Here is a 72,089-nt window from a genome sequence, read left to right as displayed (position 1 = left end):
AAGGGAACCAGACATATAATTTTGTGGAACAATGTAAAGATGTGAAAATATACTGTAGTCTTCTATCAAGTAAAAGACAAATTCACATGGTCAATGGCTACAGGGTAACGCATGAAACATAGGGGATACAAGATATCACAACAGTGCATGAGCCATAATATTTAGTATCCCCACAGTAAACAATGTTGGAAAGCAAAAGGGAGGGTGATATTTGGCATAGCAATACTGTGCTCACCCATCCAAGATAAGACTATGTCAAATTGAATACTGGCATCTTCTAACCCAAGAAACACAGGGGATACCAAATATAATAGCCAGTAGAGGCCATAATATATGATATCACCTAAGGGAACTAAACGCACAATTTTGTGGAATGATGTAAAAAATGTGAAAAGATACTGTAGTATGTTATCAAATAAAAGACAACTTCAAGTGGCCAATGGCTAAATGGTAACCCATGAAAAGTAGGGTACAGGAGATATTACAGCAATGTTTGAGCCATAATATTTGGTATCCCCATAGTAAACAATATTGGAAAAAAAGGAAAGGTTAAAAAGCTGCATAGCAATACAGTGCTTACCCATCCAACATAAGACCATATCAATTTGAATACTGGTAAGTTCTAACACCAGAAACATAGGGAATACCAGATATAAAAGGCCATTATATATTTCATCCCCTAAGGGAACCAGATGTAAATCTTGTGTGATTCATGTAAGAAATCGGAAAACATACTCTAATTTGCTTCTAAATAAAAGGCAACTTCAACTGGTGAACAGCTAAAGGGTAACCAATGAGACATAGGGGATACAAGATATTACAGCAATGCGTGAGCCATAATATTTGGTAACCCCATTGTAACGATGTTGGAAAGCAAAAGGAATGCCACTATTTGGCAAAGAAGTACTGTGCTCATCCATCCAACAAAAGTCTATGTCAAATTGAATCCTTGTAAGTTCTAACCCAAAAAACACACTGGATACAAAATATTATAGGCGGTATCGGCCGTTATATACGGTATCCCCTAAGGGAACCAGACGTACAGTCTTGTGGAATGATGTACAACATCTGAAAAGAAGCTCTAACCTGCTATAAAATAATAGAAAACTTCGAGTGGCCAATGGCTAAAGGGTAATCCATGAAACGTAGGGATACGATATATTACAGGAATGTGTGAGCTATAATATTTTGGATCCCCATAGTAAACAATGTTGTAAAGTAAAAGGAAGGCCGCTTTTTGGCATCGAGGTACTGTGCTCAACCATCCAACATAAGAGCATGTCAAGTTGAATCCTTGTAAGTTCTAACCCAAGAGACACAGGGGAAATCATATATTATAGGCAGTATAAGCCATAACATTTAGTATACCCTATAGCAGAGGTCTTGAAACTTTTTTACTCTGAGCCCCCCTAAGCAAAATGTTTTGAGTTCGATTGGGGGAGTGGGAGGGACATGGCTGCGTGCAGGGAGTGGGGCTTATGAGATGATTTCAGGAATACTTTTTCTCTAGCTTATGAACCGCACAAATATGAAACTTATAAAACAGCAAATGCATCAAACAAAAACAGATATCCCAAATACACTACTCCCCATAATTGGGGTGTTGTGAGCCACTCATACTCTTTGACCCCAATGCAACAATACCTGCTGCACTAATGATAACTGCAGTCCTGAGTAGCAGGCTATGTCCTCTGCATCTTTTACCCCGTCCCCAACATGATGGATCATCACCTCTGTCCTAATGCTTGAAAGAACAATAGGCTCTGATGCCCCTTTTTTTAAAGGTAGACAGTCATACTTGTGATGCAGTGGGCCCCCCAAATTCCTGGCCCCCAGTCCTGCTGCATCTGCTCCTTTATGATAACCAGCAGTGGCCACTTACACACTTGGCAGCAGTACTAGCTTCACTAATGAATGACCCTTTTAAAAAAACAAAAACACTTATATTGTCACCTTCTTTGGGTATCTCTCTGAAGAAGCGGTCTCTGGCCATTTGTAAACATAAAAATGAGTCTGCTTACAGTGCTCCTTATTCTGGGCCTTCTCTTTGACAATATCTTTGAACCTCGCTCCTTTCCTAGACCATTTCTGTAAGGCCCCAAGGATCGAGAGGATTAGGGCTCTGCATCTGAAAGCAACCCTGCTGGCCTTCTACCTGCCGCCCTATGGACTCGGCTTTCACAAAAGAACTTCCCCTGAATGGTTAATACTCACTTTGAGATGCATGTGCCTGAAACAAAGTGTGTGGCGGTAGTGCTGAAAGTAAAAAAAGCAACCAGCCTTCTTACCAGCCATTAATTGATTGAGTCACTTAAAGCCAGGGCCACTGGAATTATGAGTTTCTGCAGCAGCAGCTTTTTCCACGTAATTATCAGTTTAGTGCATTTGCTACATGTTCCGGAGCAGTGGAAAGCCCTTTGCAAAGATTGACTGGTAATCTTGTAGTTGCTTTCTGCTGTATTTCGGTGTTAAACTGGTACTAATAAGGTGAAATTTTTCCCCTGACAGCGTTACCATGAGTTAAAAAGACAAAATAATGAAGTAATGCTAACCAGACAATGTGGCGCATTGTGCAACATAATTTACCTTTTTTTGCCGCATAATTTAGTCAAACCTGCCACATAATGTTGTCCTCTTCTGCTGAATAACTCCAGTGGATCTGCTTAATGCTTTATGGTGGCAAAGATCTATTCTTTTTAAGATGTAATGTAACAGAGTTGTCAGCTGGGATCTGGATTAGTGGAGACACTTACAAAAATGTCTGCATTAGATACAGTTTGATTACTTATTACTAATAAGTATATTTTGTAAGAACTTTTTTCATCTCAATCACTGCATCATTTTGCAGCACCCTAGCTTAGAGTATGTAAATACTGTTTTAAAATAATGACTTACATATTCACAGTGCTTTCTGCTACAGTCTGGGACCTCATAGCACTATAAATAGGGCCATTGGAATTATGCTGCAGGAGAAGGCCAAAATATGCAGCATGGTTGACAATAGCATTACTGCACTATTTTGCTATTTTTTCACTTGTTTACATTGTATTCCCATATTAAACATTGCTGGAAAAAAAGAAGGGATATAAACCGCATAGAAATACAGTGCTTACCCATCTAACATAAGACATTTCAAATTGAATCCTGGTCAGTCCTAACACAAGAGAAACAGGGGATACCAAATATTATAGTCGCTATAAACCAATTATGTTTGGAATTCCTTATGGTATCCCCTATAGGAACCTGACATACAATCTTGTGGAATGATGTAAAAATTGTGAAAAGAAACTGTAGTCTGAGATTACATAAAAGGCAACTTCAAATGACCAATGAATAAAAGGTACGAGATATTACAGCAAAGTGTGAGCCATAATATTTGTTATCCACATAGTAAACGATGTGGGAAAACAAAAGAAAGGGTTATAAACCACATAGAAATACAGTGCTTACCCATCCAACATAAGAGCATGTCAAGTTGAATCCTGGTAAGTTCTAACCCAAGAGACACAGGAGATGTCATATATTATAAGCTATGTAAGCCATAATATTTAGTATTCCCTATAGGGACCGGACGTAAAATCTTGTGGAATGATGTACAATCTCTGAAAAGATGCTCTAGCCTGCTATAAAATAAAAGACAACTTCGAGTGGCCAATGGCTAAAGGGTAATCCATGAAACGTAGGGATAGAAGATATTACAGGAATGCGTGAGCTATAATACTTGGGATCCCCATAGTAAATGATGTTGTAAAGCAAAAGGAAGTCCGCTATTTGGCATAGAGGTACTGTGCTCACCCATCCAAAATAAGACAATGTCAATTTGAATACTGGTAAGTTCTTACCCCAGAAACAGAGAGGATACCAGATATTATAGCCAGTATAGGCCATTGTATATTGTATACACTAAGGGAACCAGACATACAATCTTGTGGAACAATGTAAAAATGTGAAAATTTACTGTAGTCTTCTATCAAGTAAAAGAGGAATTCAAGTGGTCAATGGCTAAAGGGTAACCCATGAAACGTATAGGATACAAGATATCACAGCAATGCGTGAGTCATAATATTTAGTATCCCCACAGTAAACAATGTTGGAAAGCAAAAGGGAGGGTGATATTTGGCATAGAATTGCTGTGCTTACCCATCCAAGATAAGACTATGTCAAATTGAATACTGCCATGTTCTAACCCAAGAAACACAGGGGATACCAAATATAATAGCCAGTAGAGGCCATAATATATGATATCACCTAAGAAAATCAAACGCACAATCTTGTTGAATGATGTAAAAAATGTGAAAAGATACTGTAGTCTGTTATCAAATAAAAGACAACTTCAAGTGGCCAATGGCTAAATGGTAACCCATGAAAAGTAGGGTATAGGAGATATTACAGCAATGTTTGATCAATAATATTTGGTATCCCCATAGTAAACAATATTAGAAAAAAAGGAAAGGTTATAAAGCTGCATAGCAATACAGTGCTTACCCATCCAACATAAGACCATATGAATTTGAATACTGGTAAGTTCTAACACCAGAAACATAGGAGATACCAGATAATAGAGCCGGTAAACGCCATTATATACGGTATCCCCCAAGGGAACCAGATGTAAATCTTGTGTGATTCATGTAAGAAATCGGAAATCATACTGTAATTTGCTGCACAATAAAAGGCAACTTCAACTGGTGAACAGCTAAAGGGTAACCATTGACACATAGGGGATACAAGATATTACAGCAATGCGTGAGCCACAATATTTGGTAACCCCTTTGTAAACGATGTTGGAAAGCAAAAGGAATGCCACTATTTGGCACAGAAGTACTGTGCTCACCCATCCAACATAAGTCTATGTCTAATTGAATCATTGTAAGTGCTAACCCAAAAAACACACTGGATACAAAATAATATAGGCGGTATGGGCCATTGTATACGGTATCCCATATGGGAGCCAGACGTACAGTCTTGTGGAATGATGTAACAAATGTGAGAAGATACTGTATACTGTTATCAAATACAAGACAACTCAAAGTGGCAAACAGCTAAAGGGTAACCAATGAAACCTAGGGGATACGAGATATTACTGCAATGCGTGAGCCATAATATTTGGTATCCCCATAGTAAACATTGCTGGAAAAAAAAGAAGGGTTATAAACCGCATAGAAATACAGTGCTTACCCTTCCAACATAAGAGCTTTTCAAATTGAATCCTGGTTAGTCCTAACCCAAGAGAAACAGGGGATACTAAATAATATAGGCGGTATAAGCCTCATATATATGGTATTCCTTATCGTATCTCCTACAGGAACCTGGCATACAATCTTGTGGAATGATGTAAAAAATTTGAAAAGAAACTGTAGTCTGCTATTACATAAAAGGCAACTTCAAATGACCAATGGATAAAAGGTATGAGATATTACAGCAAAGTGTGAGCCATAATATTTGGTATCCCCATAGTAAACGATGTGGGAAAGCAAAAGGAAGGGTTATGAACCATATAGAAATACAGTGCTTACCCATCCAACATAAGAGCATTTCAAGTTGAATCCTGGTAAGTTCCAACCCAAGAGACACAGGGGATATCATATATTATGTAATAAGGGGATGTAAGCCATAATATTTAGTATTCCCCGTAGGGACCGGACGTAAAATCTTGTGGAATGATGTACAACATCTGAAAAGATGCTCTAGCCTGCTATAAAATAAAAGACAACTTCAATTGGCCAATGACTAAAGGGTAATCCATGAAATGCAAGGATACAAGATATTACAGGAGTGCGTGAGCTATAATATTTGGGATCCCCATAGTAAACGATGTAAAGCAGAAGGAAGGCCGCTATTTGGCATTGAAGTACTGTGCTCACGTGTCCAACATAAGACCATGTCAATTTGAATACTGGTAAGTTCTAACCTCAGAAACACAGGGGATATCAGATATCATAGCCAGTATAGGCCATTATAAATTGTATACCCTATGTGAACCGGACATACAATATTGTGGAACAATGTAAAAATTTGAGAATTTACTGTATTCTTCTATCAAGTATAACTTCAAGTGGTCAATGGCTAAAGGGTAACCCATGAAACGTAGGGGATACATGATATTACAGCAATATGTGAGCCATAATATTTAGTATCCCCATAGTAAACGATGTTGAAAAGCAAAAGGGAGGGTGATATTTGGCATAGAAATACTGTGCTCACCCATCCAAGATAAGACTATGTTGAATTGAATACTGGCATCTTCTAAACTAAGAAACACAAGGGATACCAAATATAATAGCCAGTAGAGGCCATAATATATGATATCACCTAAGGGAACCAAACGCACAATCTTGTGGAATGATGTAAAAAAATTTAAAAGATACTGTAGTCTGTTATCAAACAAAAGACAACTTCAAGTGGCCAATGGCTAAAGGGTAACCCATAAAACATAGGGGCAGATTTATGTTAAGTGGCGCATCCCCAGGGATGCGCCAGTTAACGTGCGCCACAGTACGCCACAGCTCCGCCACCCATGGTGCGCCGCATTTATAATGCGGCGCACCATGGTGCAAAAACGGCACAGATGCGTGACGCATCTGTGCCGGAAATGTGGCGCATTGCTAGAGTTGCGTCGCAAGCGCAACGCAGTTCAAGCAAGGCTCGGGGGTACACCATCTGCACAATGCTGCGTCAAGACCTACGCCTGCTTCAAGCAGGCGCAGGGTTTTGACGCAGCATTGCCCTGAAAGTGACTGAGTGAAATCTCATAGATTTCACTCAGCCACTTTCAGGAGGCGTTCCTGCGCAGGAATGCTCCCCCCCTGCGCAGGAACGCCTCCTTATGGCGCAGTGCTTTACAACGTGACGCATCTCCTAGATGCGTCATGTTGTAAATAGGGCGCATTGTTTGCACCGCAGTTGCGTCAAATAAAGTGACGCAATTGCGGCGCAAAGAGGCGCAACGGCCTCATAAATCTGCCCCATAGTGTTTAGGAGATATTACAGCAATGTTTGAGCCATAATATTTGGTATTCCCATAATAAACAATGTTGGAAAAAAGGAAAAGTTATAAAGCTGCATTAAAATAGGGCTTATCCATCCAACAGGAGACCATATCAATTTGAATACTGGCAAGTTTTAACACCAGAAACATTGGGGATACCAGATATTATAGCCGGTAAAGGCCATTATATATGGTATCCTCTAAGGAAACCAGATGTAAATCTTGTGCGATTCATGTACGAAATCTGAAAAGATACTGTAATTTGCTATACAATAAAAGGCAACTTCAACTGGTGAACGGGTAAAGGGTAACCAATGAAACATAGTGGAAACAAGATATTACAGCAATGCCTGAGCCATACTATTTGGTATCCCCATTGTAAATGATGTTGGAAAGCAAAAGGAATGCCACTATGTGGCACAGAAGTACTGTGCTCATCCATCCAACATAAGTCTATGTCAAATTGAATCCTTGTAAGCTCTAACCCAAGAAACACAGGGAATATGAAATATTAGCGGCAGTATGGGCCATTAGGTATGGTATACCCTAAGGGAACCAGACGTATAGTCTTGTGGAATGTGGTAACAAATGTGAGAAGATACTGTAGTCTGTTATCAAATAAAAGACAACTTCAAGTGGCCAATGGCTAAATGGTAACCCATGAAATGTAGAGGATACGAGATATTACAGCAATGCATGAGCCATAATATTTGGTTTCCCCATAGTAAACGATGTTGGAAACCAAAAGCAGGCCACTATTTGGCATAGAAGTACTGTGCTCACCCATCCAACATATAACCATATCAATTTGAATACTGGTAAGTTCTAACCCAAGAAACAGAGGGGATACCAAATATTATAGGTGGTTATGGCCATTATTTATGGTATCCTCTAAGGGAACCAGACGTACAATCTTGTGGAATGATGTAAAAAATGTAAAAAGTTACTGAAGTCTGCTATCAAGTAATAGGCGTCTACAAGGGGTCAATGGGTAAAAGGTAACCCATGAAACATAGGGGATACAAGATATTACAGCAATGCGTGAGACATATTATTTAGTATCCCCTAATGGAACAAGATGTAACATTTTGTGTAATACAGTAAAAGGTCTGAATAGATATTGTAGCTTACCCATCCAACATAAGGCCATTTCAATTTGAAAACTGGTAAGTTCTAACCCCAGAAACACAAGGGATACCTGATATTATAGCAGGTATAGGCATTTATATATTGTATCCCCTAAGGAAATCAGAGGTAAAATCTTGAAGATGGAGTAAAAAATGTAAAAAGTTACTGTAGTCTGCTATCAAGTAAACCACAACTTCAAGTGGCCAATGGCTAAAGGGTAACTCATGAAAACTTAGGGCATAGGAGATATTCCATCAATGCATGAGCCATACTATTCGGTATCCCCATAGTAAACAATGTTGTAAAGCAAAAGGAAGGCCGCAATTCAGCATAGAAGTACTGTGCTCACCCATCCAACATAGGAATATGCCAAATTGAATCCTGGTAAGTTCAAACCCAAGAAACACAGGGGATACTAAATATGATAGGCGGTATGGACCACTATGTATGGTATTCCCTTAGGGAGTCGGATGTAAAATCTAGTGGGATTGATGTAAACAACTCGAAAAGATACTGTAATCTGCTATAAAATAAAAGGTAGTACAAACAAAGCACTGCCAATGAGGCAGGGGGTCTATAGCGCTGCGTGGTCTGAGAGGTGCCGACAGCCCCACTTACTCTATGCCTGCAGGGGAGCACACAATGGGAAGTAACACAAAGACATCATTTCGCCCACCAGTTGCTTAGTCACTGGCCAATCATCATCCAATCACTGACTTTGTGGAATTGAGTTAGCCGGCATTGACCGTGCCGTGCAGGTGGCGCCAGTTTTTGAAATTCAATGGGGCAAGTCGCCACCCCTGGATTCATCATCACTCTCAGTCAGAGCAAGGGGCAGGGCACTGCAGGGTAGTCTCAGGGTGATTACCACTCTCCAGAAAGGATGTAGTTATAGGAGTCTGTTTCACAGATTTAGCCAAGGCATGTCACATGGCTTGGTTCCGGAGGCTCAGCTTTATTTTGCACTGCAGCCAGAGCCTGTAGCTGCCCTATGCTGGCAGTGAAGAAGCTCAACCATGAAGGTGGCACTGTATAATGCAAGCTCACTGGTAGCCCACTGCACCTGCTTTTGCAATGGTTTGATCCTATGTGCAGTTTCTTATGCCTAGTAGTGCCACTGTGATAGGAGGCGCTATGAAGGCAGGACTAAGCATTTTAGTGTGGTGATGAGGACTTCCATGCTAAACTGCATTCATGTACCCGTTGATGCATGATACTTGGCAGAGCTGTACCTCCAGCTTCAAAACAAAAAAGTGTTTTAATTCCCACACCCTTCATTGTCCACATTGCCCCCAACACCCATTCCTTCCATCCCTCCTTGTATCCCCTGACTTCCCTCCTACCCCGCGAGCAATGTAAACTAGCATTTAAAATGCAATAGGTCTCGCATTGACATAATTTTGAGCTATTGGCATTGTAAATTACATTGTTTTTTCCCTTCATGAAACATTAAGTAAATGCTGTAATGCAAAATGGCAATAGCTAACTTTTTTGTAACTACAAAATCGATTGAATTGCATTAGTACTAGTGTGAGTTATCGATATTGTAAATGGTAGTGGCCTTTATTAATGTGATTTTTTTTACCACATAAATATAATGCCTTTAAAATTTTAATACCCACCCATTTTGAAATAAGGACTCTGTGTGGATATTACATATACCCATGCATTGCAAAATAAATACCATTGAGTGATATTGCATATACTCACCCATTCTGTAACAAGGACTCTGGATATTAGATTTCTGTTACTGTAGATATTAGTATGAGATCACCATTACTGCAGATATTGCTGTGAGATCACTTTCACTGCAGATATAGGAACGAGATCACTATTACTGCACTTTTGGGAAATGTCCTGTTTTTGCAGGGAAGTTGGATTCAGCCTGATTTTTCATTTGGACATTACACTCGCGGCTCATGAATTTCTCCTGGGTGACAGAGTCGATTTGTCGTGCATCCGGAGAGATTTAGATTTGTTGGAATTGTGGGAGGTTTCGTCAAGGACCCTCAACATCAGGAGATAAGGTCCATAACATAAAGGATCGGGCAAAAAAGTTAGCAGGTTTTCTAGGTGGCGGGGGCCTGAAAAGTTCCGCAGGACTTGTCAGAAGTTTGGTCGACATTACCAGTATGGGAGCCATGTGCAAAGGAAGGGTCTAGGAAGATAGTTCAAGGTTCAACTAAGGACGTTTTGTCGCTTAGGGGTTAATACTGGAAGCCATAGACTGTCAGGGAAATATAATTTTGAAATGCTCTTCAGTTAAATGAGATAGCTGCAGGGTGGGCATGTGGAGGGATTGTGGGGACAATGGCTAGTTCAATTTAATGTGTAACTAGGATTTAGTTTTGAGAGGTGGTTTGCCAGGTAACGTTTGTGATGTGCACCTCTTTGAATAAGGCTCCCTTTTACACTCAACAAAGTTGTCATTTTATATGCTGCACCCCTCTCAATAAACTAACATTCACACATATTCTGCTATCTATGGAAGTCTGCTCCTGTTCTCCGCAAAGGCTCTAAACAATTAGGGAAAACATGGACCTTTATCCTGATTTGAGAGGGAAGACTTTTCTCAGTCCATTCAGACTATTTTGTGTATGGGGCATCAAACTCTGCCTTCCTTTCTGCGCTCATCTCATGACAGCGAACATGGAATGGTACTCAAACTCTGGTCACCAACACATACAAGTGCTTCACAAAAGGTCCACAAAGGCTGTTAATCATGTTATAGGACGACTCCACAACAGTGTTAGCGCCACCCTATTGATAATCATTACTCCAACGGCATATGACCCATTTGTGAATACTGTACACCCACGATGGACCAGTCCCCACCGCCACCCCCTCACCCGTTTACTTTTGTTGAACCACATGGCCAGTTCGTCATATACAGACAAGACCCCACAATAGTGCGCATGCCTTTGTCTATGATTTACATGCACTGTGCATAATCCCGTTCGTCACATCCCTTGTCCTCATCATCCACCAGGAAGCCTCCACTGCGAGTGTCGCGTCCGTCACAATTTCTTAAGTGCTGTGCCTGTCTTTGCTTGTATACACAGTGGACAACAGGAACACTGCAAAGCTGAACCAATCACAGTGCAGGGAAGCCCAGCTATACCTCGCATTGAGCGAATTGCAACCAAGCCAGAGGTGGCAAATATTGCAGGTGTTTTAGACAGCACCTCACTAACTAAACTACAAAGCCACTTTCATCACAAGTCCCGAGACAGCCTTTCATGGAATCCCTCTTAGATGAGTCCACGGCCAAGCAGGATGAGGGACAACAGTGACATGACCCAATGCAGGTGTATGGACGAGGCCTGTGGTTAGAGGGCGGGTAGTGCTGCCCCATGGAGTCCATCTGGTGACAGGCGCCACATAGAATCTATGGATATAGCAATTATAAGCCGCGGCTGTCACCTCCTTCTCCACTCGAATAATAGCACCCCAAATTAATACCACGTCGCTGTGCATACCGCGGATACCAACGGAAGGTGTGATTGCGCTGTTGACACTTGTGTAAGCCCAATGCAGCGATCACTGAATGCATGAACACATATTCGGAGCCACTCTCTCAAAAGTGTGTGGTACCCCCTTCCCCTTGTCGTGGTCGGACCACTTTCTTGTTCCTTTTGATTTTTCCTTCTCTTCTCCTACCGGCCCTCGGTCTGATCAAACCAAGTGGGTATTGAGAAGGAACTTTGGGGAGATTACCAACGACTCCCTCACTCCATTTCTGGCCACACTCAAACCCTGTTCTATCGGGGATGTTCACACTGCAGCTCTTGACCTCTCCAATACCCTGACGGAGGCTGTCAACTCGCTTGCCCCAGCCCGGCAACACTATTCTGCCAGGAAACGGCCTTCGGCCCCCTGGTACTCTGAGTCCCTTAGGACTCTCAGACAAGGATGTAGGAGGCAGGAAAGGCTTTGGAGGACACACTTGGACCCCATAGAGAAGGATAAACATAAAACCCTTCTCAAAGGCTATAAAGCTGCGGTCCTGACAGAAAAACAGGCCCACTACTCCAAACTTACGTCCTCGCTCAAATCTCCAAGTGATTTGTTTAAGATAGTTGATAACCTTTCCCTTATTCAGACACCTAACCCCATAACAGCCTCCCAGGTTTTGTGTGACCAGATGGCCACATTCTTCCATGAGAAGATCTCGGACATTTACACAGACCTGGAAATCCTTAATTCCAGTTACCTATTTGCCACCCCTCCGATTTTTATTTCGGAAATCCAAGCTCCTGCCCCTTCCTATTTCCTCTCTCAGTTTCCCCCCCATTACTCCTATACATCTCAGTATGCTGCTGGACAAGCTAAAGTCCGGGTCACCGTTAGACCCATGTCCCTTAAAGCTCCTTAAAGGTTGCAGACAGACTTTTCTGCCCCCTTTAATGGAGGTTATGAATCTGGCCATTTCAGAGGGGGTTTATCCCCTCTCCTGGAAACTGGCCACTGTCAAGCCTCTATTGAAAAAACCTACCCTGGACCCTGGGATATTGAAGAACATTCGTCCCATTTCCCTTCTCCCTGCCCCTGCTAAATTCTTGGAGGCTCATCTTAACCTTCATCTGAGTGCTTTCCTTGACAGCACCAACTCCCTCGATCCTTCACAGCACGGTTTCCGTAGGACTCACAGCACTGAGTTGGCACTCACAGTGGTTGTCGACAGCATCCGGTCGAAGGTCGACACCGGTCAGATTACCTTACTGGTGTTACTTGACCTTACGGCACCTTTCGACACCCTGTCCCCTACCATTCTGGTTAGCCGACTCAGCGAGCTGGGAGTCAAGGGTTCTGCACTCAGCCTCCTAACATCCTTCCTCGACCAACGGAAGCAAAGGGTTAAGCTAGGCGAGTATATATCACCCATCAAGCCTGTGAAGTGTGGGGTCAGTCAGGGCTCCTCGTTGAGCCCGACGCTTTTTAACGTCTATGTTGCTCCACTCGCCAGGCTTATAAGATCCTTTGGGCTAGAACTTCATTCCTACACCGACGACACTCAGATTATGGCCTCCATATCTCAATCTGTGAGCACAACTGCTCTTAATTTCAGAAACTGCATGGAGGCGGTCGCCGGATGGACGGTTAAGAACTTCCTCAAGTTGAATGTGGGGAAAACGGAGGTCCTCATTTTTGGGGGCAAAAGTGAGATCTGGTCTATGGACTGGTGGCCTTCTATCCTTGGCACCTGCCCCTCGCCGTCCCTATTTGCCCGCAACCTTGGGGTCATTCTGGACACTACTCTCTCGCTAGACAAGCAGGTCAGCAGGACTGTGTCCACCTGTTGCAATGCTCTGAGGATTTTAAGAAAAATCATTCATTATCTTTCCCCAGAGGCACGCAAACAGGTAGTATTGGCGCTCATTGCCTCCAGACTGGACTATTGCAATGCACTATATTTTGACATTAGCAATGGTCTGGTCCAGCGCCTCCAGACTGTGCAGAATGCGGCTGCCCGGTTTGTTGTGGGTGCCCCCAAACGCTCCTCGGGCACGGCGATCAGAAAAAAGCTGCACTGGCTCCCCATGCAGGTGAGGATTAATTTTAAGGCCTTATGCCTTACACACCGTGCCCTCAATGAGTCCGGACCGGAGGCTATTCGTGCTCTGGTGGCCTAGTATACCCCTGGTAGAGCACACCGCTCTTCCAGTAAAAGCTTGCTAGTTGTCCCTCATATATCTAAGGCCAGATGGGGCGGAAGGTCCTTTCGCTTCCTTGCACTCAGACTCTGGAATACGCTCCCCAACGACCTTAAGGTGATCTCTTCCCACACTCTGTTCTGTAAAGCACTCAAGACCTGGTTATTTCAAAAAGCCTATCTCTAATTCTTCCTTAGGTGATTTGTGAGTTTTCCACTTACCATCTTCAAGCGCCTTGATGCCTAGGGGTTAAGTTGCGCTATTAACACATTTCCTTTAATAATAATAATAATAATAGTGAGAGCCATGAACCCAAGATCGAACGTAATCATTGCGAGGTTTCTGAGACTGTGACAAAGCTGGTTAGGGAGGTCGCAGACTCTGATAGTGAAGAATTGACACCCCACTCCCTCCTTTTCAATCAGTCCAATTGTGAAGGAACCGAGTGAGGGGATGGCATTGCAGAACCTCCGGCATTAGGCTCGGGTGCTCAAGGTGGTGGGCAATGCCACACCAACGTACTGTGAATCCCAGTCAGGATCCTTAGACAGCCCCACTTCCTCATTGAGCATGTGCACGCCCATAGCTCCTGCCTGTAATCTTAGTTGACAACATAATTCACAGACTGCGGGAAGATCAGTGAATGCATGTTCATGCTGCCCTCTATTGTGAACGTTTTCCAATTTTTTTATTCAACATAAACGATATCTGTCCATCTTCCTGTGGTCCAAGAAAGATGCATGCTGTAGACAGTCTTACGGTCTTACATGACTGACAATTTAGTATAACAAGCTGTCGCCATTACGCAAACAGCAGCGTGTTTATTTTTGCATCGCACTTTCGCTTTAAGTGAAAGTGCGATGCAAAATGAACACACTGCTGCATTGGTGGAAAAGCACCCAGAGTAGGCCGACATCGCCCTGTCCTCCCCATGACCCCCTGCGCCTCTGAGCTCCATGCCTGACCGGCATTAAGTAATAAAAGGAAACATGATTCGTGACTTCACGCCCCCAAAGAAAAGAAATTGCTTCACTTCAGCCGTGAAGCAGAAGACCCAGTCCAAATCGGCCGTCCAAAAGGAAGTCAGGGCGGTAACCAAGAAGCATCCTTTTCAATGATGAAGCCAGCGTTTAGCATAAACACTGACGCTACCCAATGAAAATGATGGACGGGGCTTCAAGTCGGCTTCTGAAATCTCCTGATCACAATAGTCCTGGCAGAGTGAGCAGGGCACTTGCATGCTGCAACGCTAGGCGAGGCCTAAAAAAGGGTTACGACTGTATCATATCTCCTTTATAGGTCAAGTCTAGAGGCAGGGTGCATGCCCTGCTCTACGAGGCAGGATGTATCTACAATATGGGTTTTAACCAAGTCCATCGATTGCAATTCGTTCATTTTTTGTGCCTTTTAGAAATGCTGCCTTTTTATTGTTGCACTGCTTGTAATTGTCCCTCTTTTGGGTGCTTGGTTCACGCCCAGGCGATTTCACTAATTGTTCCTTCGGATTGGCTATCACATGTTCATGGTTACTCCTGGTCCTCCATCGCAATGCGCGCTTCCTCTGCTCTTTTCAACTTGATCAGCACAGCATCCAGTGCTTTATCCATTCATCTGTGTGGCACATTGAGCATCAACTTTAAGCATGCACTTATTTGCACTCTAAAATGCATGCATCAAACAGACGGACATCTTGACCACTGCGTGTTTCTCTGTCTATTTGGTATGTTTATGCTCAAGGGAGTGTTATTGCAGTGTGGGGGGGGGGGGGTCTGCCAATCTGGTCTTATCTTTACACCTGAAAGACAGGTCACCGGAAGAACAAAAGACAAATAGAAATGTTACTTGAGAGATTTAGACTCAGCACGCTATGTGCCTCGCTTGCTTGTGAGTATATACTGCTTCTAGTCTTTTCAGACCTGTAACTATTAACGCACATGATCCCCTGTTTCTCCAAGCTATTGTGCGGAGCTTTGGGAAAATTTGTAATACCCCACCATATAAGATGCATTGTGTAGTTCACCTTAAAGTGCTTTGCAGGCCTCTGTCCTCTTCAAAAATTCTCGAAGAGAAACAGTGGGTACCAGAGAAAGCGAACCAGGGCTGTTGCATGGATATTTGCCACCGTTTGGAAAAGTGAGATTTTGCCCCTCTTCACTCACTGTAGTCTTTGCTAATTTTATGATAATGCTGACTATTAGATCTGGGGCTCTCTAGGTGGCAATGGTATTCACCTTTGTCCAAATAGGGACTTTGCTTCTAAGTCAGGAAAAGGGGATTACACTCCTAGATAACCCCTGCTCACCCCCTTGGTAGCTTGGCATGAGCAGACAGGCTTAAACATTTGTGAATATACACAGTAATACAGTGAAAGCACTACAGATGGACACAACACAGGTTTTATAAAAATAAGTATTCTTTATTTAGACTTAACACAAAACCACAAATGACAAAATCCACAATACTGTACTTAAGATTGACTTAGAGATGGTAAAAGTTGCTTAGTTCAAGTTGGTGATAAATGCGACACAGTTCTCACAAAAGTACCTGAATGCGTAACGCAAAATAAACAAAAGGCTTGCGAAGGAAGATGCGTCAGTTCAATGCTCCGGGGAAAATTATGCTTCGAGCCTCAATACTTGCTAAGAGTAGGGGATGCATCGTGATCCTTACCGGTGCTGGGATGATGCGTAAGTTCTCGACCTGCGGCCCGGTTGTGATGTGCAAGATGGCGCCTCAATGCGATGCAACAATCCTGGTGTGATGCGAGAAGATGGCTCCCTTGATGCGATGATGCGATGATGATGCGTTCATGTCCTGGCAGCCTTGCGACGACTCTGTACTTTGGAGCCGCGACAGGCCCTGCGACACGCTTTTCCAGTGTTGCGACAGCAGACAGCTTCGACGAAGACACGCTTCTTGGGAAATGCGGTGGCTTCTCCGGCGTTGTGACGACTACAGCTGCGGCGGGCGACACGCTTCTTCTCAATGCATCAAGCTTCCAGCTCCCAGCGACACGCAGGCTTCTGCGGATAGAATTCTCAGCAAGGAAATTCAGTGGGGAGCTGGAAGTAAAGTATTTTGTCCCTGAGACTTCAGCAGGAGGCAAGCACAAGTTCAAGCCATTGGGGAATATTCTGTAAGATGATGAAAGTCCTTAAAAAGTTCCTCTTCTTTTCCTTGGCAATAAAGAAGTCACTGCAGGCCAACCCAGCAAACAGCACACAGGCAGAGGGGCAGTCTAAACTCCTGCAGCTTCCTTGGTTCTTCTCCTTGGCAAAAGGTTTGTCTTGTTCCCAGAAGTGATCTAAAGTCCTTGGTTCTGGGTCCCAATATTTATACTACGTTTCCCTTTGTTCTCTGAAGGCAGAGGCCTTTGCCCAGTCCAAACCAGTTATGGAGCACTCTGTTTACATGACTCCTTCTTTCCTTTCACAGTGCAGGGCAGAAACATCAGACGCCCCACAGGAGGTAGAGCCAGCTTTGTGGAGGGAAAGCACAGCCCTGGAGCACTTTGTTGACATGATTCCTTCTCTTCTTTCACAGTGCAAGGCAGATACATCAGCCGTACCTCAGGGGGTGGAGCCAGCATTTTGGAGGGAAGGCCCAGCCCTATTCAGGTCCCAGGTGCAACTTCTCCCTCCCATATATATGCGGATTTCCCTGTTCACCACTGGCCTGGAATCCCCCAGCCCTGTCATTCAAACTCCAGACAAGGAATACACAACCTAGCAGAGGCAGGCCTGGATAGTTAGACAAGAAAATACCTACTTTCTAAAAGTGGTATTTTCAAACACATAATATTAAAACCAACTTTACTAAAAGATGTATTTTATCATTCTGAGTTCAGGCATACTAAATTCGAATTTCACCATGTTCCCTGAGTCAGTTAGGATTATAAAATGTAATAATCTAACTGCCCATTCTGGCCTTTGGAGAACAGGTAGCCTTGCAATAGTGAAAAACAAAAATGTCTGTAATTCACTATTAGGACATGCTACACACACCAAGGCATGTCCTACCTTATACTTACAATGCACCCTGCGTTTTTACCTTAGGGTTGTCTGATATGAAGAAATAGGAAGGTTTAGGGACTGGCAAGTGGGTGCACTTGCCAAGTCGACATGGCAGTCACAGACTGCACACAGGCCTTGCAATGGCAGGCCTGATACATATTTTGCAAGCTGCTTCTGTTGGTGGCACAGCCAGTGCTGCAATCCTACCAGCAGAATTTGATTTACAAGCCCTGGGAACACATAGTGCACTGTACCAGGGTCTGACAAGTAAATCAAATAACCCAATCATGGAGTCACCAATTAGTACATCAATTTAACATAGGGAGCTCTTGCACTGTCACACTGAATAACAGTGGCACTGTGCCCAAAGCATATAACCAGCAAAAACATATAAAAAACAGAGGAGGCAATCTGACAAAATGGAAGGGATACTCATGCCAATGATACCAGGTCTAACACTGACGATCTTCTGCGCCTCTAGAGTAAAGGCAGCAGCCTGCTCTTGCCTTGTTTTTTAAACTGACTCTTGAAGATGAGACCTTGCTCACACTGAGCCCAGATTCCATAGCGTGCCCTCTACTAGGGCTGCGATCTGTCCTCTGTAATGGTGATGTGCCTCTTGTCTCAATCTGTTGTCAGGCTGGCATCCCACCTTCCTACCTCTTCCCAAATGAAATGAAATTAAATGAAAAGTGAGTTTTCTATAGTGCAACTGCCAATCCTACTGGAGTCTCCTGGTGCTGTGAGTGATAAGAATCAGCAGTGTAGAACAAGACCTTAATAAGGTCTAGACAGCAAGCATCCGATATTCCAAAGATCCACGTCTTTAATGCTTTTCTTAACTGCCCCTCCTGTTCAATTACTCTAAGTTCTTTTGGCATACAATTCCAGGCCTTTGCTACCAGAACAGTGGCTGATCTTCTGCCTCTGTTAGCTAGTTTGAATCCTGGCACCATGACCAAGCTTGCAGTGCTGGACCTCAGTGTTCTTACAGTGGTATAAGGTCTAAATCTTACTGAAAGATATGTTGGGCCCAGGTGAAAATGTACTCTAAATGTTGTCAGTAAAAGTTTGAACAGAATTCTTTTATGGACTGGGAGCCAATTGAGGGTCCTCAATGCAGCCGAAGCTGATGCCCTACGCAGCAGACCTAGGACCAGTCTGGCTGCAGCATGCTGGACTACCTGTAGTCTCCACAGGATAGTTTTGTTAATTCCTGCAAGGAGACTATTACAGTAGTCCAGTGGCGATAATATGAGAGCCACTGTCTTCTTAGCTGCCAGTGGGATCAGATCAAGGTTTTTATAAGCAAGTAACAGGTCCCAGTTATTTTCAGAACATGGGGTTTAAATGAGACGACAGAATGAAACCACACGCCTAGGTTTATTGCAACTTTCACTGTTGATGGAGGGGCTGTGGTATTATCTGGCCACCAGTCCTTTGGCTGAAAAAGGTTGTTTTTGCCGATGGGCAGGATTTCTGTTTTATCAGTGTTACAGCAGAGATGGTTATCCTTCATCCATTTTATTACTGCTGTAAAACAGGAATTGAAATGTTCTTCCACATCAGTAGAATTCTTGTCTAAAGACAAGATGAATTGGGTATCGTTGCCGTACGATGTGATTTCGATCTCATAGTTCGAAATCAACGAGATAAGAAGCGCCATATATATGGCAAATAACAGCAGACTTAAAGAAGCCCCCTGTGGCACACCGGTGGAGATGGCTCGTGCTGGTGACAGGAAGGATCCCAGCGAAATCACCTGCTTCCTATTTTGACATGAAAGATGTAATCCATGCCAATGCAGAATCAGTTATGCCGCAAGATCTCAATCTGGCTAGCAGGATGTTATGTGAGATGGAATCAAACGCTGCAGACAAGTCTAAAAGGATTAAGACTGCCTTCTTGCAATCATCCATTATAAATCTAATGGTGTCTGATATCTCAAGTAACGCAGACTCGGTCGAATGTTTTGGTCGAAAATCGGATTGTCGGGGATGAAAAATCTGTGCTAACTCTGAATAACTAGAGAGTTCCTTGTATACTACTTTCTCTGTAATTTTACCTAAAATAGGTAAGAGAGGTATGGGCCTGTAATTAGTAAGATTTGAAGGATCGATGTTAAATTTTTTCTTCATGGGTTTTACTGCAGCAAATTTCCACTCATCTGGCACAGTCCCCGTGGCAAGTGATGAATTCACAATGTCGTTGATCACCGGGTTGACAATGTCAATGATATGGTGTAATAGCATCGGAGGGCAGGCGTTCAGTGGAGAGCCTGATTTACAGGTCCATATTACCTCCTTGGTCTGAGGGAGAGTGGCCAGCTGAAAGGCTCGAAGGCCAGGTCTATCATCTCTTTTTTCCGACACCTGTCCCTCAATAAGCTCCAAGTAGTCCTGAGTTACAAAGCTCTTTTGAATGGCCCAGATCTTATCATCGAGGTATATTGCGATTTCATCGCATAGCTTCTGGAAGGGAGGGATTTCTACATGTACACCCTTGGGATCTGTAAAAGGTTTTATGATTGTAAAATTCTCTTTTTGATTATGCTTTGCCAGGCTTATTTGATTATAAAAATATTCTTTTTTTGCTAACTTGATAGCTGAATGGTATCTTTTCCTAAAATGTTTAAAAGTCTGTAGGTTAGAAACATCATATCCCTTTCTCCATCTGCGTTCCAACTGTTTCGACTGCAGATGAAGTCCTTCGAATTCTTTTTAGAACCAAGGGTCCTTATGAATTTTCATTTTGCTCAATCTGACTGATCTGACTCAGTTGGAAGCAGTTCTTCACCTATAGACAATATCCAACTGTGAAACCGGCGAGAGTATTCTCCTGGTACTCCTATGAGACTTGGGACCTTATCTTGTGCGACTGTTTGCAAAGAGGCATTAGTAATTAGATGATGCCACTCCTTCCTTTGGGGCCCCTACTTCTGTCTTCCTTATCCTACAATCCTTATCAGGATTCAGAATATCTAATGGAATGAAGCAGTGATCAGACCAGACCTGTGGAGTTGGATTTCCTGTCTGAAGTGGGATAAAGTTGGTACAAACAACTTCCAGGGTATGCCCTGTCCTGTGTGTTGGTCCCTGGACTATTTGCTTCATTCCCAAAATGTTAACAATTTCCAGGAGGGATGTAACCCCTTGGCTGTCACAGCATTCTAAATGGAGATTAACATCACCAAGTAGTGTAAAGTTTGCATATCTAAGCATAGCTTTGCATCTCCAAGTGAGCCCAGGAATGCCTTACTGTTGCCTAGGGGGCGATATATCAAAACCCCAGAGAAGGAGAAGGATTTATTGATAGTACAGCAAAACCACATGTGTTCTGCTCCTCTAAGTACAGGTAGCATAAAGACTTTCCATTGTAGAGTAGTTCTATGTAAGATGTGCTTTCTGTTACCATTGTGACTCACAATCTGTTTCACTGCGCTGTTGCCTGATAGCCATGTGAGCAAAAAAAATCCACATATTTCTTCTCTGTTTGATTTTGCGAATAGAACAGGACTGGTGGTATCTAACACAGATAACCTGCTTGGTGTAACTAATCATTGGATTCACCATCAAATAAGAACCTGGTTATTTTTACAGTGCTTGCAAGTGTTTACTGTTTAGAGTGCTGTAACAAGCAAGTGGTCATCATTGCCCAACTTACTTGCCTGATTTTAGAACTATGAAACAGACAGTTGAATCTCCCACTATCAAACCTGTGACTAGGAAGTTTATAACAATAATGATGATGATCAATAGTTTTTTACAGTATATAATGCCGGAGGTTTGCAGTTATAGGCGCTGTAATAACACATTACCAAACATAATGCTACTCATTTTTATCTATGTTGGATGGATGCAAGGCTGAACTGGCCCTGCTGGAATTCAACCCGGCTGGTCGCATAGTAATACCAGCAGGGAACACATAACCTACTGAGCAGACCAGCTGACTAGGGATCATTGTGCGGAACATCTAGAATCCTGCTTAAATTAGACTACTTCTTAGGAAGTACAACAATAATATTATTGCCATTCTTCTGAGCCTTTGGAAAGAAAGTGGGATACAATGTTTTTGGAAGTTTATCTAAGTCACCAGTGGCAAACCACCATCCCAAAGGCACCAGCTAAAAACACATGAAACAATCACATTGGTGTTGAGGCAGGCCAAGCACGGGTCAGCATCATTATAAAAGAAACAAGACTGCCCCAAGTGAGATCCAACCACAATCTCACATCTCATAAGGTAAGCAAGGCAACAACAGCTCAAAAATGCAGCTTGTAAAAGGTCAGGAATACCAGTAACCCACCTCTGCACTGTCAGAAGCAATGATGGCGGTGTCTTCCCTCTTTTATCTGGCATAAATGTTTATGGTTGTTTTTTTACCTCACTCAATAGCTTTTGGCTTTTGATAAGTTTATAGTTTTACAAGCAACCCGCTTGTTGCCTACTGAGCAGTGAATCCAATATCCTGTCAACCACATACACATCTATGGGTGCATGGTTTGGAGCACCAGAATAAGAATCCCCTGACAAATATGCCAGGCTAAGTTTAGAATAATATGGTGCATGCCCCCACACAGATGTGCATAGCCCCAGCACCATTTGCAACCAAAACAGCGCCCCACATTGTTCAAGCCCCCCCCCCCCCGCCCTAAAATTATTCAACACAAATATCACTGGGGATTCACTCTGCATGTTTTCATTAATATATTTGGACAAGTCTTTGCATATAATAATGTTTTGTAAATTTGTGCGCAATGAAAGGCTGCCTTTCTTCGTAATTATGTTTCATCATTTTAAAACTTGGGAACACAATCCATACAAATACCCTCCACCCCATGCAACATAATTCCAATCAGCATAATTTCACTCAATGCTGCACACTTCCAAGCCACACAATTCACCCCTACCATTTTCCTTCCACACCACACAATTCGGCAACAAACCACATATTTCAACTGAACAACACAAGTACAGAACACACCAAATACATCTAAGCCACACCATATAATTCCATTTCATGCTACAAACTTCAACAGCAAATCACATTATTAAAATCTCAATGACACACAAGTACACTCCACATAATTCCAATACACTCAACTCAATATCACATAATTACGATCCACATATTTTACCTGCACTCCATTCCAGATAATTCCACTTAACAAATCCACTCCACACCACAAAATTCCCCAACTAATAATTCCAATCCAACCCACATAATTCCACTCCACAGCACATATATCCACTCCACAGCAATTCAAAACACATGGGTAAAAGACATTGTCATTTACAGCGCCAATACCTCTAAATTTGAGACCAATTTGCATTGTAAATGCTTGTTTTACTTTCATTTATGCAGCACTCCAGTCATGCTGCTACACAACATTACTCAAAAAATAGACAGTTTAACTCTCTATAGGTAAAACATAACTTTGCCAATGCTTGTTTTAATTGGCATAGAAATAAAATGCAGGCTAATGGTATGCCAGTAAGGTGAAAGCCTTATAACTGTATCCATATAATGAAACAATCACTGTTGTTGTACTTACAGTGTCCTTTATATGTTTTGAAAACAGTTTTGTAAGTTGTTCATTGTATATAATCTGAAATGTTTTATTTCTCCATTTTCCTATCCTGCTTTTTCCCATTGCCTTTTTTCTATCCCTCACACTTTAATATTTCTCTGATGGGTTTTGTCATTTTAGGATTTTTAATCTGTGCCATTGTTTCCCTCAGCTTTGCCAAGTACCACCCATCAGGCGTTAGACTTACGCATTTCAGAGTGGTGGTCCGCATCCCAGAACTGAAATGGAAAATCATGTAATTGTAGCGCCTCAATATCAATCTAAAGTCATATTAGTGCTCTGTTAGGAACTGAAATCCAGGTTGCAGCCGACGGTTTGCTCTGATGGCACATGCTTAGGGCGGCTGGCTTAGCTTGTGACTGGGCTGGCTTAGGAAGGCTAAGAGCAGAGGCTGCAATATACCAAGGTTTATTCACTTCCCCTTGACATCGGCAATCCAGTCAGGTTAACCGTGTGACTCACTGTGAGACTCATCACGTGAAGGCACCTCACAGTCAGTGTTAAAATTATGACCCAGAGCTTCTATCAAGAGACTCGCTCTCTTTATATATTGGTGAGCCAGCACGGGGTGAGCAGAAAACGCGACAGTCATGGAAGAATGTGACAGTTTTTTGGCACACGGCCAGTCCCGTCCCATTCTAGACAGCCGCAGGATTGGTAGTGTCTGACAGGCAGCACTGAGCTCATCTCAGAATGCATGCTGTGGTGCAGCCGGCAAGGACTCGTAAACTCAGCTCCTGGAGAAGCGTGGCTGCAGCCGACTCCGAAGACAGCAGCACCCAGGAGGGAGAGAGAGTGCCTACACTGGCAGCAGGTAAAGGAACCTGCGCCCCCACCTTCTTGGGCCGCTACTAGCTTCCCCAGTCGGTTTGATCTTGAATTCCCACAGAGCAGTTAGGGATTATATTCACGCACTCCGAAGGTAATGGTCGCCACAGGGATGCGGGGGTTTGCACTTAGCACCTAACCCTGAAAATGGCATGCTGCCCTACTGGCGCTTTGCAGCAGATAAACAACAGTTATCTGCAGCGCCACAAGAAGGAAGGGGCCCTGCATGAGACACCTGCCTACACCTAGAATCTTTCCCCCACACCCTCCAAAAACACCAGAGAAACCCATACACTCGCCTACTCTCCACCCAGCATCCCTGCTTCCATACATCCCTTAAACATAGGACTGCCCGGGCACACCCCCTGCACACAAGACTCCTGCAGCTGAGTAGGCCTGCACATAAACAAGCTGGAAGCTGAGCCCTTGGGAGCAATCACATGAATGGATGCGGTCTCCCTAGAGCCTCAGTCTGTTGGTGCCTATCTAGTGGAGTGAGTCTGGCCCCTAGCATCGACAACCTGATACCTGGTTATGGTAATCAGGGGCAGCGGTAATGGTGCTGGTCCAACTTTCAGCATGGCCAGCAGCTGTGTTACTTATGAGCCTGGTGTTTTCAGTAGCTCTAGTACAGCTGCAGCCTGCTGGTGTGACCTGGTGCTGCGGGGTAGGGCAGGAAGGGGTGTCCAGCCGGGCTGACACCGCCCAGCTGCACTCCTCAGTTATCATTTTTATTCGGATTGATTAAACTGTACTGTCTTTGATACAAACAGCATCCTGGTTGGCTGTAAGGTTTGCGCCTCACTCTCCTGAGCCTTGCCAATGCCTGTGATGCTGTCTGGGGCAGCTCGCGAGTACTCGGTTAGTCCCCTTACAGAGCTGGTGTTTTGTAGTAATTTTAAGAACTTCCTAGAGTTTCTCTTTGGTGAAATAGGTGTCATTTCTGATATTTATATGCTTCCCTCATCTTTATTACTTGACTTTGCTTGCTAGAAAGAGTCACTCCTAGTTGTTGAAATGAAACTCCTAATTACACTGAATTCATGAGAATGTCACACATAGCAATCTAAAACCTTGGCAGCTATGTTCCCTACTCTGTCATTCTCTCTCCTCATGTTTTAATTTACAATGTGATTCCATCTCTTCAAAAATAAAAATGTATTTCTTTCACTCCGACTCTGTGCATATGTTTGTTTAATTTTCATTTATTTCACGTTTCCTTCTTTGTACTAGCGATTTGTTTAACAAATAAAAAATACATTCTTCCACTCCGTCTCCAACTTGATTAAAACATAAATACATATTCCATTCTTTCACTCTGACTCCGTGCGCGTATTTATTTTATTTTCATTTATTTCACGGCTTCCTTCTATGTACTACTTGCCACTTGCTTAAACAAAAAAAATCATTTTTTTCACTGTGACTCCGATCGTGCATTTATTTAATTTTCATTAATTTCGCCTTTCTTTCTTTGTACTTGCAGCGATTTGCTTGGAAAATAAGCATTCCATTCTTTCACTTCCACTGAGAAAGCATTTAATGTTCATTTATTTAACGTGCTTTGAACTACTTGCTGATTGTTTCCTGTCTCTTATGCAGCTGTGGCTCCAATATTAAGAAAACGTCAGATAATTTATAGCGTGTGCTCAGTCTGGTATCCCATGAAATCGTGTATCCCCGCCCTCAGCCCAAGCAGAGATCGACAGCTTCAGTCTGATCCTGCCCCGGCTGAGTTAATTCTCTGAAGGCAGCCGAAGTGAAGGGGATACACAATTCCATGGGGATACCAGGGGCGTAACACCGGCCCCCGCAGCCCCCGCGCTCCAGGGGCCCCGCCCCGGCCCCCTAAAAATACATCATCTTCATCATGGATTTTAATGGTGCGCTGTGCCTGTGCGCACTGCTATGGGCCCCCACTGAGGCTCTTAACTGATTGGTGCACGGGCCCTGGTCGGGGCCCCTGAGGCACTTATTAATGGTGTGCAGGCCCTTGCCGGGGCCCCTGAGGCTCTGCAAATAGTGTGGGTGTCCCGGCCGGGGCCTGTGGCTGAGCTAGGTACAATGGTGGCGGTGCGTGGGCCCCGGCCGGGGCCCCTGGCTGGGATAGTTACAATGGTGGCGGTGCGCGGGCCCCGGCCGGGGCGGCCCCGTGAGGATCTTAAGAAAGTGCGTGCGCGTGATTGAGGACACGTGACGAGATGAATCATCCCAGAAGACCCGACCCAACCCAGCCCAGCTCGAGACCACTACTGAAGGAGTGGTGGACCGTCAACCGTGCGGCCGGGCCGCCGAGCATAATTTAATTATTATAGTGCTAGCCCCTGCCTGGCATGGCTAGCTTGCCCTGTCCTGCTGCTCCCTCGCGTCTGCCTTTGAAGAGGCCTCAGGTGAGTGAGTCTCAGTCTGTTTTCCGAGACGAGTCAGAGGTCGGGCAGGAGACAAGCTCTTTGGAGCCTCGGCGCAGGCCGTTCCCAGAGCTTTTAGTGCCTTCATTCGGGGCTCTCTGAGGGGGGCACAGGTTCAGGGTCTGAAAAAGCAAGGAGCGCTCGCTGATAAATATTCATTAAAAGACGAACAGTCTGATGTTTTTTTGTACCTTGCTGCTCTTTCTCATGATAATACAGAGGAGAAAAGATTAATTCCCTTTGGAAATCCATGTGCAACAATTTAAGGAGTTCCTCCTCATAACCCATGAAAAAGCTGAAAAGTGGGCTTGGACTGTTCTTCCTAGGAACGAAACCACGTAGCAGATTCAAAGCATGCCTTCAAAAACATGGCATCATAACAGTAAACCAATAGCTAGTTGGCCCGCCCAACCAGCTCTTGCCGCGCCCGCGAGCTGTCGCCCTTGACGACCAAAGTCATAAGAGAAATGCCAGTTAGTCCGGTCACTGAAAAATACCACATCATAGTCAGGGTGCGAGTGCGACTGCCCTCGCTTGTGGGAAGCAACCGTAGTGTGTGTGTGCTGAAGCAGTGTATTTCCACAACTTTACAGAACTCAAGTTATATTTGATAATGTTTTAGGACTAGCCTGAGGGTTTTGCAAGTTACATTTTATTATTGTACTGGATGGAAAAAGGTGCAATGAAAGAGTGGGGAACGTCACATGTTGTAAAACGGTTAAATAAATTTTTGCTATTCTGACAATTTAATTGCCCTTTTAAAAACAATGTTTAATTACTCAAGGCAATAAGACTTTGAAATGTGGCACACGCGCGTATGTTTCTTTACTTGCTTTGCATGTGTGCATAAAGGATTATTAATTCAGTACAAAAACACAGATTTGATGTAATGGTTAAGCGATGCTAGAACAAGCAGCAGAAACACATTAACACGCTGACTAGTTACTGTTTAGTGTTACGTACAACACCTCAATTGTCCCCAGCCTGTACCAGCCTTCGACCACCACAATGTTGATGATATGCGTGAGACTAACTGTGCACTTAATGGGGCCTAGTCTGCGGATATTGCGTAAAGTGCCCCGGAAGAGATAGAAAGGTGGCGTGTTGGTAATTCATAGCATGAAAGAGCTCTCAAACCCGAGATGTGTAGGTTCTCGGGAGCGTCTCAGTTAAACAACTGAGGGTGACACCACTGCAGCTAATCCTATGGCAGCGGGTGGAGCCGGGACACCCCACAGAGAAATGCACATTACCACAAAGACCTGATTATCCGCCCTTTCAAGAGGTTAAACGGTTTTATGGGAATTATCCTCACAACGCCCTTAGTTTACTTCAAGACTAGCATCAACAGGGGCTCGAGGTAAAATGGGTGGGTTCTACTGGTAAAGTCTGGATAACAATTCCAAGATATATTAATTTAAATTCAAACTTTCACACCAACAGCAAGCACAGAAAAAGTCAACAGGTATGATGGCTTGGATATAGTGGATATATACAGAAGGAAAATACATTGTCCCACAGGGCATGCAGACAGACCAACACCCCCACAAGTCACTTTTCACAAAGTCCAACACACATGCCTGCACCCATGCACACTGACCAACAGTCATAAATAACGTGCAGCAAGCGCGCAAAAAGTGATGTGTAATCAGAGGGCTTTAAGTTGACAGTGTCCTGCCGACGCTGAGCAACCGCAGTTCTAGCAAGCATTTGCAATGCAATAGGTCTTGCATTTGCAAGAGTTTGAGCTATTGGCATTGTAAATGACTATGGGGCATATGTATCATAAGTTTTTTTGGTCGCAAATGCTGCGATTCGCAAAAAAGCAGTGTTTGCGACAAAAATGCGATGTATGATTGAAATCGCATCGCAAAATTAAGGAATCGCAAAATTTGCGATTCCTTCATTTTGCATCAGCATTTAAGGAATCGCAAATTGCGATTCTTTAAATGCTATGTATGAAGCACGTAAGTTGAGCGATTTCTAATTAAGAAATCGCAAATTACCACCAACTTGAAGTTGATGGTAAATTGCGATTTCTTTCACATATGCACTTTTTGCCATTTGTGAAGGTGCCATGTGGCGCGCACATACATGCCCTTAGGGCATGTATGTGCACCATATGCACACACATGTAAATTTCAGGAGTGCTTCAGGGTGTCCTTATGACACCCTTGCACCCTTGAAATTATTCTCAATTTGCGATTCTCAAATTGCGAATCACAGATTGAGAATAACTTCCCATTCATTCCTCTGGGCCTCCTGGCCCATAGAAATGAATGGGAAAGTATTCCTTAATTGCAAATTCGAAATTTGCTATTCGCAATTAAGGAATATTAGGAAATCGCCCAAAAATTGTGATTTTTTTAGATACATACCATTTTGCAATTCTCAAATAGCGATTCTCAAAAAATCGCTATTTGAGAATCGCAAATAAGTATTTTGATACATATGCCCCTATGCCTTTTATTTATGTGTTTTGAAAACCTGCAAGCGGTGCGTAAACAAACACTTTGTACAGATAGTCCTTGCTTACGAGATGCAAGGCTGGCAGTAAAAGAGGCGTAGTTATTGCCGGCCTCGCTTCTCGTAGGCAACGGCTGTAAGTATAGAGGGCATGTTTACGCATCGCTTGCAAGTTTTCAAAACACATAAATAAAAGGCATTGTCATTTACAATGTGAATAGTTCAAACTCTCGCAAAAGCAAAACCTATTGCATTGCAAATGCTTGTTTTTTGTGCCTTGCTGCTCTTTCTCATGCATGGTAAGGTTGAGAGGGAGGAATATTTTAACTTATGCTGCCACCATCCCAAACAACACCTTACGGTTTGTGGAACTGTAAAGGACCTTCCATGTTGAAGATGGTTCTTTCCAGCACTTTAGGAATGTGTGAGACGGTCCTCTGCATGCGGCTTCTTTGTTTCGCACAATTTAATTTTCACAAAGCAGCACTAAGACTAGTCACCTCAGAGAAATGTTCATGGGTGACTGTCCATCGTGGACTTTGAGATCGTCTAAATCCTCTCTACTAAAGATTCCTGGGTTTAGACTAGTTAAAGGGGGCATTTACCCACCTGTTCGAAAACACCTGGGACAGTATCCCATCTTCATGGGTCCATCTTCCTAAGAGTGAGACTTGCTTCATAAAGCAGCTGAGAAGATGCCTTTTAAATGAGATTTAAGTAATAGTGCGTTATGTAAGTCGCTGCTTTAAATATTCGCTAGAACGGGCTTTTGTGCAGCTGTTCTGCTTTAGAAATGTGACCATTCATTCATCCATCCATTTTCTTTTCATTCATTCATTCATTCATTCACTTTACTTGTACAGATACTACAATCCTCCTGGACACAAAATGAATGGGATCGGAAATGGAAAAACTGCACAGTGACTTGGTGTTGGTCAGTGGCAGCGACCATGAAAAGAGACACTCTACCACCTACCTTTAATCTAACCAAACCCTGTGGTGGGCGTTCTTTTCAGAAAACATCTTTGTGGGAAAGATATTAAAACCTGGAATGGATTTGAATGGTTGCTAGATTTTCATGAAAGTAAAGATTGTAGATGAGCTGTTGATCTCAGGGCCTGTGTATGCACTCTACTTTTTAAGCCTCCTCACAGAAGTTTGCAAAAGTGTTATGTGTTATGATGTGCAGTGATGTGTTGTGATATGAGGGATGTGTTATGATGCAGAGTGATGTAGTATGATGTGTAGTGATGTGTTGTGATGTGGAGTGATGAGTTGTGGTGTGTTATGTTGTGGAGTGATATGTTATGATGTGCATGATAGATTATGCTGTGTTGTGATGTGGAGTGATGTGAAGTGCTGTGTTATGATTTGGAGTGATGTGTTGTGATGGGAAGTGATGTATTATGATGTGGAGTGATGTATTATGATGTGGAGTGATATGAGTGATGTGGAGTGATATGAGTGATGTGTTGTGAAATGAGTGATGTTTTGTGAAAGTAACGTGTTGTGTTATGAGTGATGTGTTGTAATATGAGTGATGTGTTATGATGTTTTGTGATATGAGTGATGTGTTGCGCTATGACTATGAGTGTAGTGTTGTGGTATGAGTGATGTGTTATGATGTGGAGTGAAATGTTGTGTTACGAGCAATGTGTTGTGGTGTGCTGTGTTATGAGTGATGTAATATGAGTGATGTGTTATGTTGTGGGGTGACGTGATGTGAGTGATGTGTTGTGATGTGATATGAGTGGTGTATTGTATTATGAATGATGTGTTATGATGTGTTGATATGAATTATGTGTTGTGTTATGAATTATGTTTCTGTTGTGTTATGAGTAATGTGTTGTATTATGAGTGATGTGTGCGATGTGTTGTGTTATGAGTGATGTGTTGTGTTATGTGATGTATTATGATGAGTAATGAGTGATGTGTTGTAATATGAGTGATGTGTTATGATGTGTTGTGATATGAGTGAGGTGTTGTGTTATGACTGAGCGTAGTGTTGTGGTATGAGTGATATGTTATGATGTGGAGTGATGTGTTGTGTTATAAGCAATGTGTTGTGGTGTGCTGTGTTATGAGTGATGTCTTGTAATATGAGTGATGTGTTATGTTGTGGGGTGACGTGATGTGAGTGATGTGTTGTGATGTGATATGAGTGGTGTATTGTGTTAAGAGTGATGTGTTATAATGTGTTGTGTTATGAATTATGTGTTGTGTTATGAGTAATGTGTTGTGTTATGAGTGGTGTGTGCGATGTGTTGTGTTATGAGTGATGTGTTGTGTTATGTTATGTATTGTGATGTGTTGTGATATGTTGTGTTCTGAGTGTTGTTTTGTGATATGAGTGATGTGTTGTGATAAGAATAATGTGTTGTGATATGTTGTGTTATGAGTGATGTTTTGTGATATGAGTGATGTGTTGTGATAAGAGCGATGTGGTGTGATGTTTTATGTCATGAGCAATGTGTTGTGAAGAGTGATCTGTTATGAGTGATGTGTTGTGATATGAGTAATGTGTTGTGATGTGTTATGTTATGAGTAATGTGCTATGATTTGTTGTGTAATGAGTGATATGTTGTGATGTATTGTGTTATGTTAGGACTTCTAAAGCACAATGAATACCCAGAGGTGTCTTGACGCTAGCTCACAAGGCCTTGACAGACACAGAGGGAGGTCAGGAGAGTTAAAGAGGCAGGTTTTCAGCAGTTTCCGAAAGACCTGTGTGTTGGGGGCATATTGAATGTGCAGCGGAAGCGCTTTCCAGCATTTCGAGGCATACACAAGAACCTCCTTCCGCCCCATGCTGCTGGATCTATACCAACCATGAATAAGAAGAGGGTGGCTGTTGGCATCCAAACAGTTTTGTTGCTCAGCCTTTTTTGCCTGCCTCTTTTGCAATGCTTACTAATAAATACATTATGATTGAAATTGCTTCCTCAGTTCACGTTATTATCCTGCACAACCCTTGACAGTCGCTAGTGTGTTGCATGCAGATAATTCACCAGTCTATTTCTCTTGACTTTCGCAGGATACTGAGTTATATCTTGTGTACTTCTCATGTATATTGTCAGTCCAGTTTTTAAGGAATTGCAGGTTTGGGTTTGTCTTTGAAAAGTTTCAAGGTACTGCCCATTAATGTCAATTTTATTTCATAGTTGTTCATAGTTGTTCTTTGTTCTTCAGCCATAGGCAGTTCCTTAGACAATAGAATCGCTCCTTGGCATTGTTCTGATTGGTGCCTCAGTCAAATAATCTGCTTTTGAATATTGTTACAAATGGCATAGCTTGTATGTTAAGAGTGTTTCCCACTTTCTCATTAGAACTTAGAGAAAGACAGTATAGAGGCATTTCAGTTAAATGTTGGAGGTTTCAAATGAAAATATACTAGATTTTTGAGTGGTAGGGCAAAGTGGTAGATGTTGGGCCGCGCCGCAGGGGGAGGTGGGCCCCCTACATGTGCTTTGCAGTGGGGCCACCTCAAGTTTCGTTACGCCACTGGGGGATACCAGCTATTGTACAACACCGGAACCGGAACTTATCGATATGTTCTTGCTCAGACTTACTTTCTTTTTAAAAAAATCCCTGAAAACATGGATGTTTGATCTGTAATCATCGTATGTAAATGTGAGCTGTATTGACTGCTCCGGGCCGAGAGACCCCAGCAGAAATTAATCATGCGCCTAATAAATCTAAAATCACGTCACATCAAATCAAGATGAGTAGGGCTATTTGTCATGACGTTTCCTGTTCTGGCATTGTGTGGAATCCGAGTTGTTTTGGCACAGTTCACAATGTTATGCCTACATCTGCTTAAATTATTGGAGGCCGTGCTACGTGGTGCAAGGCTATCTAGAGCTATTCTCACATAAACTTTTGGCGCAAAAGAATTCTTCTATGTGTGCCATTTGCATCACCACCGTTCGAGCTTTCGCACTACACATCAGTAAACCTGGTCGGTAATTTAGTTTGAAATGGCTCATCACTATGCAGTACTTTTGAAGAAAGAACAAAGCCACTGCATAACGCTTGCTTCGGTATAGTAAATAGAAGTACAGTTTGGGAAGAAATGGATGCCGCACTGCTTTTACCTATGCATACTTTGGAAGACTCATGAAAAATAATGTAATGCATGTGCATGCGTATGAACGTCCCGATACAAAATAGAATTACTAAAGCGTTTTTGTTTTATTACGTGATGCTTGATGAGAAACTATTGCAGGAAAAGGTTGGAAGAAGCGCAACAGTTTTTTCAGAGATTTTCTCACATGATTTATCATCCAACTTCCCTGCTCTCTATCCAATTTCTTTTGCCGAGAACGTGTCTAGCCTCATCTTTTGCTCTTGTATTAACCAGGGGTGGCCGTACTTCTGTAAGATGAACACCTGACTCTCCAACCACAACATCATACTATCATTTTCACACAGAATACGCTGGAGTGATAGATTCTAAAAATTACTTCAACAGCACTGTACACTAAAAGAAAAAAATGGATTCCTTGGGGCAATCTCAGGCTTTAAGGAAAAGCTGACAATATTAATGAACGGCATCAGAGTGATAGAGTGTTAAATCCCTATAGCTATGCCCCTCTTCGATGCATCCTTTTCAAAGGGCTGCCTGACCTAACAACCATTTGTCAAGAAAAGTTCCAGGGCATGGAGAACTTTTCAGTACCATATTAACACTTCGTTGTTCATCCTTTTACTCAATGATGCGTCCTGATTTCGACATGTGCCCCCTCTATGTTGTTTTGAAAAGAAAAAAAAACATATTTTCTTGTGCACTTGTTTGAAGGAAATAAAAATAATTCTCAAAAAAAGATTCAAAAGGTATGGTTGTGTTTTGACTCTGAAATACTTTTTGCGTGTTTACCAATAGGTTCATAGAAGACTCAGGTTCTAAAATTTCCCATTAGAGTTTTCTTCAATTACTCTCTGCAGCAAAGTAACAAGTTGGACCCCGAATCATGAATACCAGGTGCATCTCTAAATGCATTATACCTAGCTGGATTAACCGGATCACTGTCATATATTGTCTCTGTTAGACCTGGCACCATTGGCGTGGGTCTCCCTTCCATTTTCGCTGTTGCCTCATGTGTTTTTGCTGGTGTTAGCTGCTCAGAGCACTGTGCCATTGCCAATCAGTGCCACAGTGCAAGTGCTCCCTATGTATAAATTGCCATGTGCTTGGATTCCATGTTTGGCTTATTTGGTTTACTGTCAGTCCCTTTTACAGTGCACCAGGAATGCCAGGGCTTGTAAATTCAAATGCTGCTGGTGGGCTTGCAGCACTGATTGTGCCACCGACAGAAGCGGCCTAGTAAAATGTGTCTAAGGTCTGCCATTGCAGAACCTGCATGCAGTCTGGTACTGTCATGCTGACTGTGCAAGTGCACCCACTTGCCAGTCCCTAAACCTTCCCTTAACTGCATACTAGTCGCCCCTATGGTAGACCCAAGGGCAGGATGCATTGTAGACATAAGGTAGGACAAGCCCTGATGTGTGTGGCACTTCCTAATGGTGAATAACAGCCATTTTAATTTTTCACTATTTCAAGGCTACCTGTTCTCATAGGCCAGAATGGGCTTTTAGAATTGTTACATCATACATTCCTAACAGACTCAGGGATCATGGTAGAAAGTCAAGTTTAGTATGCCTGAACTCAGAATAATAAAATACATCTTTTAGTAAAGTTTATTTTAATATCCATTGTTTGCTAATACCACTTTTAGAAAGCTGGTATTTGCTTGCCTAACCATTTCAGCCCACCTCTGCTAGGATGTGTATCTGCTGTCTGGTTTCTGTGGGTGACAGGGCTGGGGGATTCCAGGAGACAGTCTGGGCTGCCAGGTGGTGAACAGAGAGAATACATCAGGATGGGTGGGAGGAGTGCCCCTTGACTCTGAATAGGGCTGTGCTCTGCCACCACAATGCTGGCTCCACCTCCTGTGGAGCGTCTGATGTCTCTGCCCTGCACACTGAAAAGACAAGCCAGAGTCTCCAAAACAAAGTGCTCCAGAACTGGGTGTAACTTGGCTTGGGCCACCTGGCCTGAAAGAACAAAAGATTTGCGGTATAAATGTAGGAGCCCTGCTCCTAGGAAATGAGATCCTGTTTGACCACGAAGAACCTCTGCCTGACTAGAAGGACCTGGAGAAGCTGAAGGAGGAAGACTATCCCTGACCTGGGGAACTGGCCTGCAGTGGGTGCCTTGCTGAAGAGAGGAGAGGAAAAGACTGAGAAAGACTTTGCAGAACTTGTGCTTTAAACAATCTCCAAGGGCTTGGAACTGAGCTTGCCCCCTGAACAGAGTCCCAGGATCACTGGACTCTCCCATGCCCTCCCTGACAAGTTGCTGGATTTTGCCTGATCTCCTGTGCCACTGGGGCCACGATCTGAAATGCGCCTTGCTTCCCCCGCTGTGCAGCCTGTGCCTGGCCGCCCCGCCATGAGTGACGCCGCACGGACCTGAGCCGTGTCCGCCATCCCGCTGGGCTGCCCACACCCAGCCTACCTCTCCTCCCTGAGCCGCACTGCTCTCTTCGCCGCCCCTGCCACTGGGAATTGGACCGGACTACTGTGCAAGGCAAGGAACGGCCCCTGTGCCTGGAGCGTACCAGCCACCTCTCTCCCCTGCTCCTGATTCCTGAGATCACATCGCACCCAGTCACCGGCCTGTACGCTGCATACAGGCCGCCTCGTGCCCCATTACCCGCATCACCCCAGCAGCCCTAACGGAAGGTACAGCGCCTACCCTGTACGAAGCACACCTGCCTCCCCAAGCACCATCCCCTTGGTACAATGACTTTGAGCCCTTAGGAGCCATAGCTCGCAATACACAAGCAGGACACCGCTGCATGGACGCCTCGTCTTCACCGCACCGTACGTGCCGGATTCTACAATATAAAAGGTACTGTGTACGTTTCGCATTCTGAACTCAAACGCGCACTGGACAAGAAGCGTCCACAGGGTGCAATTGACTCTTTGGCTCAGTTCATCATCGTAGGGCTGAACGAACAACTACGAATCACACAGACTATTTGAGCTACGCATTTTTTAGAACTCTCTTGCCTAATAAGTATTATGGCCTATTGGTAAACGTTATATTGGTCTTGTCTTAAGCCTTTTTAATACATATATAAAGAAACCTACTTTTGATATAAAACTCGACTGGTGTCCATTTGTGGTGTATTCTTGAATTACTGTATGTGCTCATAAATGCTTAGCCAATAACGCCCTGAAGTTTAGCCTTGTCTGCTCACGCCACACAACCTAGAGGGTGAGCAGGGGTTATTCTAAAGTGTAAGTCCCTCGCCCTGACTAGAGGAGAGGGTCCCTGTTTGTCACAAGTACTTACCTGTGCCAACCAGAGACCCCCAAATCTAACAGTCTCTCTTAACAGTGGCTGAGGCATTGATGTTTTCTATTTGGGCACACTGTAAAACTTCTAGGGGACTAAGGGCCAGATGTAGGTAAATGAGATTTACCGATTTTTAATTACCGAATTTTACCGATTCGGTAATTAAAAATCGGTAAATCTGAGGGGTGGATATGTAGGAACATCCAGATGTTCCTTTTACCGAATCGGTAAATATCTGTATTTACCGATTCGGTAAATACCGACCGGTAATGCCCCATTCATTCCTATGGGCTTTGAAGCCCATAGGAATGAATGGGGCATTACTGGTCGGTATTTACCGAATCGGTAAATACCGATTCTGACAAGGGTGCTGGCGGTGTCACTTTGGCACCCTCTAGCACCCCCAAAAAAGGTTCGGGGGCCATGTGGCAGGCATACCTGCCCTAAGGGCAGGTCTGCCTGTCATATGGCACAGGTGTGCATGCACACATGTGCATGCACACATGTGCATGCACACCAGAATCGGTATTTTACCATCAAATAGCATTTGATGGTAAAATACCGATTCTGTAATGCTTGTGGGACTCAGAAGAGTCCCACCTACATATCAATTTTACCGAATCGGAAAAAATACCGATTCGGTATTTTACAGAATCGGTAAATTTACCGATCGGTAAATTTACCGATTCTGTAAAATACAGGGCCCTACATCTCAAATTGCATTTACCGGTCGGTAACGGCCGAATTCGGCCGTTACCGACCGGTAAATGCCTACCTACATCTGGCCCTATGTTAAAAACAGTGTGAAATAGCAAACTGATTTGCAACTGCTAAATTGGTGCCTCAATATGAACGAAGGCTATAGTTTTGGGGATTTTATAAAATCGCATAACAAATTGAGGGGCTTATTTACAAGCCCTTGCGGCTGCGCAAGAGGCTTGTAAATATATCTCTGAACATTTAGTGGTTTGTTAATTTGAGACAATACCATTTAAAAATTAGTAAATAGGAGTCCGCAAATCCCTGATAGTGATTCACTATTTTTATGTACTGAGGGTCATATTTACAAGCCACTTGTGAAGACAGTGCATCACTTCTTTTGACTCGCCGGCAGCACAGTGTAGTGCTCCATATTGTAAATACGGCCTCTTTTCATGCAGCAATTTGCATGAAAAGCTGTGCTATGGGTGTTGCTGTGGGTGTTCCCTCTTAGCACTCATGGATTCTGCTGCATTCCCAGATTTACAATGTTTCTTAAACCTGGGAATACATCAGAATCCCTTGTCTTGCCAGGCGAGGCGTAAGGAGTCCCAACGAGAAGAAATACTTTTATTTCTCCTCGCTATATCCTCTTTCTATGCGTTCTAGAAATAGGAAAACACCTCTTGTGATTGTTTATGTGCAGGAAGCTTCCTTTCCTGCACAAAAACAGTTATCTCAACCAAGGTAGGCACCCTTGCACCATGGAGCAAGGGTGCCTGCATTAGTGTATGGCAGCCAATTGTGCACCATTGCAGGGAAGATCTCAGGGATATGTCATATTGTTGTAAATATGGTGCATCCCTGTGCTTTGAAAGTGATTCAGAACGGTGAAGCCAAATGGCTTGTGGCACTACGCTGTGCTACTTTCCTGTAAATAAAGCCAACACATTCAAAAATATCAAATGGTGGGTATCTTTAGGTGCCGAAGGCATGCCAAAGGCAAGCCCGTTTGAGCCCATACACACATGGACTGCACCCAGCTCCAGGAACCCTGACATTCCTGCCACTCACAGATATTCTGCTGCAGAGTTTCAAGCCCTGGACCCCAGATGTTGCAACTACTGCTTCCTCGCATCTTCTAAATCAATGGTATGACCTTTACCCTGGTGCTACTGTCGCTTCACCTACGACTCACGACCTCCAGTTCTCACAGAAACCCTTAACCATCCTCCTTACTGACCACAACCACTAGGGAACTACTCCACTGCCTCCTGCTCAACTCCGATCATTCTGCAAACAGGCCACTGAAATCTGAGACACCATCACCATCTTTACCCTCATCATTTTCTACATCACAGAGACCTGGCTCAACTCCTCCTCCACCTAAGCTATCACCACTGCAATGCCCAACAGATACATGATGATACGCCAGGACCTCACGAACAAGCACAGAGGTGCCATCACCATTATCCACAAAGAAGCCATCTGCTGCATCAACACTACACCGATCATGGATCAGTTTAACTTTCAACTCAAACTCAAAGGCAGAACGACCATCAGAGTCAACTTCACCTACAGACCTTTAGGCCCCTGCGCCAGCTTCTGCATCATCATTCCCAACTACATAGCCTCACTCGCCCTTGACTCCAAGCATTATATCTTCTTCAGTGACCCCAACTTCCACTTCAATGACCTGAAAGACATAAACACTGTGGACCTCCTAGAAAGCATGAGCAATATCGGCCTCACCCAACTGGTCACCAGCCCCACACATAACACACAGGACACTCACATGACCCAACCTTCACTGACAGTGACAGACTTAAGTACAGTCATGTCACAGACCTCACCTGGACTGACCACGCCACGCCATTGTCCACTATACCATTGCAGGATTCCTATGCACCACCATGAAACCTCCAGGCATCTACCATGGAGAAACAAAAAACACGGTAGACAGAAAAGTTATATATTGACTCAGGCAATTATGTGTGACCAAATCAGAAAAATACTTTTAGTCACATATAAATATATAGCAGCCATTCTGTCCTATATTAAGGATTATATACACAGTACAGGGTGAGTAATCAGAAGTCGATGATGTTTCAATCCTATAATAATACTAGGCCTGGGCGAAGTTTACGGATTTCTACTGCATGGAAATCTGCCATAAAACTCTGCTGCACTCTGTGGCATTCAGTAAGTGACGGAGTCTTTACGTTGCACTGTAAAATCAGCACAAATGGTACTACGAGTCATACCAGAGGGCACTGCTGCTTTCTGCCATTCGAGTAGACATTCTACTTGAGCCGCAGCTTCCACAATGAGCGCTCACCAGCTGAACGTTGGTGAGCCACTTAGAGACAAGCTAGAACAAAGTGACAGAGATCCAATGGATGGAAACCCTCAACGCCACCCATCTGGCCCCACAACCAACATTGAGCAGGCTATTTAGAACTTCTCTGCCTGGATCACCAACTGCACTGACGGAGACACCACTATCAACTCTGCCAAGACCAGCAGACACACCAAACAAGACAGCTGGTACACTCCAGAACTCAGGACCAGGAAAGGCAACTGCAAACTTCTAGAAAGATGATGGTCGACCAGAAAAAATCCCACAGACTGAACCACTTTCAAGTCAGCCCTCAACAAATACCATCAACTCCTAAACCACACAAAAAGATGCGGTATGGCAGACCGCATCACAGCCAGCTCCAATTACAGCATGGAATTCTTTATCATCATCAGAGAGTTTGCCTGCCTGTCAGACACCAAAAACATACTCTCTCCTTCCCAGGAGTACTGCAAAAACCTAGCAGACTACTTCCATGACAAGATATACACCATCTACAGAACCTTTGAACCCCAACCCACTGAACTCTACAGCCTCATCGCAGCAGACACTACCCACAATGATGTGCTCACCGTAGAGGAACAGCTCACCAAACAGAGCACCACAGCCATTATGAACTCCACCCACTCTGGAGAACCCACAGACCCCTGTGACCACTGCTACTTCAATCACAAGAGCAAGGAAATCAACTCACCTCCATTCTCAATGCATCCATCACCATGGCCGCCTTCCCTGATCAATGGAAACATGCAGAGGTCAGAGGCCCCTCCTCAAAAAACACTCTGCAGACCCCAGTGAACTAAAGACCTACAACCCCATCTACCTTCTCCCCTTCCCCGCTAAAGTCCTTGAGAAGCCCATAAGCCATCAACTCACCAAACACCTGGAAAGTAACAAGCCGTTGGACACTTCCCAATCCAGCTTCCGCACCAGCCACAGCATGGAGACCACCCTGATTCCTGCCACAGAAGACATCAGAACTCTCCTCAACTGGGGGAGCCCTCAACTGGGGGATCATCCTTGACCTCTCAACAGCATTTAATACTTTATCCAAACACACCCTTTATCAAGAGACACGCCACATCAGGATCCAGGGAGACGCCCTCAATTGGATCGCATATTTCCTTACAGGACGAGCCCAGAGAATCTACATAACACCCTTTACTTCCGAACCCAAGTGCATCTGAGGTGTCCCTCAAGGTCCCTCCCTCAGCCTTAACCTATACATGACACCCATGGCCTCAACATCATATCCTACACAGACCACACCCAGCTCATCCTCTGGCTCTCAAAAACCCTTCCACCACTAGATATATCTTCCAGAACTGCATGACAAGAATCACCAACTAGATGAAGACCAAATACCTAAAGCTCAACACAAACAAAATTGAAGCGCTGATCTTTGGTAACAACGCTTGTCCGTGGAATGACACCTGGTTGCCCTCTGTACTCAGACCTACATCGACAGACCACACGCACATTCTTGGTATCATCCTCGACAGCAAACTCACAATGAAATACCAGATGATTGCTGTCATCTTCGCCTGCTTGTATACCCTTTGCATGCTCTGAAAGATCAGTCAGCACCAGGAAAACAGCCACTCAAGCCCTAGTCACCAGCTGGCTGGACTACATTAACGCGCTCTATGCAGGAATCACCACCCAGCTCCTGAAAAGACCCCAGACGATATAGACCTCATCTGAAAAAGACTCTTCATCGACCTCTGCAAATGGATAACATCTCCGCCCTTTTCAGAAACCTGCACTGGCTTCCCATTCAGAAAAAATGGCAAGTCAAGATGCTGACACACCCCTACAAGGACTGCCATGACCAAGGACTAGGATGCATTAACCACTGCCTGAACTTCCACCAGCCCTCCACACACATGTGCTCAACCCTCTTGCCCTTGCTCACACTCCGGTTATCTGCCGAAGCTACAGTGGGGGCACTCCTTCTCCTACCTCTTCACCAAGTCCTGGATCGACCTTCCCCATCACCTCTGAACATTATCCTCTATCCTGGAATTCAGAAAGGGACTCAAGGTCTGGCTTTTCAACTGATCCTAGCAAGAACATAATTCCTGGATACCCTTGCAAGTGACTAGCCGTGCTCTACAAATCTGAGTTGATGGAGAAAAAAAAAACACGGTAGACAGAAAAGTTATATATTGACTCAGGCAATTATGTGTGACCAAATCAGAAAAATACTTTTAGTCACACATAAATATATAGCAGCCATTCTGTCCTATATTAAGGATTATATACACAGTACAGGGTGAGTAATCAGAAGTCGATGATGTTTCAATCCTATAATAATACTAGGCCTGGGCGAAGTTTACGGATTTCTACTGCATGGAAATCTGCCATAAAACTCTGCTGCACTCTGTGGCATTCAGTAAGTGACGGAGTCTTTACGTTGCACTGTAAAATCAGCACAAATGGTACTACGAGTCATACCAGAGGGCACTGCTGCTTTCTGCCATTCGAGTAGACATTCTACTTGAGCCGCAGCTTCCACAATGAGCGCTCACCAGCTGAACGTTGGTGAGCCACTTAGAGACAAAAAAACCTGCTCTGTGTCACTTTGCTGAGTTTTGCAGAACTCCCTGTGGAGTGGGCAAAACTCTGCAAACTCCACAGGCAGAGTAGAATGCTTCGCTAACCCTACATATTACCAGGATCATCATTAGGACATTACAGAATGATGCCTGACAATATTACTTAATAGTAAAAAATGAATAACTGCAGAAAAGGTGCAGCAAAAAGGGAAGAATGGAGCAAGGAAAAGGAAAATTAGATGTCAAACTTATGATGTATTTATGAACAAGTCCAACCGTCCAGTTAATGCTCGCACTTAGGAAGGGGTGAGGGGAGTGCATAAGTTAAGTGCCTATAGCCTTACAACCAGTTTAAGCCCAAAATCATATCTGAGAGAATTGCTTCAGGACTGTGAGGGGTTGAGCAGGTGACCGTGACCAAGGAACCGTGACCAAGGAGTGTAGGGAAGGGAACAATAACATGCTATTACAAAAAGATCATCTAATCACTATGGTGAAGACCATCAATAGTGAACAACGGGAAATTGCCCAGTGAAGGAGACCAAAATACCAGGCAGGATTGAGTCACCAGGAGACTTTGGATCTAAAGTCAAGGCAACCAAAAATAAAACAATGCTGGGATGCTCATAGTAAATACAGCAGTCTTAGCCACAAGAAAAAGATGCTGTTTCCCTGGAAAGTAGCATATGGACCGCAAACAATGTTGGGGAGCCGGGTGCATAAAATGCGGCTGCAATACAACAAAGAAGCAGAGTGGGGGAAGGGAGAAGCATCCACATCCAGTGTGCATCAATCCGAAATGAATGGTTATGTAAACTTTGAGTGAAATTAGTAAAGGCTGCACTCAAAACTGGAGGGGAGTGGCTGTGATCAAACCTAAGTCCGACAATGTGAAGCAAGCCTGCAGCATGGGGCCATCGAAATGTTTATACCTATATAAATACAAATACTTAACTAATTTCACTCAACCTTTACGTGCAGTACATTTAAAATGTTCTGAGATGTCATACTCAGAACATCAAAAGGATATTTACTACTTATAACATCTCAGCATCAGAAAAGCAGGCACTATTCAGCCTCAAGCAAAATAGCTCTCTCATTATTAAACAGGCACATAAAGGAGGCGGTATAGCTGTGTATATTACTGAGCAATACAAAATGGAAATCATAAAAAAATCTTGCAAACAATGAACATAACTTGAAACTGAACACTGACTCCAACGAAGAACTCCAGGGAAGGATTTCTGAAATTACTGTAGCGGCAAAACAGAAGGCTTTTTAAGTCACAATAAATGCGTTTATTTATACCTTACCAAAGATGTATGATAACAGACCCATCATTTCTGTCAGTGGGACTATATTTGAACCAATTTGCAAGTATATTGATTGTGTTTTATCAAAGAAATCGTCACCAACACTGCATAATATTTTACTGACAGCATGGAACTTATTAACCAGATTGAACACTTCTCTTTTGGTCAAAGTAATTGCTTGTTCGCTACGATGGGTATTGAATCATTACATCTCAAAATCCCCCAGGTGGAGAGCACTGAAGTCCTTAGTAAAATCCTTGAGAAAGAACACGCTCTACACCAAGTATCTACATCTTTTATCATTGAACTATTCCAACTGACTTCGACACACAACTTTTTCTACTTTAACACTGACTTTTATTAACAAGCAAAAGAAACGTCCATGGGGGTGTTGTTTTTGCCCTCAATGTTCCCATTCTGTTCATAGATGACCTTGAAACCGAGGTCGCCCTATACAAACCTCAACCCTTTTCACAGCGACATTCTTATTTGGAAGCAAAACATTAATAACATTTTCTTTGAATAGCAGCCTTTCGTAAACAGAATTTCTCAATTGGCTTAATACAAGTGTAAAGGCCTCGAATTCACTATCCAACACATCAAAACTGAAATATCTTTCCTTGGCTGGTTTTAAAACAGGGGATGCGGAACGAAGCTCCGGCCTGAGGAGGAGCACGCCTGATTATGAAGCATGACATCTACAAGGGTTTGTGGGGCCCTATTTCCAAAAGGAACTACTCCTCATTTAGTGGCTCCTATTCTCTGACCTACTCCCCTTTGTCCCCTTTAGGAACAGCATACCTTTTTCTTTTGAGAATTAACAGTGGACCTTGTGTGGTGGACCTTTATGCTGCCAAGGTCCCAATTTTTTGCGATACATGGTGAATTATACATATTCCTCTATTGCAAAGCCACAGAGAGAAACAATGTGGGACTTGCTCCCTTACTCACAATTTTAGCATAAAAAGGAGGAGTTGTTTTTCAAACAAGACTTCTTCAGGAGGCTGAAACATTATCACAAAAGCTCCTGTCATTGTCACAAAAGCTTCTGTCCAGAGGATATCCCCACAGATTTGTGAAGAGATGTATGGGCGTGGCACTACCCTTGTGAGCTATAGCTCACACCAAAAGAGAGGAAGGGCACAGACAGACTAGTACGCGTAACTACATTTTGCTCTGTATCAAACCAGGTAAAGAAAAGCATATTGCGACGCTGGAATGTATCAAACGCAGGTGACCTTATGTTGGAGTAATGCCACAAAGCCAATAAGGGGTCTCAATAATTTATTCCCTTGATCAAACTTTGGTAGTTAGTAAAGAGAAAAGATGCTTTACTTGGGAGACAGGTATGCAAAACATTTTAAAACATCAATACATTAAATAAGTAAAACACAACACACAATGGAAATTCAACACCATTTCATAAAAATACATTGTACTTTATGAACAAATAGACACTAAAATAAAAAGGGCCAATGTAGGGAACAAAATAAATTATTTTTTAAAGATTAAAAGTAAAACTAGAGCTTAGAAGTAAAGATCACACAAAATTCTGTACAATTACTTCCAGAAATGTTTCTTATTGCAGGAAAGTGTCCCCAACACTAATCCAAGGTTCCAGAAGCTCTGAGTTGCTCCTTGGGGTCAGCAACTACAACTTCCACAATGATCCTGGTCACCTTATGGAGCTTTTTACAAACCTTACTCCACACTGCTTCTTCCTGAAGTTCCTGTTGTGAGATCAACGTGTCCAAAACACCAATCCAAGTTTCTAGAAGTTCTGAGATGGTCCATTGGATGATGGGACTACAATTCCCACAATGCACCTGGCCAAATCCTTAAGATTCCACTGGATGCCCTCCCGGATGGGGACGTCTTGGTGGATATAATACAGATGGGCTCAGTTAACCTGTAGCTTGCATGGAGTCCACTCATTAATCCTACTTGAAGTACTTACAGCAGGTGCAGTACTTCAGAGTACAGACCTTTGGGGTGTAGATTAGGTTTCCAGCAGCTACATGCTTTATAAATATTTTAACACAACATAACAAGCAGAGAGGGTACAACTGACCAATGGAATACAGCGTGCCACCGAGGTGCATGACCACTTCCTCCAAAGTTTGGCGTTTTTTTGTCCCAGAAAGCACTATTCTTTCAAAATCTAACATGTAGAAATTCTCTCTTTGAAGGTTAGATCAGACTGAGCCAAACCACTAGCGGAGCTAAGATCCCTTAACACTCCCTGTTCATCCCTCTCTCTAACCTAATTACAGGGTCTCCTGCGTGGTGGGGGTTGCAGAATGTTGGGGTGAGCCTGTGCTGTCCTATAGTATCATTCTTCCTTTGGAGACCAGTTTGGACACCCCTCCCTCAACCTTCGTTTTGCTTCTGCAGCTCTGGTACTCGACCTACAGGAAACCCATTGTCTCTATTTAGCAGGCCGTTTCAAACTTAAGTCAGCTTGCCTTAGAGAACAGCCAATCAGGAGAGGGCAGTTAGAAGGCTGGACTTTATATATCTATTTTAAAATCAAGAGTGGCAAGATGTTGGAGTTATCATAACTGTCATTTTAAGTCCTTGAATGGCATTTTTTACGACTCTCCTGTCAAAATGTATACTTAACTAAATATACCAATGTTAGCCTATGGTAGTAGCTATCTGCAATGAGTAAAAATGGAATTTGACAATTTCCCCCTCAATAGGGCTTATAAAACATCTTTCATAATGTCCCTGCTTTTATTTATATGGCACCCTATGCCTGGGGCACCTAGGGGAGGCCATAGTGGTGACATATATGTAAAGAAAAGGTAGCTTACTACTTTGGAAGTACCTTTACTTCCAAAGCTGAATTTGCACATTATTTAATTGTAAAGACTGCAGGCCACACATCAGTGCACACTTTATTGCAGGAAATCTACTGGGCCGGAAAACCTCCCTGATTTATTATATCCTAGGGACTTATAGGTAGTCTGAATGCCCCTTACCTTATTATATACTAGACCTGGGCAGAGGGCGCAGAGTTTCACTTTGTGGAATTCAGCAGAGTTACCGAAATGCTCAGTGAAATTCCTTGCAGTTCTGCTGGCGAAGTATTGCGGTATTCTACTATAGAATCTAGACATAACAGAATACAATATAATCTTTTGCAGAGTTTGCGGAGTAAATACAAAGCTTGACTTGTGCAAGAAAAGGAATTTAAGGTCATCATCTTATTAACTTGAAGAAAAAAGCAGCATGGTTGCCATCAGTATTTAACTCTACCTTGATTCTTAGGCCCTTTCTCGCCTATATATCAGAGTCTAGGAAGGTCCAACTCATTCATAATGAGGATTCAGTGGCAGCTAGAAGTAAGAAAAAACATAAAAGGGTTAAGAGACACATGATAATATACATTCAAGTGTAGGAGGGGGAAACTTGAAACCAAGTTATACCGCAAACCAGCTGTGGGCAACAGTGTCCTCCACGCAGGTAGTCATCATCCTGCCCACCTTATAAGGAGCATCCCTTATGGAGAAATGCTCCGGATCAGGAGGATCTGTAGCGCTGACATAGACTGCAAGGAGGCTGAACTAGCCTGTAAGGACAGATTCCTGCAAAGGGGGTACTCGAAAGAAAGTATAGATAAAGCGATTAGTAGAGCGAACTCCCTTGATAGGACATCCTTGTTGCCCAGTAGCACCCAAAGCAAGAATGTTACATCCGCAGCTGCCGACAATGAAACCCGACTAATTCTAACCTTTAACAATCAACACTTGATTATTCGTAACATGGTCAAACGCAACTGGACACTTATCTCTAGTGACCCAGTACTGGGCGGTCAGGTTAGGGGCTCACCTAGCATAGCGTATAAAAGAGCTAGAACTATGGGTAACTGTTTAGTGACTAGTAGCCCTGAGATCAGGACCACGGGCTCGTGGTTGGACTCAAGCAAGAGCTTCCTCAAGTGTTCCTCCTGCAAGGCTTGCAGAAATGGAGTAAGTAGAAAGGAATATTCTACTCCATTCAGTAACAAACCCACATTAATTAAATGCCAACTGACATGCCGCACCGAGTACGCAGTATATGTGCTGGAGTGCCCCTGTGGTCTGCGTTACGTCGGTAGCACAAGACCACACATATACAAATGCATCCTCCAGCACCTACGGGCCATTACCAACGGCGACACTGCGTACCCGGTAGCCAGGCACTTTGAGGAGTTTCATGGTAAAAACCCTTCAGAAATGAGATATTTTGTCATCGACACAGTACCACCACAGAGGAGGAAAGGGGACCGTGAGCTGCTGTTGCGTAGATTAGAGACCAAGCACATAATCTTGTTAGACACCAAGACCCCTAATGGTCTCAACGCTGGGGAGGACCGCCACAAATATTTATGAATATTGTCCACAACACTAACTAACTATATAAATGTAAACATACAAGCTATCTCAATTATCTTTCTTATTGCTTAAAAAGTATTGTTTTTACATCACTTTGTTAAATCAATTTTTTTAGGTAGCACTATTTCTTCATTTATCCTGCCAATATCTATTGCTGATTTTGCACGTATGCCAACTGTTGCTCATTGAGTACTGTTACTTGCCTTACCCACTTGGGTATGATATTTAAGCAAATTACGCGCATACATTTGAGGGTTTGCCTTCGCATTTTTTAATTCAGACGCAGGGCTTTGGTACGAATCTTTTATGCATTGATGTCCCGATCTGTGGCACAGTTTCTCTTAACATCAGAGAAAAACTATAAGTACACATATAAGACTATGGTTTTAATTGTATTGTAGTGAAATAACATCAATTGTAATATAAATTTAATATATATATATTAATTTATTTTGATTGTTTACATCTTGCATTTGCTGCCATATTTATATATGTATTTATAATTATATTTATGTATTTATATTTATAATTATGGAAAAAGATAGTTTCAACAGTTGGTATATACCTAGGTTCATTCGATATATTATGAGCATTACACAATGGTTTTTACGTGCAAACCTGCATTCAAGCAGTAGCTTGTGTAGACAGGGTTTCTTCCATGTCAATTAAACGAATACTTTTCTGTTGGCACTAGCACTTTAAAAGAAGCACATATGCCCCTGCACGTTGTCATGTGATCAAGGCCTTGTTTGGCCGAAATGAGTTATGGTGTGGTGGAGAGCAAAATAAAATAACTAGCACCAGTACCTGGGTTCGCCTCACCTTTTCAAACATGCATGACTGCTGGAGACATCTTTTTGCCTAATATATATATATATATATATATATATATATATATATATATATATATATATATATTTATATATATATTACCGCCAGAAGGTAGTTATAGTTAGGATTTTTTTCAATGTTAAATCTCAAAATTCTATTTGGAATTACTTTGGCGCCGGTTGACGAATCTGCCTGAATTTCCTCAAAATGGCCTCGCGGTGCCCCGGTCCATCCCCGAAAGTTTGGGGGGGATTCCTCAAGTGGGGGCTGAGATAAAAGGGGGGTCCCAAAACGTGTTTTCCCCATGTTAATTTCCATAAGGCGGTCGACCTCACTTTTAGCCCGAACAGCTGAATGGATTTCCACCAACTTGGCAAAATTGTAGGGACTGGTAGCCCGATGTGCCTTTGCTATGTCTCAAGATATGTGCTTCAGTGGTTTTTGAGTAATTTAGGTTAAAAAAAATATATATATCTAAGGCAGCGCCCCGGTACGCGCTCCGGGGAGCGCCACGCGACTTGCGCGCAGAAAGCTGATTGGTTCTTGGGTGTCTGTAAACATTCGAAACAGTCCGGAGCGGCCGCCATCTTGCGTCTCGGTAGGATCGAGACACAAGAGGTGGCCAAAACAAAGGGGGAAATGACCATACGGGGGCTGGGTAGACCCACCCTGATCCCCGAGGTTTGATGTGGGGGCTATAAAAGGGCCTTGCGGGGCAAAAAAAAAAAATTTTTTTCGATTGTCGTGGAGGGAGCGCCTGGTACGCGCACTGGGGAGCGCACCGGGAAGCACACAAAAGAGAGAAAAGAATGCCAGAGTTTAAAATTTTGGGAAATATTTTATAAATGGGAGGTAGTTCTGAAAATATTTTTTTTAAATTCTTTTTGTTGTTTTATATATTTTTTTTATTTTTCTGAACATTTTTTTATTTTTTTGTATTTTCGAAATTTTTTATATATTTTTTATTTTTTAAGGGAACAAACAAAAAACAGGGAATTGGAAAAGGCTCAACAGGAGTAAAAAAAAAGAAAAGAATTACTGTTTTCTTTTCTTGCTGCATTGGTGGTTGTCTACAGCATTATTTATTAAAGTGACACTAAGTTCACCATAGCATAATGTTTTGCCACAGAAAATGCAAACGAATTTGAGGTTGCCAAACTTTTGCTGAATATTTGGCACCATTTGGCGTTCTTCTGGACCAGAAAGTGAGGGTACAGTAGAGGAAGTGCTGGCCACAGGGGGTGGGTTGTTTCGAAGTTCCTGGACTTCAGACTGGGCTAAATTATTGGGATGCCACCTCTCCATGTGGCGGATCATGGTAAAATTACCAAAAGAATAGTTCTTTGTGGGATTGCCCCTGGAGAGAACTTTGTCAAAATAAGACAGGTGACTTTGGGGGCGTTCACCTTTTTTTGGTCATCAGGAAAAGAGAAGAATTGCCAAATGAAGTGCACTTTAACGTGCCTTTGTCTTGGCTCTTCAGGGAGGAAGCGCCTTGGTTGTTGATCCTCCTTCTCTTCTTCCTCCTCTTCTTCTTGTCCTCCAAGAAACTGTGGTGATGGACCTTCTTTTCTTGGTGGTGGGGGTGGTGGTGGGGGTGCACCAGCTACAGCAACAAGTGATGCCATTGTTTGCTCAAAAATAGCTCTTGCTCTCTCAATGAAGAAGGTAAGAATAAGGAAAAAAGGAGGAGGCTTTCATTATTTGGAGAAAAAAAATGATGAGAACCAATGAAAAGTGTTACATTCAAGTCACATGACCCGATGCGCTTATAGTTACGCGCTCCGGCGCGCTTACGTTATGTGTGTGTTAGTGAGTGAATGACTGTCTCACTAGTGTCTTTATCAGTAACTACATATGTTTTAATCTATTATATGTGAGTATTGATGTATATAAGTGATTATATGTGAGAGTGAGAGATTGTAAGAGTTCCTGTTTAAATAAGTATGTGTTTCTATAAGTGATTGTTTAAGAGAGTAAGTATGTGTAAATTTCCATAGAAGTAAAGTGGTAGTGTGTGTATAGTTCTATATGCAAATAAATGGATGTTCAATAGTTTATTTGCATGTGTGAGTATGTGTGTGAGTAACTTTTGGATGACTGTCGGTGTGTAACAGGATGTATAGGTGTATCACTACATATGATGAGTGAGTATTTGTATGAGTGACTATATAGAACTGTTGGTGAATGAGTGGATGTGTATATAGATGGTGGAATTACTGAACTGTTTGTTGTATCTGGTATGGGTATCTCCATTTTTTTGAAAATGTTAATTTCTATTTTTGAATATGTGTTTTAAGGATTACATTACACTGAAAGGAGGTCTGTCACTCTGTCACAAGGATGGTGTCATCAGTGATGTCATGAGTGATGTCACTGACCATGTCATGAGTGATGTAATATGTGACATCATCAGCAGTGCATTGCAGGCGCGCAAGTTATAGTGAGTCCAACTAACTATAACGTGGGAATTTCAATGGTTTTATGTCAGTAAAATTTCCAGGTAACTATAACTGGTGTGAAACCTATGGTTTTTTCAGTTAATGTAATAGTTTTTTTAAAGGCTAATTCCTAACAATAACTGGTGTGAAACCTATGGTTTTTTCAGTGAATTTCATAGGTTTTTTTTTAAATGCTAATTCCTTTCTATATCGAGTGTTTAACCTACGATTTTTTTTTAATTTGCTGATTTGTGTGAGTATTAATTAGTATTAATTTTTTTTATATTAATATTTTTTTACATTTTTTTTAATCATTTTTTTTGGGGCGCTCTGGGTTCATGCACCGGTAAGCTCTCCGGAAAGCGCAGCCAGAGCGCTACTTGCGTTCGTGTAAAAAAATATGAATAACAAGTAAATAATAACGCAAGACATTTAGCACCATACATATAAAAGCAGTTTTTTTGAATAAGGAAATGAAAATAATTTTGCATTTCCGTGAAACTATCAAAACGTCACTTTGGCACGCCGCGTAAGTGCCCCCGGAAGCTCTTACGTTCGCGCCGCATATGCGCCTTGGAAGCGCCTACGTTCGCGCCGCATATTCACCCCGGAAGCGCCTACGTTCGCACCGCAAATGCGCCTACGTTCATGTCGCGGATGCGCCCCGGAAGCGCCTACATTTGTCCCGCGTATGCGCACCCGGAAGCGTTCCGGTGCACGCAGCGTCAGCGCGTCAAGTCATGTGACCTTAAAATAACACTTTTCATTGGTTGCTAACAGTTTTTTTACAATGAATGAAATCCCCACCCATTTCCTTCACTTCTTCTTTCACTTTTGTGACTGAAAGACCTGCCTTTTTTTCTCTTCGATCTTGCTTGGTTAATCATGGCTGCCAGACCATCCAGCAGTGAAGATGAGCCTGAATTCATTGATGAAGAGCCTCCTCAGCCAAAGGTGAAAGAGCATTTCATCTGGAAAAATTTTTCCATACCAGATGGACAGAAAAAGGTGAATGCTCCAAAAGTGGAGTGCAGGATCTGCAAAAAAGTCCTGTCACGGGGTGACCCCAAAAAGAAATATTCTTTTGGGAACTTCACAATGCTTCGCCATGTGGAGAGGAGGCACCCCCAGAATTTTGCCTGGGAAAGTGTCAGGGCTCTGGCACAAGAGGTTCCCAGTGATGGGGCCTCTACATCCACCGTAGGAGCAACTACTTCTGTGAGGGGGCGATCGCAGGAGCTGGTTCCAAATATTCAGCCTGCATTCAACCTGAATTGCAGATACTGCGTTCATCTCCTTACCTTTGGGGAGGAAAGTGTCCTGCTCATGGTTCGAGCATTGGAGAACCATCGCTGCCGTTCCCAGCCCTAATTTCTTTTGTTTTTTTTGCTCCTGTTGAGCAGTTTCCATTCCCTGTTTTTGTTTCTGTTCTAAAAAAAATTCAGAACTACCTCCAATTCTCATCAAAGAGCTATATTCTTAAAAAATTGAAAAAGAGTAAGTGAAGTGGAGTGCATTGATAATGGAAAGGAAAATGAGTAAGAAAGAACAGAAAGGTATGAGAGGAGAAAGGAAGTGAAGTAGGGGGACTGAAAGAAGGTGAGTGTTGGGAAGGAAAGTAAGGAGAAGGAGAGTGAATATGGGGAATGTGGATATTCAAAGAAAATCTTGAAAAGGAACGGGGGTGTGGAAGGGTAAGAAAAGATGCATTGATGGAGTTGCATAATTTTTGTGACACACTCCAGCAATGCATCACTTTTGCGCTTACAGATACGTCTGAAATACTGACGTATCTGTAAGTACTTCTGACATAATATGTCATATATTTATTATGACACTTGAGTAGAAGACTGAAGGCCTCATTTATGAGGCCATGCGTCACTTTAACGCCACAGGTGCGTCACTTTTTGTGACGCACCAGTGCTGTAAATAATGCACCTTATTCAGTCATATTTACAAAGTGACGCATCTAGGTAGATGTGTCACTTTGTTAGCCCCTTCGCCACATTATACCTACGTCACGTGTAATGTATGCAAAAGGGACTTACTGACGCAAGAAAGGGTCATAGAGGTGACGCAGTTAAATCTATGAGATATCACCGCGCCACTTTTATGACGCTGTTGCGTCCAAATCTTACGCCTGTTTCACAGCAGGCTTGCAGGCCCTTTCATATGGGGCCTGGCCCCATGTGAAAGGATGCATTGCTGGAGTTGCATCATTTTTGAGACACACTCCAGCAATGCATCACTTTTGCGCTTACAGATACGTCTGAAATACTGACGTATCTGTAAGAACTTCCGACATAATACGTCATAAATTTGATATGACGCATGACTAGAAGACTGAAGGCCTCATTTATGAGGCCATGCGTCACTTTAACGCCACTGGAGCGTCACTTTTTGTGACGCACCAGTGCTGTAAAAAATGCACCTTATTCAGTCATATTTACAAAGTGACGCATCTAGGTAGATGCGTCACTTTGTTAGCCCCTGCGCCACATTATACCTATGTCAGGTGTAATGTATGCAAAAGGGACGTATTGACGCAAGAAAGGGTCGTAGAGTTGACACAGTGAATAAACTGGGTTTTCCCCATGCTACACTCCCCGGTCTGTACCGGGCACTCCCCACACGCAAATCAAATTTTTTTTTCTTTCCCCGCGGGACCCTATTATAGCCCCCACATCAAACCTAGGGGGTCAGGGGGGATCTACCCTGCCCCCTTATGGTCATTTCCCCCTTTTTTTTTTGCCACCTCTTGTGTCTCGATCCTACCGAGACACAAGATGGCGGCCGCTACGGACTGTTTCGAATGTTTACAGACACCCGTGAGCCAATCAGCTTTCAGTGCGCAAGTCACATAGCACGCCCGGTGCGCTCCCCGGGGCGCGCCTATAGATATATATATTTTTTTGAACCTAAATTACTCAAAATCCACTGAAGCACATATCTTGAGACATAGCAAAGGCACATCGGGCTACCAGTCCCTACAATTTTGCCAAGTTTGGTGGAAAACCATTAAGCCGTTCGGTCTAAAAGTGAGTTTGACTGCCCTATGGAAATTAACAATGGGAAAACACGTTTTGGGACCCCCCTTTTATCTTGGCCCCTGCTTGACAAATCCCCCCCGAAACTTTCAAAGAAGAACCGGAGCTCCGCGAGGCAAATTTGAGGAAATTTTCAGGCAGATTCGTCAACCGGCGCCAAAGTTATTCCAAATAGAATTTTGAGATTTTGCATTGAAAAAAATCCTAACCATAACTACCTACTGGCGACCGCCAGTAGGTAATACATTCACTGAAATAAACATAGGTTTTAGGGGTGTTATAGTTAGCTGGATATTTCACTCATACAAAACCATTGAAATTCCTCCGCTATAGTTAGTTGTACTAACTGTAACTCTCGTGCCCGCAATCCACTGGTGATGATGTCACATATTACATCATGAATGACATAGTCAGTGACATCACTAATGACATCATCCAGTGAATGTGGTTTGGTTCCATATTTAAATTTGTATTATATATATAGCTATCTGCTTTGAAGAATGAGTGGATGTATAAGTGTCTGGATGGAGGATTTAGTAGCAGTGTGATTGACAGTTTACTTGACTGATTTATAGTGTCTCACTCCCGAGCTTCTAGTTGGAGACCCTTGGTATGTATAGTGAGTGGGAATAATAGTCCTGAAGCACCCATGTGAAGGTTTTTACACCACTACATGCATAATACACAGCACTTTGAATCACTCCATTCTCCTAAAGCTTGACTCACTGCAGGAGTACATGCTTACTGACTGATTATATTAATATATGTAAAGACACTGGGTGAATTCTTAATTTGTTGACTTTTACTTTAGTGAATGAATTACTACATGGTACTGAAAGAGTCATTTGAAATTGCAAAAGCAGTCACACTGAGTTTGGTGGAGTATATAGATAGTGACTGGAGAATTGTAGGCCTGTAGCACAAATGTGAAGGTGGTAACGCCACTACATGCATAATGCATAGGAGTTTGAAGCACTGCATACCCTAAAGCCTGGCTTACTGCAAGAATATATATACTTATGTAACTGCAAACATATCAACCAACCACATCATTCTCTCTCAATTTAGACAAATTGATACTGATTCATAGTATGATTCTAGACAAATAACAGTATCCCTTGCAGTGTATAAAGAAAGAATAAAAATATTAGATAAATTAAAGTCGGAGTAATGGAATTAATTAAATGAATAGTCGGATATAAATTGGAATACTCAAAGTTTAATAGAGAGTATCCTGGCATGGGATGCAAGGAAAATAGGGGTTTAGGGTAATGAAGAATAATAAAAAAAGTTTTACAAAAAAGTTGAAAAAATGGGAATGAATTAAGTATGGGCGAAATTTGCGAATTTGCGGTCCGCGAATTCCCACAAAAGCGAATTCGCGGTCAGCAAAATTTGTGAATTTGTGCGAACTTGCAAATTTTTTTATTTTGGCATGTTCGCTGGGTTTTTTCTCACTGCGGGTACCGCAAACTTACCTATGTGGTAGTTTTTGGGAGTGCCCATCTTGTTCGCGGGAGGTCAACAACTAGGCAAACTCAGAATCAAGGTAAGTCAACGCAGCGGGCACAAAATTGTATTTTTAAAGCGCGAACAAGCAAAAAACATTTGCGGACTTGCGAATTGTGGATTGTTTGGCAATTTCGTGCGATTGGCGGATCGCGAAATTGCCAAAAATCTGCAAATTTCATGAGCGGAACAAATATTCGGCCCATGCTTAGAATGAATGGCAATACTCGTATTAAAAAAAGTAACCTATAGAAATGCTAAGAAGAAAAACGAGTTTAAATAAAGCATTTTAGAAATTATATGAAAGTTAACAAGTATTGAAAGAGGTGCGTTTACATAAACATGTGACGCACTAAAACAGTGGAAATGAGAACACCTGTCAACTGAAAAACGTGTCTTAAAATTAGGAGGAGCAATAAATTGATCCCATAGAGTGTTAAGTAACCAAAGAGTATATAAACCACACCCGTGGGATAATTCGTTTTGTTTCAGAGAATCAATACAGCAAAGAAACTACAAGCAAGGTAATGATTCGGGGCTGCAGAAGCATTTTGAGAATATCTTTCATATCCTCAGAGGGAACATATCGTTAATGTATATTTAAATTTATATACAACTTTATGAACCTTCAACTGGAGTTGGATGACTTTCGACAGAGGATTTCAAAACATAATAAATAATATTTTTTTAGTATTTTTGAAAAATGTAGTATAAATAAACTATTGCCGAAAACAGGAAATACTTTGGAATACAAGAGAATACTCTTTATCTTCTTGAGTGAAAATGGGCTAAAAGTATTTATATTGAGTAGTGCTTTTACTTTTTTTGGCTTCCAATGTTAATAATTCTTTCCATTTTTAAAAATGATTGTAAAATGTAATATTGAAATGAAATGTACATAAAAAAATATATGAAGTAGTGAGGGAGTGAGGGAGTGTTTGTCGTAGCACTTCTATTCTACTTTATCTGAAAGTCAAAAAGCCCAAACATTTAAATAAAAATGATGGGGCAAAACTTATATAATGTAAACATAAATAAATAAATGTGGTCCAACGCGTAATACCAATGAATGATTTTTTTTTTTTGCATTTCACCCATATGATGAATATAAAAGACTCAATAAAATTATTTTGAAAACATGAGCATTTTTCTTTCAAGGCTGGTTTGAAGAATTAGACATTTAATAAAAGAACATAGTACTCCACGCTAATGGAGAAAAGTCAGTACAATTATGATACAATAGAAAATAGAATGACATTTTTAAATACCTTTACAGTCAACAAACTCGTAAGCAGAGCACACAGTTTAAGTTAAAAACACCCTACCACAACTAGGTTTTGAAACGCATTCTAAAATAAAGTGCCTCACAAAATGGGATACATACATAGTGAGGGTATCGTAACGTCACATAGAAAAAACAAGCCAATCAACAGTAGGATCAGGAAGGTAGAGTTAACCACACAACAACCAATCAAATGTTTTTCAAAATCTGTGCAAGGAAAGGGATTGGTCGGTAATACGTCTTCTTAAAATGCTTCACAACCAATGAAAGAGGGGTGTAGAAAGTTTCTGTTTTTAACATACGAGCAAATCGGATGACCTTGCAAGTACACGCAGCGAGAGGCAATTATTAAAAATTACTTGTTTTTGCAAGACCCCGAATGGCTTCTTGCAGAATAAGTACGCACTTATCTGCCAGACCCCATTTAATGATTAACCAGGCTCTCAAGCCTAAACACGTCAGAAATCTTCTCTCATCACTTTCTCTTCTTCCAGGTTCACCGTGAAAGTACGTGTGTCCTTCTCCTTTAACCCCATTTAATGATTAACCAGGCTCTCAAGCCTAAACACGTCTGAAATCTTCTCTCGTCACTTTCTCTTCTTCCAGGTTCACCGTCGAAGTACGTGCCTTCTTCTCCTTTATCTCCTTTCTTTTTCATGCTAATTGTTACTCATATACTATCCAGCAAATACCCCACAGATGCAACAACCTGAATTTGCAATAGTAATTGTTACTCATACACTATCCAGCAAATACCCGCCAGAAGCACCCTCCTGGAGTTAGAATAGTAATTGTTACCCCTACACTAACATGCACTTACCCTACAGATGCACCCCCCTGGACCTCGAATAGTAATTGTTACCCCTACACTAACCTGCACTTACCCTACAGATGCACCATTCTCTCTCTTTCAAAATCCAAACCAGATTTACAACACCCTTGCACCACTTTTGAGTCACTTTTCTCATTTTAAAAGTAATGCAATAGTAATGCAATGAACTTGTAAACCTCCCCCTATCCACATTACGAGCAAAACAGGTAGACAACTCATTCACTTTTTTATCGATCATAATTAGACAGTGTAGCTTCATGATTCACAATGAACTTCAATAAATACTTTGTGCCTATTAAAATGGAAGACGAGATTGCCGACATTATAAAACTTAGTGCCATGTTTACAAAGACAGATATAAAATTGTCGTCGCTTTAACGCCTTCAAAATCCTTGCTCATCTTACCGGAAGATGTTCTCAACATTGCTGTTTCCTATACGAGACTGAGAGCCTCCTCCCGGGACTATACAATAAATGGTTGTGGGGGGCTCCATGCCCATCCCCTGCAAAATTAGAAGTGTAGGGACCTCAATGACCCCCCTCAAGCAGCGGGAACCACCACCCCTGGGATTTTGTGTATTGTGAGAGGCAGACTGCCTGGCCCTCCACCTGGAGCACTTGAGGGCCCTGGGGACCGCCATGCCCTAGGACCGGCTCCTGTAGCCTCCCGGTTGCCTACCCACGGGACACTGCTGTTTGCTAGAAGCAGGCGGGAGTCTCGCGTCTCCCGCTCTCCCATAGCAAACTTACCTTGGATTTTGAAAGACAAAGCAGGGAAATCTATTCTCATTTTCAAAATCCAAACCAGATTACTTTTTTATATGCAACTTAGCATCTCCCCATGTGAAAAAGCATTACCGACTCCTGAAGGACGCGAGGAGCCGGCGGGACCGTGGTGACATTGTGGCTCCCCCCACAGTCCCCAACATTTTTGATAAGATCCGGGGGATAGGGTCCCCGGGGATATTAGAAATTACTGATAAGGGCTATTTTTTTAGGGTAAGATTAAAAGTTGCGCACCCAGCGCAGCGCTCAGTGCGGCCCCCTACTGTGCACGCGCTGGATGCACTACTCATAATCTGAAGGGTGCATAACTCCAGCACTTTTGGAGCACAACTTCTATGCGTTTGGGAGACGACATTGCTTTGCCACATGGGGAGCTACTAACATGCAGCTCCTTATGTGGAAAAGCAATCTCATTTAGATTTTGAAAGTGTGAACACATTTCCTTGCTATGGGAGGGCGGGATGGACACCCTGCGACACTGCAGGAACCGGTCCTCCCACAATACATAAAGCCCCGGGGAGTGGTGGTCCGGAAGCGGAAGTTGTTAAATACCTTCTGCCTACGTCCCGGTCTAAAATGCTAGTATGCCAACCCGTTCTGCAATGTCGATCACGTATTTGGATCAGCTGGAGTATATATCACATGGCTGTAAATCCAATTGTAATAAAGAAAGGAAAAAAGCCTTGCGGGTCAAAAAAGCGCATATTTAACAGAAATAAAAGTTTTAGTCTATAGACTCCAGAAAGAGTATCACGTCTCACCATTAAATTCAAAGATGAACAGTAAAATAATTGTTACGTTATGGTAATATCGTAACCAGGTCATGGATCAAAGAAGTCGTGTACATAAGTGGTGGAATAGAGAATCCACCTTAAAAACGAGTATGTCAATGTGATTAGACACAACGCAAGGAGGGAGTCTCTTAGAATGTTTGTTAGGAGCGAAGAACTAATAAAGATGTGCGGTTAGAGTATAAAAAGAAAGAGGGGTAAAGAAGGTGGATCTACAGACAATGGCAAAAGGCGACTGAAATTGTCTGTGCGGTGATCACGGTGTTTGTAATGTATGCAAAAGTGGTGGTGGAAAGTTGAAGATCTAGTAACATTTGACAATATAATGAGAGATTGTAAATGTAGGGTGTACACAAACGTTATACAGTTCAATAATATAACATTTGCAGAAGTGCTCCACAGGCAATGTTGAAAACATAAATCTTTTTTCTATGGTTAGAATTTCTAGCATTTTAGACACGGACGTAGGCAGAAGGTTTTTAAGAACTTCCGCTTCCGGGGTCACGTGTCCGCATTCGGAACACGGTGAACCATCAGGAGTGGAACTCGTATACTGCATGGATCTAAAGTAAGTTTAATTCCCAATCCAACATTCCATCTTTTTGGATTCCTACCCTTGAGCCCCTTGGAACTCACACCAGCACCATTTTTGTCTTTTAGATTGCGCCGACATTAGGAGTTATCCGCTCCCTGTCTGCATCGGTTACCTTTCCTGTGGTGGAGCACACATTTAAAGTCATGTTGATACTGGTAAATATGAGCATCTTCCATCATGGTTGAGTTTCACCAGAAACCTATTGCGGGCCTCTTTTCCAACCCCCTATTATTGTCATTATCTCCACAGCTTTGTTTCATTACTCATTGCCCATTACTGGATCTTGGACTACGATACCATTGCAAGCTACACAGGTCCTACTGGACCCTGGGACTAATATATAGGAACCCCATCGTCTGGTGAGATTTATACCCTTTGAATAGTATTCATCCTACCTCCCTGCAGTACGGCATAGGAACGTTGTTAGAACAGTCACACCCCTCATATTGAGTACATTATGACTAATCTTTTTTTCCTCTACTCGTTTCTGTATCCCTTCTTAGCTTTCCATCCTACCTAACTGGTACATCTTTATTAAAGTCTTGGGCCCTGCCGGGTCGGAATTATCACCGGCGGAGCGGTGGGCTTCATTCCATCATAATTCTCACTATACCTTTTGATTCTAGGATTCCTTAGTCTTACACTCTTTTCTCCTCTTCCTCTCCCCTCTCCCATACAGACTACAAGAGATATGCTAATTCCAAATTAGGTATGCCCGATATGTAACTTACCCTGTTCATATTATATCCCCAATCTCACATAGAGCACTAGCATGTTTTGACATTTGTGACACCTCCTCCACCACCTTTTTATACGACTTACGTGACAACATCACTTTTCCTTTCTTGATTCTTCATATGTCGTCTCTAGAAGAATTCCTATTCCGCCACATTCCATTCCCTTCCCTCTTACACACATTCTTCTTTTAAACTCCTTTCACTTTGTATTTTCCTCATGCCCAGTGAGTGTCTCACAGATAATGGTTCTTCTTCAGTTTGGGTTCTCAACTAGTTAGATTCTCTTTATGATACTTGTTGCAATTAATTAACATACATCTTATTAAGGACATGTATTCCATCAATGTCACTTGCATCTTTCCCAGCCCTGAGGAGTTGCGGGAAGACTATCCCATATGGGACAAAACACGTGTCGGCTGGTTATGCTTGAAAAAACATTAAGAAAACGAAACACTAATGTATTGTGCAAGAAACAACTTATTTTTTCCATTGGATTTGTTTTGAAATGTACATGTGTCCACACCGACACTCGTTTTAAAATATTATTTGTTGTGTGCATGGGTACTTAGCTGCAATTCTGTAGTGTGTTGGTTGCTTCCAGCACGTAATTGGGGGGTTATAGTACTTATCCCCTCACCAATTTGCACCACATCCGAAACTTCTAGGTCCAAACAACTTTCGTCCACAGTCGGCAGAGTGCCCTTTCTCTTCCCTGACTATAAAACCCTTTGTAAATATAATTCCGTTCAGCGTTTCGGGCTGTAACTGTGGCTAAAGGTCCTATGGGAAATTGCATGGGGAAAACATGTTTTGTGACCCCCTTTTTTTCTCGGCCCGCAATTTACCAATCAACCCAAAACTTTCATAATAGGAGCGGACCAGAGCTGGCCAAAAGTTTGGAAAATTTTGCTAAGATTCATCAATCGGCGCCAAAGTTATTAAAAATAGAATGATGCAGATTTCCTATGCATAATAGGTCCTAACTATAACTACCTACTGGCGGTCATGATTTTATGACTTTGTTAAAGCCGGTATTTCTATTTTTTCAATTGTCTAGATTGCATGGTTAAATGGATGTCCTAAAGTCTATTTGAAATCTTGCCTAATTTGCTCCCTCTACATTGGTATATATGACTTGTTTATACTTTCTGGCCCTCTTTAAACCACTTAAGTTAGCCTTCTGCCATGCATGAATCATGCAAAACTCTGGCTTCATTCCCTTTTCCAATATTGCAGCTTGCCCAACAGTACCTGGCTCTCCTGAGTGCTCTCTTGTGCTAGTCCTCCCTTGCTTGCACTGATGCCGAGCTCATTAGCACTTTGGCATGCAGACTGCACTAGAGCAACTGAAAGCACATTTTCCCTCCACAGCTGACACACAAGAGAAGTGTGGCTCACTGGTTAGAGCAGGCAGACCCTGAAGCAGAGGTCAGACCCGGGACCAGGGTTCAATTCCCGACGCGGCAGGGTCTTGAGCTCAAATGTCCACGGACTCGATAATTCTCGCTTCGGTGCCTGATCTAATCATGGGTTCACACTCTGCAACTCTGGGCATTAAGCTTGCTTAATCTCCACAATGCCCCCCCCACGGCGGGATGCCTGGCTTTCACCTTGGGGATGCCCTGTAGGGGCTATCTCACAGAGAAAAGACAGGACGGGTTCCCAAGGCAAGCGCTTAGAGACCCCTGGGTGATAAGCGCTATATAAATCCAATATGCAATACAATACAATACAATACAATACAATCACACTGCCCTGGCATCCAACCCCTTGCTGAAGTCTTGCTTCCCAGTGTCAGACTAAGTTATGATCATGGCAGCATCTCCCTAATTTTGAGTGCAGTCTTAACAAACTTTACTCGACCTGTACATACCGTCTATTTCCAATTACTGCACAATGGATATGGGTGCAATTTCCCTTTCTCCCACTCTGCTTCTTGGCTGTATTGTGACTGGCCCCTCACTACAGACTTGCTCCTCACTACAGACTTGCTCCGCATTGTCAGACTCAGGTATGATCACAGCCACTTCCCATGGTTTTGAGTGCAACTTTAACTAATGTCACTCATCCTTTATTTACCATTCATTACAGATTGCTGCACACTAGTTGTGAATGTCATCCGCCCTACAGCTTCTTGGTTGTATTGCAGCTCGAATTTCTGCACCCAGTCCCTAACCTTGTTGCACTCTGTATGTTAGTTCCCAGGTAAATGGCAAATTTTTCTTGTGGCTAAGACTGCAGTATTTACTAAGAGTGGCCCGCATGGTTTTAGTTTTGGTTGCATTTGACTTTAGATATTAAGTCTCCTTGTGCTGCGATTGTGACTTAGATGATGGTCTCTTTTACTAGGCATTGTCCGACTGTTCACTATTAGTGGCCTTCCCCACGATGAGCAGGCAAACCTTTTGATGATAGCATTCAATTGCTACATTCCCTTCACTCCTTGATCAAGGTCATAGGCTCAAGTCTCACAGTTTTTGAGCCCCTTTCTCTGATACATGTCTTTGGGCCTCATCTTGTTGTAAGGCCTTAGGTACTAAACCTATGCACTTCCTTCACCCTGTACTGCGTCTGAGCATATATTGGATTATTGGTTTTGTACATAAATACATAATTAGGTTTGCATCTAATTTTCTTTTTTCTTCCTTCCTTTTTTCCTCTCTTTTTCTCCAGTTATTGGCTAATATTCTTGGTTCATCAGTCGCAATGTCCTGATGATGATCCTGGCATTAATATAAAATCGAAATGTCATTGACTCATGCACACTCACCCTTTACTGTGTATATAACCATCACTGGCAGGAAGAGAGTAGGGATTTGGCCCCATCCCCACTTACTCCCGAATAGGCTATGTCCTGTCTCCATTCCCCTGATGTTAGTCTAAAGTCAGGACCAGGAAGGCATGGCACCTGTGCACTTCAAAGACAAACCTCTAGAAGTTCTACTCACTTCAAAGGTGCAATTGTGTATACATATTCGACATCAGAAACCAACTCTTCAATACAATTCTGGGCCTGTGGTACTTTGCCAGGAATAAGGACTGCTTTGCTGCTGAAAGGACTGCCACTCTGCTGCACTGCAGCTCTGAACAAACTGCTGCCCTGTTGTGTTGACCTGCTGCTCTCTTTTTTTGGTGAGATGGACTGAGATGGACTGGACCTGAATCACTTAAAACCAGAGTGACTCCAAGGGCTAGTTGGATGGCTTCCTGATGTGAGGCCTCTGGGACATAAATGGCTTCCAACAGCCTTGCATCTGCACCTGAACTCTGCCATCTGTAAGTCTACTCTGCCAAGTGGCAACCCCAGTCCTTGACCCTTGGAAGTGTGATCAATGTGCTCCAGAACCCACTGTGGATTTTGTGTAACTGCTGCATCTCCTCTGCTGCACAGCACAAATCCAAAAAGAACCAATGCCTTGCAGCTGCTATGTGTAATGCAAAGACCTGCAGTGTATCACTTCTTTTTAAAACCACTGCATTACCCCAGCAGAGTGAAACATCCTTAGTGTAGGGGGCGCTAGAGGGCGCACAGCAAGATGGCCGCACTTATGTGAGGCTCTGCCAGACTGAGCCTAAATCGGTCCAACATCTGCCACATCCAGCGTCTACTGCCTGATATTTCGGTGGTATTTTATGCCCGACGACCTACGGAGTTGATTCGAGCTGTTCCCGGGTGGCGAAGCCCTCTGGCAGCGTGTATTGGTGCGCCATTTCTATCGCTGCGACCTTTGCCGCATGGCGACCAGAGCTGGCCTACGTTTGCCGGGGCCTTCCCAGCGCCTGGCGCGGTGATTGCGGCCTGTCGACCAGTGGTGCTGTGCCCCGGAGGTGCGGAGGGTCTGCCGTACCTGCCGAAGCGAAGACGGAGGAAGTTTTGAACACGGGCGGCTGATCTTGGCTCCGGGACTGCCCCGGCTGACCGCTCTGGGCCTACGCTGCTGCCTGAGCCGATAGCGGTGAGTGGGGCTGGGATCTAAGGGAGGCCGGAACTGTGGAAGCGGCGTGCGGCTGACCTGGGTCTGGCCGTGTGGACTGCGGTTGGCGAGGGCCAAGCGGGGACCGACTGTGGAATTTTAGTTTACGGGCTGAACATCATCTGCGCCAGCTTGTCACCCACGTACAACGCGCACGACAGCCATTTTAGGTATCATGGTCTCCCTGTCCACGATCGCTCGCCAGCGCGCTCCTCTGACCCTGCAAGCACCCTCCGCGCACCCTGGCTCCCCCTCCCTCCCTCACATGAGCATAACCCTTCTCCTCCTGAATGACCCTGTCCTTGGGAGTCACGCCCGCGCCTGACCAGCACCCCCTCTCCTTCCATGAATACCCCTCTGTTGACCAACCATCCCTCCGCGCTTGATTGTTCACGCGGCATGAATACCACTCCTTTGATAACCCCTTCCCCCGAGTCCGACTGACTACACAGGTCCGAGGCCATCGCCTAAGCCGGGAGATACCGTTTACTGCCCCGTATTGTATGGAGTCGCTCCTCTTCAAAGGCTCCACTATTGATCATGGCCTCCCCACCCCATGGGATACGATCAGGCGCACACATCCTAAGAATCGGCGGAACACTCAGCCGCGTGATAGCCCCCTCCTGTTATCAGCAGGGTGAGGACCTCTATTGTGGATGTATGTGGGGGTGGGTTTGACACGAGGATTATGGGGACGTCATTTCATAAGTTTAAAGAGTCTTTTATGCAATAAAGAATGCTGACATGTCATAAACCAGGGTATAAGAGGCCAGGCCTCAGAGAGGCTGTTAGAGCACCTCGAGACGATACCTTGTTGTCCGATCTGATGTGTTCTGCTCCGTCGGAATAAAAACTTCTGTTTCCTGCCTTCTGGTCTCCGGCGCCTGCCTCATTGCTTGGTAATTTGAATGGTACAAAGGCGGTTAGTGCCGGGCAAATCTTGAGAAAGGTCATAGCCCTACCTTTTTCCACGTTGGGCGCCATCAGCGACACGTGGATCCAGTGGGAGAGGTCCCGACGACAGAGTGAACGACTGCAACGATCGGGAGAGCTCGTGTCCGATAGACCCTCGTCTGACAGCCGATCATCCGACCTTCACTAGTTCCGAACAGACCTCTCTCGAGTGATCTACGGTCCTGACTGGGAACCATCAGGAGTGCCACGAACATCACGAAGAAGAGAGGACGATCGGGCGCTGGATTCGGAAGACAGGAAACCGTCCATGCGGTCCGGGTAAGGTCGTGTAAACACGACAAATTGAGAAATGATTGTTTGGTTTGGATAATACTAGTATTACGCTTTGTTGATCCCTCTGGAGATTCACCGTCTGCAAATGGAGAAAACAACAGGCTCTCTCTTTGCAAGCAGTGAAGGATAGGTAACGCAGACTTTTGTCCCCATTGTAATCCGTCGTGCCTATCTTCCTCCCCCACTGTTTTCCCGAACTGTCGTTCGTGGATTGTTGTCTGGAGATTCTCTGTCTGCAAACAGGGAAGAACAAGGTCTCTCTTTGCAGGTAGAGAAAGAGTGGGTAACACAAAACTTTAACACGTCGTACCCACTTATTCTCCCCATTGATTGTTTGATTGACCGTACATTAAGTGTTCGGTATTGGTTCTTTTGAGGTATTCACGGCCTACAAACAACGTAGAATAGAAATATTCTGTCTAGTCTTTGTCCGCCGTGATAAGATAGGTAGTGCAGACCTTTGTCCCCGTTGTAACCCGTCATGCCTATCTTCTCCCCACTGATTGGTAGCCTGTACAGCCCGGACCGCTTATTACAGATGAACCATCCAGCCCCACTGGAAGGCACCCCTAATAAGGACATGTTCACTAAGCATGGACTAGTCACTATAGCTTATACTAAGCTATGGCATAAATATACAAAGAAGAACCCTGAAAGTCAGTGGCCACTGATAGGTTCCTTTGATGAAAATAAAATAAAAACATTGGAAATAGCGCTCCAGAAAAATAAGACCACGCCCACTATGCTCGATAGTATTGGCATGTGGCGCAAAGAAACGGAACAACGAAAGAAAAGAGAAGAAGCAAAGATAGGGAAAGAATTACGAAAGGCAGCCCACCTAGCCGCTAAGCAACTAGAAGAAGAAATAAAAGAAAGAAAAGAAGCTGCACAAAACCAAGAATCAGGGTCGACAGGTCAATGCCCTATTAGGACCCCCTCTGCGCTCTACCCTGAATTGCCCTCCAAACAACGGGCGAATGATGAGTTACTGCTAGGTCCCCCAATCATCTATATGCCCCCTCCATATGCCCCCTGCCAACAAAGCTTGCAAGCCCCGAGTGCGAGCGAAAGTGACCTCAGCGCTAGTGCACCAGCCCTCACGGCCTCCGCACCAGCCACGTTAACAACATCGCCAGATGACCCCGAGGCTAGCAAGCAACCACCAGCCAGACCAAATAGGTTGAGCAAAGATGAACGGGATGAGATTGACAAAATAGCAAGGACATTAGTAGAACGAAGGGAGAGCGAAGAATACACAATGAACATGTATAATTCGCATGCCGACAGCCACAGACGGCATTTCATTTTGCGATTTAGCTACCATACCCTGAACGCATATGAGGATAGGTATCAAAGTAAGGGCCCCGCTAAACTGACAACGCTGTATAGGAAGATTGATGTTGGAGATGGGACTGAACGTGAGGCGACGGAGCTCTTCATGCAGATGCTTGAGGTCTTCCGCCACCTCACGGAACAAAAACCAGAAGCCAAGGTTACAGTCCCCGAAACGACCTCAGTAGAAGTAGCCAACACTATGATGCCCATTAGAGAGGCGGACCCTTACTGGATCCCGCCACGTGGCCAGGGAACTAGCGATGATATTAATCACACAGATGCCAAAGGAAGGGTTGTGTACAATTGGGTTTACCAACCATGGGACCGACAAGATATCCTAACCTTTAAACAAACTCTGCCCGATTTAAGAAAGAACCCGACAGCATTCTATACTGAATTAGGCACAGCCTTGGGTTCGACGATAATGACTTTAGCGGACATTGACTTGTTTTTCGGGTTATGCCTGCCAGCTGACGTGTGGAAGCAAATCCGGAAGGCTGACCACACGGATCTGTTTGGACATACCTGGGACCAACTCAGTAAACTAGATGGACAGCGAGAGCCTGGAAGGAAACCAGTAAAGGACATATTAGAACTCCCAGACAAATTAGTTCAGAAGTTAAAAACACTAATCCCAGAGAAAAAGGTAGATTGGTCGATAGTCACAGCCTGTCGTCAGAAACTCCAGGAAGATGTGTCAGAATACTTCTCCCGGTTCGAGACAGTGTTCTCCGACTACAGTGGCCAAGACATGACCACCGCAACCGGACAGCACCTGTTTGTACAAAATTATGTAAAGGGCCTATCACAAGAGGTCTCCCAAAAACTGCAGATGAGTGAGAGTAGTTGGGGGGCCTCCAAACCCGCAGCTATCCTTCAGATGGCTCAGTATTACGAGCACCAAAAGAATGAGAATGATAGGGCATCCGAGAAAAAGAAGAAAGATTTAAAAGAAAGGGTGATGATAGCCCAGATACAAGGTATAGCGGTGGGACGGGAACACCAAAGGGGGAACTACCAATCGACCACCCCCAGAAATCCACCTCCTAAAGATCACACCCAAACACCCCACACTGGACGTAGAGACATTAGCGATGACCAATGCGCCTTCTGCAAAGGATTCGGCCATTGGAAATCCCAGTGTCCGGTTCTGCTAGAGATGAACAGAAGTAGGGACCCCAGGGATGTGGCGGGTGGTCCGAGAAATAGAGGACAAGGACGAGGGCACACAAACGACACCAACAATGACAGATCAGGGAGATTGAACACATTTGACCGCCCCCGACAGAACCAATATCAACTATCCGACGGTGAGAATGCCCCCGATGTTGCATAGGACTGCCAGGGGCAAGGGAGGGATCCAGTCGAGCTCTGTGTTGACCAGCAAGGTCCTTATGTCACCGCTAAGGTCCTGGGTACAGAGTCTCCATTTTTGGTAGACACTGGGGCGACACGTAGCGTGCTATCGAAATGACTGATTCCAAGGGCACCCTTGTCTGGCTCACACATTACATCGATAGGTTTTGATGGGACGCCCTCCACTAACCCCCTGTCCGTACCTATCGCCTTTGACCTAGAAAACAACACCACTGACACGACATTTCTGCTCTCCTCCAACTCCCTTGATGCCCTTATGGGCATTGACTTACTGAAACATTTTCGAGCTACCATTAGGTGTTCCCCAGATGGAATCCGAGTCATCCTGTACGACAACCCAGATATACCCAAATCTTGCCCTGCACGACACATGTGCTCCATAACTGATGCTGACCTGTCCATACTTGATACCCTGCCTCCGTACCTGTGGGCCAAAAATGACTCTGATGTGGGACGAATGATGATTGACCCCGTTCATATAACTGTAAGACAGGACGCTATGCTCCCGAAACTCCCACAATATCGGATATCCCCAGAGGGCGAGAAGGCACTGGTAACGATCATTCAGTCTCTGGTAGATGCAGGAGTGGTTGAAGAGGTGGTTAGCAACGTCTGCAACAGCCCAATCCTACCTATTGTTAAGAAGCAAGGCGAAGGAGATGAGAAAGCATACCGCTTCATCATCGACCTGCGAGAAATTAACAAAGTGGTTGTACCCCAATACCCCGTAGTCTCAGATATCACCACCATTCTGACCCTCATCCCGTCCACTGCCACCACCTTCACTGTTATCGACCTCAAGAATGCGTTTTTCTCTATCCCCATCCATCCAGACAGCCGTTATCTCTTCGGATTCACCTTAAAATCCCGCTCGTACCGATTTTGTAGAGCTCCCCAGGGGTACACTGAAAGCCCCAGCATTTACAGCCAGGCCCTCAAAAGACAGCTGGATGCCTTCCAGCTACCAGATGGAGTGGTGTTGATTCAATATGTCGATGATATCCTTTTGGCGGCCGACACCACCCCACTTGCAATCACAGCCACTGTCCAACTCCTACACTTTCTTGCAGAGAATGGCCATAAAGTTTCCAAAAAGAAATTACAGTTCTGCCAGCCACAAGTGACATACCTAGGCCATCTCCTGTCCCAAGAAGGGAGGAAACTCACACCCGACCGAATCCAAACCATCCTAGACACCCCCGTCCCAAAAACACAAAAGCAAGTCCGCTCTTTGGTTGGTCTAACCTCTTTTTGCAGACAGTGGTTACCTAATTTCAGCCTCATTGTAAAACCCCTACTTGCCCTATTAACCAAATATGCCTCCTTCCCGCTCCCTTGGACCCCTGAGTGTCAAGCATCCTTCAAGGAATTGCGAGATGCCTTCTGTTCAGCGCCTGTCCTGGGAACCCCGGATTACTCCAAACCCTTCTCCCTCTTCACCCACGAAAGGGAGGGGTGTGCATTGTCTGTCCTGACTCAGTCTATAGGTCCTAAGCAGCGCCCTTGTGCCTACTTCTCGGCCACTCTTGATCCTGTAGCCAGAGCTTTGCCTGCCTGCCTTCGAGCAGTAGCTGCCGCTGCTGTCTCTATCCGTCAGAGCGAAGGAATCGTACTTTCAAACTCCCTCACTGTGTTAGTCCCCCATGCAGTTGACACCCTTCTGAACCAAACCAAGACTCAACATTTGACTAGCGCACGACTGACAGGGTACGAACTGACGCTACTTGCACCCCACATCACACTAAAGAGATGCATGACTTTGAATCCTGCCACATTACTGCCCCTGCCAGAAAATGACCCCGACGTTCCTCCCATACACGACTGTGTGACCCTCACGGACGAACAAACTAGGAGTAGAGTTGACCTCCGAGACACTGCTTTCACTGACCCCGATGGAGAGCTATGGGTAGACGGCTCATGCATCAAACTCCCAGATGGCACCACTTCAGCTGCCTATGCAGTAACGACAGCCCGAACGGTAGTTGAAACAGCCTGCATCACACAACGATCTGCCCAGGCAGCAGAGCTGATAGCCCTCACACGAGCGTGCATCATAGCCACAGGGACCACCGCGAACGTATATACAGACAGCCAGTATGCCTTCGGGGTGGTTCACCATTTTGGGCTCCTGTGGAGGGAGAGAGGATTCCTGACGTCCCACGGCACCCCTATCCTTCACGGAGATCTGGTTTCCGCCCTGATTGAAGCAGTTCTCCTCCCCAAACGATTAGCGGTGATCAAATGTCAGGCACACAAAAGGTTGACAGACTTAGTCGGACAAGGGAATGCACTGGCCGACATCACTGCACGAACCACAGCTGGGAATAGGACGGTGACACGCATGTATGTGACCAGGTCACAGGCAGAGAAATGGACTGATGCAAGGGAAATGATCAGAGACATCCAGTCGGCCAGCACCCCTCACAAACTGACTAAGTGGGCCGGGATGGGTTTGAAGGATGATGAGGGCTGCTGGCGAACAAAAGATGCAAACAAATGGTTGCTACCTGACTCATACCTGATCCCCATACTGACAATGGCTCATTCCCCCGCACACATAGGATCTGCACCCATGATCGAACTCATTTCCAAAGTCTGGCACAACGACAAAATCCCCGACTCAGCCCGACGCCTAGTCCAACAGTGCCTTATCTGTCTGCAGCACAACCCCGGGAAAGGCACTGTGGTACCCCGGGGAGGGTTTGGGACCCCCAATCACCCCTTTGAGGTCCTTCAGATGGACTACATCCAGCTAGAGAGATGCCAAGGCTTGAAGTACGTACTAGTCGTCGTATGTGCCTTCAGCAAATGGGTAGAGGCCTATCCAACCCGTGACAACACTGCCATGACTACTGCCAAAGTACTACTGAAGGAATTCTTTCCTCGCTATGGCCTATGTCGAATTTTATGGAGCGACAATGGCCCCCACTTCATAGCTGAGGTTATCCAACTAATCCTAAAGGGATTGGGGGTGAAACAGAGATTTCACGCAGTCTTCCACCCCAATCCGCCGGCCTGGTGGAACGCCATAATGCCACACTGAAGTTGAAATTGTCAAAAATAGTGGCAACCACCGGACTTAAATGGCCAGACGCTCTCCCTTTGGCTTTGCTATCGATGCTCTCTACTCCCACCAAACGCCATTTGACCCCCTACGAGGTTGTATTCGGGCGACCGATGAACCTCTGGACTGCTCCCAAACCAACCTCCATTCATGACGTCCCGGACGTCCTACTGTCTGATTATTTGTGCAAATTAACTAAAACGTTGTCTGTCATTCATCAACAGGTGCAGCAGGCCATCCCCGATGCTTCCAGGGGCCCAGGCCACGACATCCAACCGGGGGACTTCATTCTAGTCCGCAACTTCCAACGGACCAAGAGCCTAGAACCCCGGTGGACAGGCCCCTGGCAAGTGCTGATTACCACACGGACGGCGCTTCGAGTGGAGGGGAAAAGGCACTGGCTGCACGCACATCACTGCCGGAAGGTCTCTGCGAATCTGGCCACAACAGAAAACGTCAACACCCAAGAAGAGCTCCTGAACAAGGACCGACCGACATT

Source organism: Lissotriton vulgaris, chromosome 2_1 (assembly GCF_964263255.1).
Source record: "Lissotriton vulgaris chromosome 2_1, aLisVul1.2, whole genome shotgun sequence".
NCBI classification, from domain to species: domain Eukaryota; kingdom Metazoa; phylum Chordata; class Amphibia; order Caudata; family Salamandridae; genus Lissotriton; species Lissotriton vulgaris.
Note: the sequence above shows the minus strand (reverse complement) of the source record.